We start from the raw sequence: 72089 nt of genomic DNA on the forward strand, positions 1-72089 counted from the left end.
GAACTTGGGAGTTGCTGGTTTACTGCTGCCGCCGTTAGTTTATGTGTGTTACTTTGGTATTTTTTTCAGATTCACTTCAGTCACATAACAACACAAACAAACTAACCGATCGATGCAGGACTAGACCAGTAACCCCCATGTTCTACAGGCTGTCTAGTGTCAAGGTAAAGCCGTGAAAATGTTCTAAATATGGCATACACTTAAAATGATACTGTTTTTTTTTTTTTTTTTTTGTAAGTGGCTAAAATAGTGGTGTCCAAATTCTACCATGCAGATATTCCTGTCTGTTTCTCCAAACTGGGGGCATAATGACAACCTGAGAACCTCCTACGACCGCACACAATCCGAACCATCCCATTAACTTTATATACCTAGAATCCAACACAAACCCTCTGTGTATAAGTGTATAATCTTCTTTTCTTTTTTTGTCTTTTCACAGTCAGAGCTTTCACAGCGGGCGGTGAGGCACCGGGTATGAAAATACCAGCAAACCATTTGTGATTGTTCCAGAGAAAGCAGCCTCAAAACTAAAATAAAAAGTTACCGGGAGACTCAACCAAGAGAGCGTGGGAGCAGACAAAGGGGAAAGCAGAGGGCTTTGCACCAGAATCATGAAAACTGAAATCTGAACAAAGGAAAAGACCAAAAAACAGCTAGTTTAGTTAAAAAATTTCACGGAAAATAAATACAATCCCTGCCTCAGGACTAAAAGCGATTGAACACTCCGCGGGTGAGGCAGCCTTTTTTTAGGAGACTATTCTGAAATGTGCAGGAGCCAACTGTCAACCAGTGTAATACTACTTTTAGGATTCTGGTCAAACAGGTTTTGTTTCCAGTGTACATGGACAGACTCATAGTGATATGAGAGGACAACGATGACAGCAGGGAGGGGGGAGAGTGCCACCTATAGGGCAAACAAACACACGACAATACCAAACAATGTATGTCTCACTTAGCAAACCCATCTCTCAGGTGTTCAGCATGAAAGTCAGCAAGTGTAGATGTCTGACAGAGTAGAGCACACACAATGAAAATATGAATTAAATTCGTACATGTCATTTATAATCAAATTTGCGTTTGAAAAATGCTAAATATGGAAACTTACAAATTCCAAGCCTCTAAGTATCAAAGTAATGCTTGAAAAATACCAAAAAAACATGTAATAATGTGTCTGATAGGGGATTACATTGAAGATTTACATGTACCATTTAACGGCAAACTAAGTCTATAGTGTTGATCCCGTTTGTCACACGTGCTGTCTCACAACCTGAGTCATAAAATGTGTCTGCCAAGGAGAACCGTGTCCCATCCTGTTAAAAGGAGATCCTGCAGCTATGCGCTTTTCCCCTGAATCATATGTCACATTTCTACAGACAGAAAGTGAAAAGAAAAGACCACTAAGATGCTACAGATATCTTCTGATTTGTCCGAACAGTCGATGACCAGACTGTACTTCAAATCCAAACTATCAATTTAAGAATGACATAGAAAGCAGAATGTGAGGACGCCTCCAGAGAAAGCAGGACACATCAACATTAGACCTTCTACTTCCACCTTCCCTATGGCACCAATTTGCATAAAGCACAACAGTTTCACACATTTCATTCTTTACAGTATACCGTAGAGGCCTCCTGAGACACTACATACTAGTGGACACTTACTGAAGTTCCTTCTATCACTGCAACCACATGTGGTATAACAAGTAAAAAAAGCTAGAGGATGGAAATATACAGTACACCATGATATGGATTTAGCTATATTTGTTCAAGTATGAAATTGATTTTACTCATCACGTCATATAAAATGTGCTAAGTGCAAGGTCAGCTTGCTTCATGATGAGGCCTGTTCAGAGGCCAACCTTATCAGCCTGTGGTTGTACTGGGCAGCTTCCAGGTGAGACCGTGTCTAATAGGGTGTGAGCGTGAAGGAGGGCATTCCTAGGAATGATTACTCATTGCTCTCAGTCACACTACCCTGGGTAAATATTATAATAATAATGATGATATGAACATACTTCTATGCGCATTAAGAAAAAGGGTGTTGATTGGGATTCTACAACCAAATGGTTAAACAGCAAAGTAAGAAATAAGGTTGTCCTGATTCTTTAGTAGTGAATGGGCAATTGGAGCAGTGTGTATACTTGACAACTTTGATTATAGGTTCCATTGTCTTTCCTAAGTTAAACTCCCTCTCTTAACATCAAATTCATACCTCCATATCAAAGTAAAGCTTCATCCAACTATTCATATCAGTTCAAGGATTTAATACGAGAAAATATTTGGGATAAACCGCAATACAGAGCATATAATCCAGTGGGATTAGCTCATAGACATACCTAGCATGTTGAAGATAAAGTCCTTGGCAGTGTGAACCTCTAAGGCGGTCTGGTCTCCGAAGTCTCCCTGTTCCAGTACTACCAGCTCAGACACCTGGGCTGACAACTGCTCCAGGGTGGCCCCCGACCGGAAGTCCACCTCTGACAGCTTCTTGGCTGGAGCTGGGGAGCGCGGTGCCACCGCACTCATCAGGGACTCCATCTCTACAACCCTGTGGGGTAAGGGGGAGTAAAGAAAAGATGTTGTTCATTTGTTAGCTTATACCTTCAAGATTTTCAATATCGCAACAGCCATATTTGTATGGCTTACTCAGTCTAAATGGGTACATTTGAGGGATAAATTATGCTGTCACAGTGCCAATAACAACTTTTGGTTTTGAGGGTATTATTTAGCACCCGAGAAGAAAACACAGGCCTATATTTGTCTTGTATTAAGATTGTATCTTACAGTTTACTGTATGTTTCGACTAATTCAGTTCTTGAGCCTTCATGTTTTCATTGCTATATAATGCTTGCCTTGTTTCCAACGACCGCGAGTGAATCATTAGACTCTCAGGGGCAATTCTGGAGGAACAAATGACATCAGGGACCAACTAACATCACATCTTAATAGCAATAAATGTGTTGCTGACGTGGTAGCAATTAAGGCCAGTGTGTCAACCTGATGCTTTTGGTTAGGACTACAGCAGGCACAAAAATGCTCCTTATCATGATTGATAAGAGCATGCATTGTGTTATTTGATGGAAAAAACTATTTGCTAATCATATAACAACACATATTAATGAGCATGATAAATGTACTGTTAAGCATCCAAAAGGAAATTGATAAAGGGGAATGCATAAATAGTGTTTTTAATGTGAAACTTTTGCATTTATGGTATTGTGACTCAAGGCTAAACAACAGCCTGTCTCTGAAGTAAACCTGCAAACCGCACTGGTTGTTGAACAAAATGTGCAGGTGCCCATGAAGTTGGGTCTTAAAGGAATTAGCGTTAAGTTGAATGGCACTCCGTCAGTCATGGTATATTGAGGGGTTATTTGTTTACACGTTTGAATATTTGCATAAAATAGTGTAGCCGAAAAGTAACAAGGCCAAAAAAACAACGTGTCCTGTAATCAATGCTCAGTCTGGCGGGGTGCCGACATGGCCTCTGCCCCTCCAAACTAAGTCAATTAGCCCCCTAGCTGCTAAGCTAATAGCCGAGCTAATTAGCCAGCCTGCCGTCTGACAGTTGACATTAGCTAATTAGGTTATTATCAAAATCAGCCTGGGCAGCGTTGGACAGAAGGATATGACTGCTGTTAAACCATTTGACCTGCAGTGATAAAGTCGGTGTGGTACCTCCGCCCATAGTCTGCTAATTTATGTTATTAGCCAACTAGCTTAACAAATTAGCATGCTAGCTGTCATGACAGGTGGGTGCAGTACAGAGAAGTACAGCGGCACACGTCCGCGCACACACCTAACAAACACACATTCACACTTAAAAAAAAATCTATAGCCACACACACACACACACACACACACACACGTGCACGCACCCACATGCCCCTGAGCTCGGGTCTGGTTAGCTTGCGAGTCTCGGTTCACAGTGCGATCATTAGCTCCGAGGCTAAAGCTGTCAAAACACACACACACACACACACCCTTTACACGGTGACGCGAGGGGGTTTCTTCGCTATCTGCTCCGTTTACTGTTATCGTGATCCCCGTGCTTCAGTCCGCTTTCTTCAGCTGTCATTTCCAACAGGTCCCAGACGCCACCTTCCTCCTGGCAACACCGTCCCAGAAATCATGGTCCTTCTCTGAGGATGCAGGGATTAGTAGTGTGTGTGGCACGCACGCCCCACATTACAAAACTACAAAACGGATTTGAGAGGTCAGGTTATGATTAAAAGTGTTGCCCCGTGTCCTCGCAGAGACGAGGATGCCGTGCTACGGGTTAGGAGTAGCAGGCAGGCAGGCAGGGCGGTTTTTCCACGAGTGCACAGCCAGTGTTTTGATGCAGGAGCATGTGAGCAGGCAGTCCTCTGATAGTCCAGCACAGCGGCGGGGTGCTGCTCGTGGAAATGGGAAATGGGCACTGATTCACTGCCCCCCCACCCCCCTATGTTTTAATAATGCATAGTTTGAAGTATTGAAAATATTACAATTGTTTATAAGTTGTAAAATGAGGTTATGCATTTAGAGTGGGTTAAATTAAGAATTCCAACTTCTAACTTTGAGGATGCACACAGGAGGATGTATTTGGTTATATGTGTGTGTGTGTGTGTGTGTGTGTGTGTGTGTGTGTGTGTGTGTGTGTGTGTGTGTGTGTGTGTGTGTGTGCAAAAAAGATATTAACCTTGTTTTTCCCACAATAGAAGAATACCCTAATTTCTGTCTCTTAATGTTTATGGATAGCAGTAACACATTTCCAACTTCATTTACAGTTGACCTCATACATACAGTACCAGTCAAAAGTTTGGACACACCTTCTCATTCAACTACTTTGAAGAATCTAAAATATTTTACTTTTTACTTTTTTATTTTTTATTTTTTCCCCTAAAAGATTTCAGTTTGTTTTTCAATTGAATTGTTCATGTTATAGGTCACATTAATGGTGGAAAAAGTTCCGACATTTATTTACATCACAAAAACATGGCATTTTAACAGGGGTGTGTAGACTTTTTATATCCACTGTATATATATATATATATGTGTGTACTTTATATATATATACAGTACCAGTCAAAAGTTTGGACACACCTTCTCATTCAACTACTTTGAAGAATGTAAAATATAAAACATATTCTGGTTTGTTGAGCATTTGTTTGTTTACCACATAATTCCATATGTGTTCCTTCATAGTTTGGATGTCTTCAATATTAATCTACAATGTAAAAAATTAAATAAAGAAAAACCATTGAATGAGAAGTCCAAACTTTTGACTGGTATTCAATATTTTTGTAACCCTGTCTAGCATTAAGAGGGGTATTCAAGCATTTTTGTTGAGTTAAGAGTTAAGTTGAGTTAAGAAACAGATTAAAAACAAAAACATTAGTCAAAATCGAATCTTCTATAAAGATGTGTTACCTCTTTTTGCATTTTTTCACCATTCCAATGCTGAATAAAACAAAGTTGAAACTTCTTGTAGTTAAACGTTTCAATGCTTTTCTTGTTATGTCAAGTTAATCATTTCCTGCATCACTGCTAACCTTCTTTGGAATAACCTGTCAGACGTTTCTCTTAGCTTGTCGATGGATCATTACTACCTCGCAAACTGCCATCTCACTCTCTGTGAGAAGGGCTGTATGTGTGTTGCCATACAGTGTCTGATTCATCGGTCTATTTTGTGGTATACATGAAACATTTATCAAAGTAAAGCTGTACCAGACACCACTTAATGAGCAAGCTCAGGGAGTGACAGTACTCGTCTGCTAAATGAGAGGTAAGAGACAACCCTGGCCTTCAGAGGACGAAACTAAAAAAATGAGTGCAATCTCTCTCTGCTTTCAAGTCTACCTCTTTCTTTGCCCCCTTTTTTATCCAAAAAAGTGCAGAAAAGGTAGAAACATTAGTAGCTCGCTTGACATTCCACCATATATAAACCCTGTCTAGAATCGGTGCTACCATAAAAATCTTCCCCTTTGCAAGTCAAATCAGGCTGAAATTACCGGAATGTGATGGAAATGTGTTCGGTCAAGTGATGGTCTGATACTCAAAGATTCAATCTCTGACTCCAAGGCAGTGCTTGTTCAGCAAAAGAGTGAAGGAAAAGTGATAATATATATAAATGAAAGAGAGGAGGTATCCTAATGCAAGTAAAATGAAAATGGAGAAAGGAGGATGGAACACCAGAATGAAGGAAATGAGTAAAACATATTTTTTTGCCTTTTGCATAAACAGGAACCCTTCACGTGGATAACTGAGGTTCCTACTGACTTATTGTATATTTCCAAAATATTACAAATACATTTCCATAAAAACAATATATATACAACAACACTACAACCATATTTATTTTTAACCCAGCAACAAAATCTTTATTCTTTCTATCTTACTAACTGGCATGGCTGTAGACTTTAATGCCATGTCACAAATCCATACTATCATATTGATTAAAAGCAGGTTTTCTGTGTGTTCACCCTAGAAAAGTGACAAAATAAAGTATGATCCAAGTGTGCATTAACCATTGCTGAGTGTGCTGTTGAGTGCACACTATTCATCCACACTGCAATGCACCAAGGAAATGGCAGGGCTGCTCACACCTGGAAAACAATCAAATAAATTGTGAGAGATGTGTGGAAGCCCTGGGAGGCAAGTGAGAACATTTCTGGTGATTCATTTTCTACGTCGGATCTCAATTGTTTTCTCTCCTGTGTTTACGACTTAAGTACACATGAAAAAAAAGTTGCCAGGTGAAAAAAGTTACTTTTGGCAAAACTTTTTTTTTCCACAGATGGAAAAGTAAGCAAATTTTTGCAGGATCATTTTCTAAGTTACTTTTTTTAATATGAAAAAAATTGTTGTTGTTAAACTAATTTCAGCCACAGAAGGCTGAGGTGCAGCACTACCGGGTGTTCTAAACAGGGATTAAAACTCGTCGTCCAGGTGAGTATTAATTTCTCTATGCACTCTAATCACAATATATTGTATTACAACAACAAACGCTTAGAATTGATCCTCACAAAGCAACAAAAACACCTGACTGAATGTTTTTTTCAACTGTTGTTAAGTCATAATCAAAGTAGAGAAAACAATTTAGATAAGAATAAGAAATCAACAGGATGATTTTTTTGTCTCTCAGGTTTTCTGTGAGGGGCTGAAACAGCTCCCCAAAACATTCTTGGAATGTCACTAATATTGTATTATTCCATTAATTATAAAGGGTAAAGCATGTTGATATTTTATATACCACCTGCTAAAATAGTAGTATGTTGTACGTCTTGTATATAATTAATATGTAGCATGGACTGTTAATCATACCATCAGCGATTTGCAGCCCTATGGAACATGTCTGTGCAATAACACATGATAAATCGATAAAGATATGTGCTACATGTTTCATTCCGACTTATGAAGCTCACACTTGTCAGCACATTGCTGAAGAAAAAAGCATCTTTCCCCCATCATTTGCAGTAATGAGCGAGTGTTAAAATGTTACTGTCTTATGGTCACAGGAGAAAAAGTATTTTTATCACTTTCCATTTTTATTCACAGTTGTAAACCTTCACAGTGTCATCATAGACAGTTATCATTTATGCAGCATAACCCCAACCACTACCACCATCTATCATCCACAAGCTGGCTAAATAACAACTTCCAGACATTATATTGCTGCTGCTGCTGGTGGTGATGGTGATATGGTAACAATGGCTGATCCTGGTGTCATCCCCCTGAGCTCCTCTGATGCACGGTGCTGCAGATTGAGGTGAAATGATTGAGTATAAAGCCGTGAAACGGGGGCAGTAGTGATGGGGCCTCAGTGTCCATTGAAGTGAGGGAATAATCCATCCGAGGGTGGTGTACTGCTGACCATCATTTAAGTGGCTTGAAAAAGGTCAGCGTGGGGACCGGGATGTGGGAGCACCCCGGACGGACCATTACAGTCTTTCTGCTTCACTGTGCGAGGTGCCGCCGCCTGATTGATGCTTGAGAGAGGATTTGGCGCGGCTGTGGTGTCTATTATAAAGCATGCACTTTAATATATTGCCTGTGTGCTAGATATTTGTGTGTCCCCTGGTCCGTGTGAATGAGAGGGAGGAAGCTGTAGGTAATCATGTCAGATGGCCAGGGCATGTGTTTCATTCCAGGTGTTCAGGAGAGGATCTGGAGGAGCATGCCTTTCCACAGTTAGCTCCTATAAGCTCTCTATTACCTACCTCGTTCATGACTAATGATTCTCACACAACCACCCTCTTCATCTTTAACCAAAACAGACTCAGACCAAGAAATCAATGGAACTAGGAGCCGTTCCCCCCCAAAGGAAGAAGCTGATGTAATTAAATCCGTGTGCAGTGTAAGAGAAGTAAAGGATAGGAAAGCTTGTGAAGTGCAGTGGAAGTCCCTGGAGGTATAATTAACAATAGTATCTGTGCTTCTTCTTTGTCTGACGCTCACTACAGTACAGACTGATGCAGAGGAAAAGGCCCAGACAGACTCTCTGCCAGTGGGTTTGCTGCTGCAGACCATCCTGCTTCATGATGTGTGGTACAGGCAGTGTCTGTAAACAACATTGAATCAAATGGGATTTAATATGTTTTTGTTTTTACACTGATCCCCTGACGTTCTTTAATATTAACACATCTAAATCATCACAGGTGCAGCCAATAGGCCTTTTTTTCAGAAACTTATTTGGATATATCACAGTAAGAAAAAAAACGCCTGTGCTGTTACTGGAACACTAAAAGAGAGCCGTCGTCAATGTTATTAGTCACACCTGTGCTTTTTCCTACATTGGCAAGTGAAAAATGTCAGCCTTCGAAAAGGCCTATTGCTTTTAGAAGTCACATAATTAGTTGACTATCACCTGTGTGTAGTCAAAGAGTTTCAGTAGATTGGAGCATCAACATTCCTGTTTCATGAAGGTCAAGGCTTCACTGAGTGAGAACATGAATACAGTTGAATCTAAAGTTAAGTTCAAGTTAAATGTATATGTGAAGACCATACTATATGGTTGCAGCACAAATTAACTGAGTAAGTGGATAACTTCATTGATAAACTTAATTATTTTATATGTTGCACATTCCCCGCAATAGATTAGTCAGGCTATCCTGAGGATATATGGTAAAATAAATGTAGCATTATGCTAAATGCTCATTTGGAGAGGATGACACAAATATTTTTTAGAGATCTTTTCTCACTTTTAAATTAGACGGTATTTTTTTCTGTAGATCCGTATCAACAACAGCCACATTGAAACTACTCTACACTGTAAACTGAGTAGAAATTGATATTAATGTAAGCAGTATACAGAGTACTGAATAGCTTTGTCTGAATAACTTGGAAAGTTCCTGTAAGGAGATTAAGGCAGACATGTGTGTCTCCTTTTCTCTCACTTTCTATTTCTCCACCTCTCATGAGCTCACACATTAAATGTGGAACATCGTGATACAGCTGGATTTTAACAGAAACAGGATCCACTGACTGTCAGCTGCCGCCAGAGAGAAAAATAGCCCTAAAATAAGTCGACAGTGTGAAACTGGTCAGAATTTGTAGCTGCCTTTTTGTCAGAGAATCACATGATTATTTAACACGTAGCTGAAATTTTGATGGTAGCGCTTTAAATAGGCTATGCAGCCTGTAACTTTCAGTCATGTGTCTCTGATAAAGTAAAGAATTATGAGTCAGACATAAGTGACTGGGTGTCGGAGCTTTCTTTGCTGCCTGATTGCTTGGTCCTGGAATAGCAGAATGCTTCCCAATAGCTATTTAATTCTAATGAGGGTTTTATGAGTCGTGATCAAGAGCACATTGGCAACGTGTTCACTCAATAGCGCCTTCTCTTCTGTGCAGAGCCTCGGATCATGTGCCGAGCAATTGACCCAAAGATTTATACAGCTATTCTCTAAAGGTCTCCATTCACGGGCCTACAGTCAGGAAGGCAAATGAGTGTTTCAATGGATTTCACTTTCAATTTCAATGCGAAGTGGCTGGAACTCGGCCCCGGCTAAGGGGAGGCCATGGGTAATGAACTCCTTTGTGTTCTGCCACTTAGAGAATCAAATGCTTGAGGCTGTGAAGACATTCAGAACTGCAAGAGAGATGATTGAACATTGGCTGCTATAGGTGGTGAATCCTGAGTTTATCCACCCTCAACTGAAAACCACACACTGAAGAGCCGTGTTCCACTCCCATTGGCGATAAGTCAATGGGATTAGTTTGCATTTCAGTATTGGAACAGCGGTAAACCCATCCAAGAGGATTTCATGTATGTATGTATCCAAATCAGAAGTGGAGGTGGCCCACAGAGTACTGTGTAGGTAGTACAAACTTTTGTCTGTCTACATATACTAACTGCAATGGAAGGAATTTAAATGAACAATAATATAAAGACGAGCCGCTTGTCAAAAATAGGTAGAACCTACTGTATGGCCCAGTACTGACCCAGTCCCCAAACCCTGCCACTCACAGCTGAATGAAGCATCCTTCCTTAAGGTGTAGGCCTGTAGGGTTTAAAAAAATCTCTCTCCAGCAGAAAAAAAAATGTTGGAACTTTTAATAACCATCATATAGGCATCTTTCGGAAGCGACTACGTAAGCTTGGAGAGAAAAGTAAAAATCCCATGCTTCTTTGGTGGTTTCGCTTTTGTAAACATTCTTTCGTGGTTACAATGTAACCTTTAAGTTTTTAATGTCTGTAAGACAATTTTACATGTCTACTTTAGTTTGAGCAGATTACAAGTAAATGTTTGTATAGAGCCCAGAACACAAAACGGTATTGAACTTGGTCAGTCATGGCAGCTTGTTATGTCAGCATCAACGCATCAACTGTTAACCTCAGCATGCTTAAATGCTTTCAATGACAGTGCAACATGCTGAGCAGGTACTCACTAACTATGTTCACCATTTTAGAGTATGGGCGTGCTAACAAGCACTAAAGTTTTGTAAGTATTTAGCCTTAAATCAACCTTGTGGAAAGCAGATAAACAATGTCTGTGGGATTCATCTTCTGGGGACCATGAATGACATGTAATCAAAATCATTCATCTAACTAAACTAAAAGGAGTCTCTGTATGAACTTATTATGTCATTCAAGTTTTTGACAACCGTTCACCCGATCACCATCACCTTAACCTTCACCTTAGTGTGTGTATTGCTAGTGACTGAAGGAGGTGCAGGGTCGAGCTGTTGTGAAGTTGTTTAGAAGAGTGGCCCTTTATAAAGCTGCAGGCAGCAGTACCGGAGGCCAAGCAGGCAAAGCACTACTGTGGGAAAAAATTATGCAATCCAAAAATATGTAGGAAAAAATATTTATTACATTTTTATTAATCCTTCACATTTGCTTTCCTTTATTTTCACTATATTTGCCATACCTATGCTATATAAATGTACATAAATGTAGAAACTGCATTTACTGCAGTAAGGGGGCAATATAGCAAAAACAAAGAAACAACAACATATATTACTTATTCTTCTTATTCTTGCCCAGTATACAATTGACATGATATTTCAAATGTTATGTCATGCTCTATTCATCTTCCTATCCATTTTAACTCAGTGACACCAATCAGAAACAGACAGCAATGGTAGAAAAGTGATAATCCTGTAGTGACTTTATCTCCTGCTGACACCCATCACCCAGGACAGGGCGTGGTTTAGATGGGGTGACATAAGTCAGCACTTTTAGCCTCTCAGCCAACTCTCACAAGCTCTCCAGTTCAATCCATAAACAGCCTGGGCAGTTTAGTGTCACGTAGTGGCCCCGTGGAAGGGATGTGACCTGTCAGAGCTCAGAGAATAATGGCCAGCCAGCCGACGATCATAGCCATGCCCCCCATGGGAGCCATCTTTCGCAGACCAGGGTCCCCTGTCATGGCCTGGTGGTACAGGGAGCCACAGAACATCCCCATGCCCGCTATCAGGAGGGTACCAGCCTGTATTGAGGGGGAGTGATGTGACACACATTTTTAATCAGTTAGGTTACTAACAAATTGCAGATGTTTGCTGTCAAATATAAGGTCAAATATACGTTTTCTTTCCTACTGCTACCACTTTGAGCTGCTTAAGCAGGATGTTTTAACCTCTGCTCAAATGCAAAACACATCTACTAGAGACAGCAAGAGTGACTCGAAAAAAGCATTGAATTATTATTTGTATGTACCGTATTTTCCGCACTATAGGGCGCACTGGATTATAAGGCGTACTGTCAATGAATGGTCTATTTTCGATCTTTTTTCATATATAAGGCGCACCGGACTATAAGGCGCATTAAGCGAAACAAAACAGTCAGTCAGTCAAACTTCCTCCACTTCCCTACCATTGATTCATTAATGTTGAATTCTCTCGCAGCTGCTCTATTCCCATGTTCTCCTGCGTGACTGACAGCCTTGAGTTTGAAGTCCGCGTCGTAAGCGTGTCTCTTGACAGGAGCCATGTTGGGTCCTTATACACACACACTGTAATATTATGGTGAAGCACAGTATGTATTACTCCTGACGCTCCTGACTACGGTGGCCGTAATGCTGCTGCGGTGCGGCTTTGTAGTTTACCAAAGTCGTACTAAAACATTTTGACAGAGCGCCGTGTACCACACAAAACCGCACAACCAGAATTAATCCATATATAAGGCGCTCCGGATTATAAGGCGCACTGTCGTTTTTTGCGAAAATTAAAGGCTTTTAAGTGTGCCTTATAGTGCGGAAAATACGGTAATTTGACAACTTGTCTCTTCTGCCATTTCTCGTCAAACTTAACTTAAACACTATATGACAGAAGGAGTGGGGTTATAAGGTAAGCTCTTTCTGAATTGGAGAATGTAAATACATAATGTCCCACAGTAAACACAGAGCGTGGAGTCAAATTTTTCCAAAAGCTCCAACTATATGTGACAGCCAAGAGGTCCTGATTGGCTTGGCCACCACATGGATCTCAACTAATCGGGCATGCATCTCCTTTTCAGTTTGTTGATTTTCAATCAGATCTGTTGTGGTTAATGAATCTTTAAATAACCTTTACACAGCGAATACTTGGCACCGCAGGCTTGGCATATGCTGGGAATTCTATTAGTCATAATGTGATAAAGCCAGGACACACAAGAAAAATCCTAACTACAATTTCACTGCTCCTTTGCCAGCTGTTAGCCGCGGGTTTGTAATTATGGCTTAAAGGAATACTAGTTTTCTGAGTGGGGAGTCGAGACAGACAGGCAATGGCAGAATTAGACCGTCAGGCTAGTTACATTTAAAAAGGGACACTCAAGTGCATCCAGCCCTGAGAGTTGGTATTAGGCTTCCATACTCACCACAGCAGGTTTACTAGAGTGGGCAGCACCCAGCAGGGCCAGGCTGTGGTAGAAATGGTACTTGTTGGCAGTCTCAAATAGCTGGAGAGGCAGACAAACAGACAGAAAAATACTGCTTAGAAAAGCTAGCCCAGGGCTACTACTGTACAGAGTACATGGACTACGAGACAGTATGTAAAGGGGAACTGAGGTATTTTTTAACCCTATTTTCGTATGTTTTTGTGTCAAAGTGACTAATGAATTTGATTGATTGTATTGAGGGCGAACACTTATTATTATCAGTGTATGACAACATTATGGAAAGAACCCTACCGAGAAAATAAAACCTTTACCTTCTGCGTGATTCGGTTTTTCTGTGATCTCGTTCTCCCCATGACTTTGAAAATATTTTAGATAACACTAAGCTAAAGCTTCTGTACTAAAACACATCAAACTCTGACAACCCTCACTCACGTTTCCACCGTTGTTTTCAGGCAACAAGTCACATGACACAATAAAAAAAACATGGGAAAATAGGCTCCAGGTTGAAGATAGGGAAGTTACCCTTTATGTTCTTACTAGTGTAAATGGGGATTGGGTTACTATCATCCTCTTTTTACATCATTTTCATCAATCAGGCTAAGCTCTCTGAAATAGATATTCTAAAAGCCTTTTTCTGTCTTTTGACATTCAGTTTCCACATCACCACGTTTGAGTAAAATAAAACATTGCTACAGTAACTCTAAATGTGAGCACTAGACTAAAACCAATCTCAAAACTGCATAATCAAGATCATGATCTCTGAAAAGATCCATGGAGTAAAAACTGTATTAGGGGACTGGGGGCAGTGATCAAGTGCTAAAGGTTTGAAGAAACAAAAAAAAAAATGTAACATCACTATTTGCTATCACAGTAGGCCTATTACATACATACCACTCTCTGGTAGTCATCGGGGTCGCTGTTTTTGAAACCTAACACAAGAAGTATGGAAGAGAAAATAACATTATAACATATAATCATATAATCTGACACACTCAATGATATATGATTTAAATGGCAAACAACTGACTTCATGGGTTAAGGCTCCCTTCTGTTCCCCACAGACTCTTTTGGTAATTATTATTAATGCATCACGAAACCCCTCGAGGTCCTGAAGCTTTGTGTCAGTTTAAATACCAGTGGTTCTCAACACGGGGTCCAGGGACCCCCAGGGGCCCTTGAGGGAGTTCCAGGAGGTCCCCATAAAAATGGGAAATACCGGTAGTTAATTGTCACTATTTTAAAATCATCATAGAGGCGAACCCAATGAGAGAAAGAGTCATAAAAATGATTATTGTGATCATAGATGTCACTTCCTTCACGGTCATCTTCGGTTGACAGCAATATAATTCTGCTCTTAATCATATCTAACAACCATATCTAACAACCTGCCGTCTCACACACTTATTTAAGAGTTATCAGCATAAAGCAGCGTCTAGCTTGCACTTCTAGCTGCAGGTTTGCCATTAAACAAGTCTCCTTCCACCATGCAACACGCTGGTAGCGGGTCACCTTCATTACACAATTGTATATTTTACTAAAACAACGCATTGCTTGGTTCTTCATTTGGATGCCGAATGAATCATCAGCCCAAGAAAACATAACCAGCCGATATTTGTTCTTTTAGTGTTTTGCAGCTGCGTCGATACAGAAGCCAATCTTGAATTGTCATATTTTGGGAGGAGGTCCGGCGTGGTAAGCGCAGAGATGGCAGTCTGTCCTGGCCGTGTGACGCCTCTCACGCTAACCGAGAGAGCCGTGCATGAGTGCGGGACATACACTGCTGCGTGTTTCCTACCGTGAGCCCCGTACGCCCCCGCGGCCACCGCAGAAGCCCCCGACAGAGCGGCCAACCTCCGGACAACAACAGACGCAGTCATGCTTTGCAGTCAAGTGTGTAACCGACAAGCGGAAGACTGACGGCCATGGTGCCTTCACTGTCGTTTGAAAATTCCCACCTCTGAAATCCGAGGACCTTCCAGGCAGGACATAGTATGATATATATATATTATATATATATATATATATATATATATATATATATATATATATATATATATATATATACAGTACCAGTCAAAAGTTTGGACACACCTTCTCATTCAACTACTTTGAAGAATCTAAAATATAAAACATATTCTGGTTTGTTGAGCATTTTGTTTGTTTACCACATAATTCCATATGTGTTCCTTCATAGTTTGGATGTCTTCAATATTAAAAAATAGAAAAAAAGAATAAAAAAAAAAGAAAAAACATTGAATGAGAAGGTGTGTCCAAACTTTTGACTGGTACTGTATATATATATATATATATATATATATATATATATATATATATATATATATATATATATATATATATATATATATATAATCTATTAGCACCCTGGTGATTATAAATCAGTGTCCCATGATATAAATATCTATCTATCTATCTATCTATCTATCTATCTATCTATCTATCTATCTATCTATCTATCTATCTATCTATCTATCTATCATGATAGCTAGCCAAGGGCTTTCTGTCAAAAATGTATTTGTAGAACAATATCACAGTAGAATAAAGAAACAAATAAATCCTGCCTGGGGGACTAGGTTGTGGTTAATGAGTACGTGGGTCAAACTCCGTACTTCAGAGAAGGAGACTAGGATTTTCCGCTTGTTATTATTTAATTATTTTTTTTACAATTACTATCATTTTCAGATTTCCGTCACAGTTTGGTTGGGATTAGGCAAAACAAAACTACTTGATTGGTTTTTAGAAAAAAACAAATAAAAAGTGAAAAAAAAATCATCCACCAGAAGGCCTTCAAAGAATACAAAACAATGACATAGCTAAAATAATATGACACATCACATTGTTACTGATTTTAGCTTCCTCATATGATTACACCTGCTGAGTCCTCCGTATGTTGTATAAATTACGATATTTCGCTGAGTCCTTGAAGGCAGCATCACGGAGAGACGACACTGCGTCCAAGCAGGTCTAAGCCAAGGTTCCTGGCTGCCATGCACATCCCTCTATCCGTGTGGAGGCTTGAACCAAAATGGCGAATGTCATGCTACAGTTTCAGCTAACGGCCAAATTCCTCTTCCCACTGGCATGACACTTAAGCAGTCTTAACCTTAGGCTCCGTAGGCTATGTGGTATTTATCACGTGTGCAGGCATTTCATACTCAGATTGTCAATGCTTTCATGTGATAATGCAGAATGCACTCTGCAACCAGGATAAAAGTATAAAAAAAACAACTTTATTAATATTTTATTCTGTTTGTGTTTGTTAAATCAGGGGCTTTCTTGGAGGACAGTAAAAGGCTCATATCCCTGTTTGTTTTTTTTTCTTGGTCACCTCTACTTCGCAAATGGATAAAGAAAATAAAAAAAATGTTGTAATATGATTTTTACCTGTTTAAGGTTTCACATCTGAAATGCATTATTCATGGCAGGGCAGAATTGTAGTCTTGCGCTGCTTTTGTATGAATAATAAATTATATCCACAGAGGGGTTGCATGGCTTTAGAAAAAAAGGCCTTTAAAAATCACTGGATGCACAAAATTGCCACATAACACTAAATGGTAGGTTCAGCGGTGCGGAGGGTGCATTAGAGTGCAGCACTTTGTAATTTGGCCATCACTACAATTTAAACACTGGTGATTTTCTCTGCAGAGGTGTTGGGGACTAACGTTGATGTAAACCCTTTGATGAAAATACACTAATCCCTGCAGAGAGCCCACCAAAAGGGGGTGCTGCATCGCTTTCTAACCTGCCACAGTTTGACCCGAGCGGCCGTGTGTGTGTGTGTGTGTGTGTGTGTGTGTGTGTGTGTGTGTGTGTGTGTGGAGGGGGCGTGGGGCACTTCTTCCAATTATCGTATTGAAATTACTCAGGGTCACACTGCATTACTTGAGAGCCGCCAGACCACAGTTTTCGTCGAGTCTCGTCCTTAGCTGACTTTGACACAGCGTTAACACAATGCATACAATTAACACATCTTAATGACCGTGTAGATAATTAAAAATAAGCCCTATGAGTCACAAGCCCTCATCATCAATCCGAACTAAACCTGTACCCGGCGAGTGCTTATCTCTGCGTGTTTCCCATGGATTGATTTGAAGCTCTTTCTGCATGTCTGGTTGTATGCAGTAGAGTGCTAGCTTACTTTGCACACAATCCACTCAAAATTCACAAGCACAGAAACACACACACACACACACACACACACACACACACACACACACACACACACAGGTCATTTTCATTCTGGCCCATGGCAGATGGGACGGCATGGGCAACAATGAAGTATGGCTTTACATCTTGTTTTCACAGACGAGCAGCAAATTATCGCCAAGTCCCAACAGCCGTGTGCCGTGAGGTTCCTCCAACATCCATATCACTTCAGTCAGCCGGCCCACCCGCCAGCGCCTCTCCTCTCCAGTGACTGCTTCACTCGCCGCCAAACCTCGGTGTGTTTGAATAGAAGCCTGAGCATGTATGTGTCTGATCCCCTCAGATTGTTTGCCCCCGGGGCCTGTCTTGTCGTGATTGAGCGGCCGTCCGAGGAAACATTCGGCTCCCGCCGGAAAGACAGTCAAACGCCCGACAAGCAGAATATTACCCGCTTTAAACGAGGAAATCAGGTGAGCACCTCCTGCAAATTGGAACTGGTGGCGTTTCTTGAAACCTACACATTTACATGACAGCTGCTGTTTTTCATCCTGGTTTCACCTTTTTGTGGGAGAATGACGGTGTGTTGTGACGATGACAGAGAAAGATGCTTCCACGTCCACAGTGTATCTCACTCTTCTTTCACTTTAATGTAGGCCTACTGCCTAAGGTTGTTTTTCAAAAATCCAATTTCCAATTCTTGTTAGCTATATTGTTTGGTATATCTGGTGGCAATGCATCTTTGTTCTACAAGGGAATTTGAATGCATGGCAGGTAAAGTGGAAACAGCCGGTCTAGTCAACATAAAAATAAACATTCTGCTTTGTTTTTCGTTAGCAGGTAACAAGACAGATGGGAACACCAAGGTGAGACCGCACAGTTGTCATCATTTAAAGGACTAGGACACACTGAGTGATGTTTTCTGAAATAGGAATCATGCATGGTCATACTGTTGGGAATGTCAGAAATGTCATCCATCTCCCTCCACATGCTCTTGTGTCTCGGAGTGGAAATAGGGCAGGGGAATAGCAGAGTCAAAAACAGGACTGCTCCATCCTGCTAGTAATGAAATATCTTCTGAAAGCTTTGCCTGCTGGGCCGCGTGCTCCCTCCTACAATAGATTTAAAAAGAACCCAACATTTCTGAAATTCTCAATTTACCTTGATGTGTTTTGACGGGTTGCAGCCCCTCACTGTCACTGCCACCACAGCCAATTATCTATCTGTTAGGGCGCTTTCATGTCTCTCGAGATGTTTAGTCACAAATGTACGTATTGTGCCCCTGTGTCACAGCTTTTCATGCTCCAGCTCTGTCACTCGTCACTACATCCCTTTCAGCGAAGAGGGAAAGAATGAGGGGGAGAGGGAGAGGAAGGGAGGCAGAGAGAGAGAGAGAGAGAGAGAGAGATATAGAAGAGACAGGCCTGTCGAGTGACATTTTGTCTGGGCGTCCAGGCTATTGTGTGCTAGCGGAGACAACACCAGTCATTGCCATTACACTGGCTGGCATAGCGGCACATACACTCCACCAAAACAGCCCCAGGTACACACACACATACACACACACACACACACACAATAGTATTTGTCTCCATTCTCATGTCAACACTGAAAAATATTGTTTTGCTCCTTCTTCTTTTGTTGACAATAGGCAGGTTGTACGTGCAGCTCCGCACAACGCAATCAAAGCACATTCAGAATCATTATTAATCCACTGAATGATATTCTAACTAAGTCTCTCTCTTCTGTAAGTCAGGTTGTTTGTCCCCAGCATTTTTTCGCATGTATACAAAAACAAACACTCGAGCATGCACAAGCATTTAATCTCAAATATGCATACACACTCATACACACACACACACAAAATTGCGGTTTCAGCCGGCCCACGCCGAGCGAGCATAATTAGCACACTGGTTAAGCTCATCTGCATCTCTCTTCAAAGGAGATCGATGCAAATGGGTAGGATTTAGCCACTGGCGGCAATTAGGCCAAAAGATATTCTAGCTGGAGAAAGTCGGTTACAGCGAGGCAAAGTCAGCTTCATCGCCGGGAATTAATGCATTTTCAGCCCCTGCACTGAGCGCATAATAGAATCCAAAATGAATGCTTTCATTTACTCTCCTGTCACATCGAGTTCTGTTTAATCACGTTTGGTACCAGCCCCCCCCCTGGTTGTCACACAATCCTCAGCTTTAAGGTACAAGTACTGGCTGTGCAGCTGTATCCTGATGTATCTGATTCCTCGGTGCCGTAGAGCTCCATCGTTGTTAAAAAAACACATCAGTGAGCCACACAGTTGCACTGGGTCTCATGTTTTTTTATGACCATGAATAACACACTGTAGTCTATTTTAACTCAATCCCACACACACACCGTCCTGCTACAATACTAACTAAGTAAGATCCCAAAGCATTCAAATTAGGAAAATGAAGATGAGAGAATAATGGGTCCATGCTCTGGAGTCCTGAACTAGTCTTCGAGGACCTTTTCCAGCTCCTCCGAGGAAGCATCCTGTGAAGAAGATTCCCTCTTTTTTAGAAGTCCCTCTTCCAGCTCATAGTCCATCTGATGCAAGGACTTGGGGCACTTGTCAACCCTTATAGACAGCATTGATAGTGGGGCTCCTATGGTGCAGAAACTGAGCAGAAGAGTTTTAGAAATGGAACTGCTGAGTTAGTCATCTTTTTGCTAATCTCAGCACTGGCAGCTTCACTTTTGGTTTCCCCGCTCTGGTTCCTCCAGAATGACTAAACAGACATTTATTTAAACGTGCTTCAATGAACTTTTATTTGTCTATGAAACAGTCTCAATGTAATACTGATGCCTCTATACAACCTACATAAGCAAACAAGACTTTTAAAGAATATGACAGAAAAATGCAGGTCCACTAGAAACTTCATTAGCTTATATGAGCCTCTGGCGGCCAGCTCGCCTTCAACCTGCATTTGGAAGCATCGGTAGAGGTTGGAAAGCTCAGCGCCTGACAGCAGCGGGCTCCCCCTCCTGCTCTGTTGGTCTCCATTGGGTGCTAACACCGTCATCATGGTGCTGGAGACCCAGGCCGTATTGCTAGGCCTGCTGGAGGAAAGAGAGGCATGGGAGAACCAGAACCAGGACCTTGCAGGGCAGACTGTCAGACCCTGCTGCAGTAAAGTAAGAGATTTATATCGATAGACTCGTGTTGATTTTGATTTGGGGGCTGAGATTGCCCGTCCTTGACTCGGGTCATAAACAAACATCACATTCTGTTTTTGATTGCTTCCTTTCCCACTGTCCCTGATGTTTTCCACCACAGATGCTCCATCTACCTATTAGTTTATGCTTGTGTGAGAGTCAGAGAGTCAGATACAGAGAGCCAGTGGAGTAGCCCGCAAGCATCTTAATCAAAGCCGTCACACAACATGTTTTCCAGTCACATCGGGGCTTCATCCTATGGGCTGCTGCGGCTCAGGTCATCCATCTCATTCACTTTACCTTGCTTATTCCTCACGTCTTCCTGCTCCATCAGTCTGTTTTCACACCTCTAATGAGTCCCCTTCTGAATGCTTGCTTTTCTACAACAAAACCTGATTTTCGCACTGATGGACATGCAGACGCTTGGATCTAAATCCAAGGCTGGGAGTGGGAGGGGGAGGGATTTATGTTTATGTAAGTATGTTTAACATTATAGAGCTTTAACAGCACAGTCACCAGGAAGAAATGTTGGCACTGCAGATTTCTGCGAATCACCGATAGCTTGAATGTCGACATTTTGTCTACTGTCAGAGCAAGTGACGTAGTACGCCAAGTGACCAATATTGATAGTTGAGTGGTATAATAATGGCTACTGAAAGTTGCGTGATAACCAGTATAAGAAGCGAGAAGTTGGGTTAAGTGTGGGTGGGTGGGATGGGTGCTCAATGGGTCCAACAAACACAGGCCTTTCACCCAGGAGACAACTGTTCGTGTCCTGTGTGAAAACAAAGGAAAATGTTGACTTTACGCTTGTTTATTAACTTTGTTACGCTGTTACGTTAGGCTATTACGTTGCGCTGTTACGTTGCGCTGTTACGTTGCGCTGTTACGTTGCGCTGTTACGTTGCGCTGTTATGTTGTGCTGTAATGTTGCGCTATTACATTACGCTTTAACAATAAGCTATTACGTTATGTTGTTAGGTTACTTTGTTACTTTACGTTGTTAAGTGACTTTGTTCAGTTATTTTCACATAAACCATGATCTTTTTTCTAACCTCAACCACGTGGCATTATGGGTTTCTGCAAGCGTGATACAAGGCTGATTTATTAAACTGATTTTTTGTTCGTAAACGTCAACCTTCAACATATCTATGGTTTACAGAGATGCCAAATTAATTTCTAGCGTCAGGGTTGGGCTTTTAATATTCTAACAAGTAAAATGTTCTGTCAGAGCAGTGGGCGTCCATAGTCCAGCGCCCCAGTGGACAACTATAGCATTAGTGGTGAAAAATGTAGATTGCACTGTGAGTGCTTCTACAGGTAACAGAGGAATTTTCTTTGTTTGGAGAAGAGAAGAGGAACAGAAAAGAAAAGTCATGGCAGGTTTTTTTTTATAGTCTTGGGATCATTAGTCAAGTGCTTGTAGCAGTAAGTTGGAGATTGGAAGCATGAAGTTGAACCAAAGAGGAGATGTGTTTTATTGGTACTTTCTCAAATGTTAGTATCAGGTGAACATTTTCACAATGGAAGCTCTTCATACATCAGTGAATCAGCTCGATAACTGAGTGGCAGGTCTTATTTAATGCTGCTCTGCTAAACCAGCATAATGGAAGCAAAAATGCAATCTTTATTTTTGTACATTTCCAGTTCCAATCGTGCAAGAAACAAATGTCCCTCTGCTACGCCTTCACCCTTATGCACTGTGGCTTATTTATAATAACACATGTTTAACATTGTAGGAATATTTTTCTATTTCTTTCTTCACTTTCTGAATACTTTCCTAAGAAATTGGGGGCATCCACTGTCTGCCTTAACTATACAGTTAATCAGTATGCAGCTTTCACAGTAAGGCTTTTTTTCTTATTGCTGTTATCTATAATTGCAAAGAAGACATAATTACCTTTTGCAAAGTTCGTCGGGAAAGACAGACAAATACTTTGAAAGAGCTACACTTATTATTGAGGACCTAACAGTGTTAGTTTGAAGAATATCTCATTAAAACAGGAGAAATTGTTATTCTGTGTACCTGTGGAGGCAGATATTGACAATTTCAAGATACAATTGTTCAGCAATTAAACTAATTGTCAGATTTGTATCTATTAAAGAATGTTGCTACAGATCCTGCGTTCATTCTGCAAGTATTGTGGGGGTTTTCCTGTAGATTTTTGTTTCTCTTTCATTAATTTTTTTGTGGATATTTTGTTTGCCTACGGCAAATGTTAAAGCAAAAGAACATTTCATGGTTCCAGTTTCCTCTTGTAAACCAATTTGAACCTACTTTTTTTTGCTTAATAGCTGCAGTGGTATCTGTCCGTGCAGACAGGCTTGGTTTAATTTGCCTCCACCCCAATACAATGGAGGTGAATGGAATTTGTCATACTTCCAGCATTGAAACATGGCATTTGACAAAATGTCCGCTGCACCTGGTTACTGGTTATATTCCGCACTTCCAACCCATGATAAACTCACAGTATCAGATGAAATATTTGTGCTTGTTACTGTTCAGAATTGCAAAAATACTAATAAGTAACTGTACCGTTTTCAACAAACCTGGAAAAAAAGTTCAAGGGTAGTGATTCTTCACTACATTACTCTGGATATGCACATCCTTCACCTACTAGTAGTCCATATGATAATTATTGGCACAGAGGTCTGATGATTGTCCAGCATCCAAGTCACTTTGGTCCCATCAACATTAAAGCTGCATGGTCACTTGGGGGCATCAGAACCAGCTGAAAACACAACTCAGACATATTATCACCAAATACTGTTATTATATTATTATAATACATGGCTTTAAACAGTGTAAACAAAATAATTAGCTAAAAGAGCCAAAAACACTCCATTGAACTGAGAGAAACTCTGCTTTCAGGTGATCATTTTTTGTCAAATACTCATTTGAGCAATTACTAGATTACAATATAATGATTTTTGTAATTTTAACCTTTTCCACTATACACACCAGTCAGGTGTGCCTCTCCTACTATGCCTTTACTTTTCCTTATCCTTTTCCTTACATCAACATCCTTTTAATAGCTACCGCTCCATCCCTCTATGTCCATTGTAAATCCACAAAGGAATCTGTCAGCCATTATGCTCTGTTGTACAAATTGCATGTAGTATTATCTGCAGTACTTTGTATTTGTTTAATTCTTATGTAGATCCTCCTCTCTGCTGCTGCAACAAGCCCAGTTCCCCCATGGGGACTATTGAGGTTCCATCTAATCACCTAATCTAATAATGCTGTAAAGTTCAAGTGTTCTACACATCGTGAGCAAATTGTTGCTTTAAGCCTAACGTCATCCATCTGGAACAACGATGTTGATCGTGATGGAATCGTTGAGATGTCTGTCATTTGAATACTCTTCCCAGGGGAGCCACTTTCTGCTTTCATTATGTTGATTCAGCTCTGCTCTGCATTCTGTCTCTCCATTTCCTGAACGCTTTGCTCACAAGCAACAAACTGCAACGGAAACAAAAGGAATGTGACCATTGGGTGAATCAAATGTATCAAAAACAATTACAGTCAGCAAAATGCGAGGCTGGGATTAGTCTGCCCAATAACCTGGAAAATGATGTCTCATTCTGCTTATTATTCATAATGTGCATGACACAGAAACACATAGACACTCAAGTATGCTGGACAGATGAACCGGCACGCATTAGTGTTTGTACTGGTGCTTATGTGTGTTCTATACAGTGACAGAGCATAATGCAAAGTGACAGCTTTTAACGGATGATACTGCTTTATTGCAAGTCAGGTTTTATTTTTGTTGTTTTGGTTATGCTTCTTATTTTACTTCCCGGTTTAAATGTGTTCTACTGTATTGCCGTGGCTGTACTTGCACTAAGTTTTTCTGTGGAAATAGGGATTATAAAAAACATCATACATCAAATAAAGTGGTTCAGCTAACGATTGGATTTTGTTATAACAATGTCGCCATTTTCAGATCTCAAAATTCTACTTTGGTGAGTACATTATCATCAATAAATTACAAAAAAGGCTTGGTAGCTCATCAGCACACCCTTTTTTAAGCGAGTGATATTTTTGCAGTGCTCAAATGTCCTAATAATAGAGGGACATCATTTTGTTTTAATCTAAAGGCCTAAAGCGAGTACAATGTCAGATTAAGCCTATGATAGATGTTATGAGTCCAACTTTATACAGTGCAAATGGAGTGCAAAGGCTTGTGTGAGAATGTGTGAGCATAACATCTGCTGTCATCCATCACCACTAAAGAAGAGGAGGTCTCCTCCATCCTTATTTAAAATAAGCACGTTTTCCCTTCATGTGAGTTTACGTTCTCCTTACCATGAATAACCCATTAGCTCGAGCTCCTCTCTCAGCAGGTTCCCCCACTGTACACACACACACACACACACACACACACACACACACACACACACACACACACACACACACACACACACACACACACACACACACACACACACACACACACACACACACACACACTCACATACGCCACACAGGCACAGGCCAAAGAACAGACAGGGCTTATGAACCTATTACTGTTCATAACGACTATGTGTGCATATATGATCACAAGGCCATAAACTCAAAGTTTCTGGGTCAGAGGAAGTAATACAAAATGCAAAGTCACACTGTGCTGGTGTCGTTCTTTGTAGCTCACTGTTGCAGCCACAATCAATGGGACATGCAGAGATAACTCCAGTGCTCAGATGGGTACAATTAAAAGCAGATGCCACTCTAGCTCACGGAGCGTGCACGTGTATTTGTATGTGGTAGGGGATGCTGAGTTATATAGGCAGCGAGGGGGGAGATGGGTACTGTTTTACGGTGGGAACCAGTGCAAGTTTAGCATTAATCTGACAGGCTTCCCACTGCTACACATCAGAGGAGAAGGATACGATCCCCGACCCCAAGGGGCTGGAGGCTTGCTGAGGAGCAGAGATATGAGAAAAAACAGGGAGGGAGGGGAGCAGTGGTAACCGTGCAAGGTAGAGGAGTTCTGAGTGGGCATGGGAAATGGAAAACAGGTCGAGAGCATAGAAAACCAGTTCACATGATGGCTGGAGCAGAAAGAACAGGATTAGTGTCACATGGCAGTGGATGTCAAAATAGAGAAAGGGGAAAAGGTGGAAGGGGGGGTGAAAAACCACTGGGAGTACACTGGGAGATACTGCTTGAGAGATGAGCTAGAGACAGACGAGGAGTGTGGTGTACTGGTTTAGTTTTGGAGTTGTCCATCATCAAAAGAAAATGATATTATAATTTTAGCGGTGTAATGTGATGCATTTGGTTTGACCTGCTTGATCACAGTCGTTCCTGGCCAACATTACTGTTTTCAAAAGGCTGTAGCATGCTGCCCAGTTTTAAAGCTAGACGAGACGACCTAAGGCATCCATCGTGCTACCTTGATGGAAGGAGGCTAAATGACGCTCCAAAGTTAGAAAAGAATTTGGGCGTAGGAAAAACTGGCATGGCCATATTAGTCCTTTGACCTCTCACCTCAGGCTCCATGGGTACCCACGATTCTCTCCTTTACTGATATGCCCACTCTATGCTTGTGATCATTTTAATCAATTTTCGAGAAATATAAAATGATGAACTTTAGCACCAAATCTGCACGAAAAACACTGTTTGTTACAGATTCATGATTGGAAAAACACGACACTCAATGCAGAGCTGCAACTCAAATGAATCTTGAAGTTTCCAGCACTGAGATGATGTATAGCACAAAAGAAAAATGGGTCTACAATATGTGAGTCTTATAGCGTTAAATGTACCTTTAGATCTCATTTGACCTTCACTTAATTAATGATTGAGCAGCTGGGTTCATTTGGAGCCCTGTCTCTCTCCACTTGATGAATGTCCAAATTCACTTTCCTGCTCTGTTTTGGTTCCCTTTTTTTTGACTCTTGCGCACTTCATTGCTCCTCTATGTTCACCAGCTAGCCGCTAACTTTGTCTCTCTGCTTATATTAATAATGGCATTAATGCCCATCAATCAAATCAGTCAATGTGTCTAAATCCGTACATATTCATCCGACTACAGAAGCAGAACGCTATCAACAGCACTGGCAGACAGGCAGACGAAAAGCTTTCCCGTGCTTGGACCAAGTGGGATATGTGATCGTCTGGTAATAAACGAGGATTTCATTATCATACAGTAAGGGTCACACCTCAGGGTGACTGACAACTGATATCTACTGTTTACTGCTGAGTGCCATTAACGCTCCATTGAACTACATAATGCTTATGCTATCAATCTGTCTCGTGCCTGACTCGTTCGTCACGTTCTCAGTAGCTGCTTCTTCACCCTACATGAAACAATGTTCTAATGAATTATTGACATTTAAAAACATAGGTCTCAAACATAAATCCAACCTCACAGTGGATAAGTTAGGATGTGAGAAACAGAACAGGATGCCAGGAGGTAGAGAGCGGGAGAGGAAGAAAAAGTGATGTTGGAAGTACAGACCCGGAGGGCATCTGCCTCGTGGTGGGCAGGAAGGTAGAAAAAGAGACAATAGACAGAGAAAGGAGAATAAATGTGAACCTACAGGGAAGTCAAGAAGGATTACCAGTGATGAAGTTAGAAGTGAAGAAGGGTAAATCGGTGTAAGGAACTCAGACGGGGTGTGATGTGTGAGAGGTTCAAAGGTGCAAGGGTGAGAACACGGAGGACAAGATAAGGACACAGAAGGAAGTACAGGGTGAGATTCTGAACTCCCAGTGTCGTACTGCATGAGTGTGAAGCAGTTAAAGGACACTCAGTGCTGCAGGAGCAGGAGGAGAATGAGCACATTTCATTAAAAGAGCATTTGTGCCATGCATTTCCTCTGCCTCTCCTGGCAAGCTAGCATCCAACTGTGCTAAAGCCCAGTCTCTTTTCCCCAAAACAGCTTTGTGAATTAAAAGCTCCTGGCAACCACTAGCCACAGTTCCTTCTCTGTTATATTTGGAATGACATCTCTTGCAGGCCTTTCCCCCCACTGAGGAATAACAACGACACGTATTAAGTGCACATGTGCGCAGGTGAGTGTTAACAAAACCTAAAATGAGTCAAAAACATCAATAACATAGTTTCTTGTTGATATTGTATTTCAATCTTGGCGATGGCACAGGCTCTCACAGTCTGCAACAGTAGGGATTTGTGGGCATGCTCAATAGGTCAGGTTGCAGGAAAAGTAAATTAGGCAGAGAGAAAATGGGCTTTCTGCACACTCTGGATGCTTTAGACAGAAAGGTTAATGGCTTTATGAGATTGCAATGACATATTATTGCAAACACCCCCAAGCAAACAAATTATTTGATTGTAATATGGCAGGATGCAGCGGTTGTGGCAGCCTGTTGTTAATGGAATAATAAATCCATGTGGATATGTGTGATAATGGCTTACAGCTGCATGAACATGTGTATTTACATGCTTATATGTGTTTGCATTAATTTGACAATGTACGCATTCATGGGCATTTCAGTATGCATGTGTTAGTCTTAACACATTACTTTATCTTGTTCTGTCCCAACTGATGCATTTTGAAGCTGTTTGAAAGCTTAGCGATAGGAAAAGAGAGGCTAAATCTGAAGGGGCCCAGGACCCTGGGGCCACATCAAAAGGGCCTTTTGACTGGTCACTTATGCGTAGAGCTGCACCAATCAAGCGCAGCCCACTGTAATGGTGTTCTGGAGGCATAAGAACATACATAAACACTGCAGAGAAATTCTCCACAGACCTGCAGCTCCCCCTGGGGCTCCACAGGGAAAAACTGCCCTCTAACACAACACATATCTCCACTGGGAGTGGATGTGTGTGGTTCTTCTGTGGCTAGGGAGAGCACAAAGGGACTGTGTGCAACGTCTTACATGTGTTTGCTGCCATGTATCATTGTAGTCCATCAGTGACAACCCACGAGGAATTGGGTGAAACAGGCACTGATGTGTATGTGTGTGTGTGTGTGCACGTATTGGTGTGGGCTCAGCTGTCAGGTCTCTCTGGTGGGCCATTACCTCTGATGCTTGGCAAGGGTCTATCAAGTGTAGGACATCAACGTCACCCCTGTACATGAAGACACACACAGGCCCCTTACCTCCTCACCTTGGCCTGATGACACGGGGGGAATGTACAACCACTACCGAAGACAATTTGTCTTGATAGTCGAGATCGCAGCCCCAAAGCGATCTTTCTCTCTTCCTCGCTCTCCGCCTCGTCTGTGTCCCTCAGGTAGCTGGATGTGTCCGGAGGTAAAAAGCACGACGGGCTGACATGATGTTTTGGCTGATTGACGACAGGCTGGCTCCCCACATGACTGGAGAAGCAGCCTGTTTCTCTGCCTGGGGTTTATACGAGGAAGTGAATGAACACTGGCACATGGATGTTGAGCAGTAAATCTTCTCTACAATGATATCTGGATACATGCCTCAGAGCACATGGGCGTCATTTGAATATGACTGGGGGTGGGACTCATTATTCTGATTAAGTGACTGCCGATAGCAGGATGAAAACAAGCAAAGATGGAGCATAATTCAAAGTTGTTGTTTTTTTGGGGGGAGGCTGTTATCCTATGAGCTTGGAATTCCTGGCAGGCAGCGGCCCACCAGCTATGGATACATGACTGTGCAGTGGGAGAGTGACTGAGGCAGATGTTTGGCTGCGACCCTGGTAATAAGACAGACATGTGGCTGTGCTGCCTCCAGAGGAGCAGGTGCTGCCACCACACAGCCATTACCATCTGCATTGATGAGATCAGGGACTCAGCTATGCTGGATGTTAGACTGTTATTATCCCTTAAAGTAAGACATAAAATAAGCAAATCTACAAGGTAGTGAACTCACCCCCCCAAAAATCTGTAATTATATTAATAGCAGTATTCCAAGGGGGCCTGTAGTGCTGATTGGCGAGTGCATATCCTAATGTTATAGTATATTATATCATGTTTGATCTCCAGTGGTATCACTATAAAGCTCATTTAATACCCCAGTTGGCTCTCGAAATACTGCTGTGATATTTATCCAACATGTTTAGCCTCCTATAGGGATTAGCCAGGCAGAAATAGAGAATTACATGTTCGAAAGGGTCAACTATGTTGGAGAGATTGAGCGGAGAGACCGAGGTAAAGATCGATGGATGGTGGGATGGTTAAGGTGGTTGGGTGAATGGTGAAGGGATTGAGGTAAAGGAGAGATGCAGGATGGAGGAATGGATGAGAGAAGGATGGGGGGAAAAAATGGGCTAGTATCCCTTTAACGTCTTCTGACGTCATGCTGATGCAGTTCTGCCCGGTGAGCGGAGGAGAGGAGGAGAGAGGGAGAGAGGGAGAGAGGGATGCCGAAATAAAACTCCTCAGCACTAATTTTTTCACATATCTATGCAGGGGAAGATGGAGAGCAACCCCACGACCCCCTCCGCGGATGAATACCTATCCTCACACCTGAGAGTGCTGTCATCGCGACAGCAACGGAGGTAAACGCGAGACATCAAATCTGAGCAGAAAAGCGACCATATTGAGGTCAGAGGAAAGCGTTGCCAAGGCGACCAGCTTGCTAGGGGAGGACACTGCGGCGCGCGTCACACACGCCGGGAACGAGCCTGGGCACGTGCGCGAGAGCGTGCGACAGCTAGCCGAGGCGGTCACGGGCATCAACACGGCGGCGGCGGCGGAGGAGGCGGCATCTTCTCACACGAGACTACCGGGAGACGGCGCAGTCTGTGACCACCGTTACCGAGACAAGTTGAAGCACCGGGACTCCAGCCGGTGCTGCGCGGTGTCGGAGGGTCTCGTTGGGGGGATTAATTGAGGATTTGTCGACGCCGCTCCAGGTGAAGCTTCCCGGCTGTCACATCTGCAGAGACCCCGCGGACACAAGTTATTTGGGGCTTATTTTTTGTCGTATTAAGGCCTCGGCTGAAACAGAAATTCTCCCCGAGGCAAACCGGACTGTCAGCCGGGAAAGGAGTTAGTATATATATATATATATATATATATCTATATATCTATATATCTATATCTATATCTATATCTATCCGTCCTGGAGGCTCGGATGGGGAATCACACTGTGGATGTGTCCTGCTGTGTGTGTGTGATACAGGACAACAGCTCTATGTGTGACATTATGTCTCCACTGTCGTTGTCTCCAGTCATCAAGTCCCACCGGTTGGATTAAACGATATATATATATATATATATATATATATATATATCGGGGGGTGGTGGGGGGTGGGAGTGGTGGTGGTGTCATTTTTGTTAAAGGTGGTGTTTTTTTTTTTTTTTTTTTTTTTTTTTTTTTTTTTTTTTTTGTTTTTTTTTTTCTTCCAAGGAACAAGTATTTTTTTTTTGGCTCGCTTGACTTTAACCACCGCTGGAGGAAGGTTTAGCGAGGAGGACGAGGAGGAGAAGGAGGACAAGGAGGGAATCATCAGGGGTGGGGGGGGTGGGTGGGGGGATCTGGCATCCCACCAGCACCCGTGGATCACAAACTAACAGGTAGGATGAGGAGATCAATCTACTCACACTAAAACACGTTGTTTCAATTGATTATATCTCCTAATGTGCATCATATGAGCCTGTGTGTGTGTGTGTGTGTGTGTGTGTGTGTGTGTGTGTGTGTGTGTGTGTGTATGGAAAGGGGTTTTTGACAGCTATAAAAAAAACATTTAAGAAATGAGGGTTCAGAAATAAGAAAAATGCGGTTCAAAGGAGGAATTTTCTAAACCTTCATTTGTTATCTTACTATCTGTAACCTAGGCCTATATATCATTTCAAAAACTGATTTTTTTTTAGAAAATGAATGGAGATACATGTTGTCAACAGGCCACTAATAAAAAAAAAAAATGCATTTGGAGTTGTCCAAAACATGTCAGCAATGAATGACTTGATCTTGCAATCCAACATGTTTTGGATTCTGCAGTATTTTTTTATTTTGTTATGTTGTACGGATGTGTATTTGCATCGTGTGGCGATGTCAAACCTGTTGTGATTGAGAGTCGTGCTTCATGCAGACGAGCTGCTCCTTCATGACAGTGAAGATGTATCCTCTCTCTACCATTCAACGAGGACTTGGACTCCGAGCTCCTCTGGTGGAATGAGAGAAACAGAGGCTGCCATTCAGTACGGCCGAGCTCATTTCTCTGACCTTGTAACATGCAGAATTTGAAGCTTGATAATCGATGTGCTTCGCTGAGATTGCAACAATGCCGGGTCAGTTATAGCACATATGGTGATCATTGTGCACTTCTTTAGTTGTGCATTGTCTGGACTGGTATAGTGAAATGAATTGAAGTGGAAGGGGAATTTTTGCAAGCCGCTCACAAAGGTCCCCCTTCAAAAGTGAAATCATCCTTCAACTTAATATGAGCATATCTTTATGGGGTCTTTATACTCAGAAGACCCAGGAAACTCCATGGCCATGAGAACATACTCCCCTAAATGCTCCCCTCCACACACACATATAGATGCGCACACACACACACAGCACGAAGAATGGGGCGCATTTATATGCTGTGGCGGGTGTTGTGGGGCATTCGGATCAGCAGGGCCTGCGAGATGATAGAATTCAGCAGGGACAAGAAGACCTCTGTTCTTATCTGCGGCGATGAGAAGGGGAAGGCAGCTCCGCTCAGCTCAGACTGGCTTCTCTCCTTGGTTTAAGGCAGCTAGTCTGTCCTATATAGCAGATAGGGACATCTCCTCTGCGGGGAGCAAGCATTTTAATGGAGGAGGAGAAAATGTGCAACTGTCCTTGTGTGCTAAATAGATGTTGTCACAAAGGAGTCGTTATTTATCTCGATGGCGGCTGGCTGGAAACTTTGAAGACCTGTGGTGGATATTTAAGGGGTATAAAGGTGACACGCTAATGCATTGTGTAGAGTGATTGCAGGCATTTGTGTGTGAGAGAGAAATATGAACACACATTGGATAAAAAGGGGGGGCATCGTAGGGCATTTCTGCAGCAGTGCAATATATGGTGTGTTCTAATTCATTTTGGGTCAGTGTCTGATTTACAATAAGCTTACACAAAAAGAAAAAAGACTAGGCGGCCTCGTCCATGAGGCCTGCACACGCTACGTAATGTGCATCCTGCATTTGGTCATTTTCTGTGTGTCCTAAGCAAATGCATGCACGAGCCCTGAAAACATTGCTCAATGCCATCCATCCCGGGCAAGGTGCAGCAAAGCCGGAGGCAGATGGGGCTGAAGCGTTTAGAGCGTGTTGTCGGGTAGATTGATGGCTCCTAGCGCGGGTCGCTAAGCAGTCAACAGATGCAGGCTAGTGTTGTGACAGGGTGGGTTGAAATAGCCATCACAACTGCACTTTAAAAGCCCTGTCTGTTTACTACTAATTTTATCCCTCACGATTTTTTTTTTTTAACCGCAGATAAATCAGTGACGGCAGGTTCTCCAGTGCGTTAGGATGTTTTCTGACTGTGGAGATGAAAGCAGTTGCTGCTAATTTTAGATGAGAGATGTCATCTGTGTAAAAAAAAAAATATCTTCAGCATTATGGCAGCTGACATGTTGACTGGAGAGCTGGAGACTCATCTGATGAACGCCGGTGAAATTAAATGTTTGTTTAGCAAACTCGATATGAATTAGTAAGAAACTGGCGCCTTTGTTCATATCTCGCTTCTGTTATGAGACGGATAAACGGGAAACTTTGTGTGTCAGTCACTGCTTTGAAGGAGGAGAAATGTATTTTCAGGGCTGTTTTATTTCCCGAACAGCAAAGATATGTCTTCTACTCACAGCCAATGTGACAAAATGTACAGTTAGTAGGGGTGTAAGAAAATACGATCATACACTTGACTATAGCAGTGTTATTATGTAATACTGTATCAATGCTGAAGCACACTGAATCGATTTTGAATTCATAGTTTACAAATGCAAAGATTCGTGACAGACAGTGGCTCAGATTGCACTACAAGTAATGCCATGATTTTGGATTGTTCTGCTTGCATAAAGAATCCAACTTTTTTCAATCAGAGTATGCCTTGGGCGATTGATACAGATAAAAAAAAATCGGTATCATGATATGTATCATACTGCTAGATTCTTGCCAATGCACAGCCATAACAGTTAGTTGATGTATAATTTATGGAATATTACATAATTGTAGGAACCTGGGCCTATAAGTGGAGGTTGTACTTGTTGCTGTGACCACATCTGTGTTAGTAATAAACTCCACAGAAGAGTACAGAATAAAGCAGATTAAATGGAATAGCTCTACAACGGGGTGTTCTTTTTTTTTTTTATAAAGCATGGCTTGGTAATTGACAACAAGCTGTTCACAATAGGAATATGCCTCTGGTTCTCCCTCGAGCACCGGCCTCCCCATGTAATCACCCATGTGTTTGTTGTCATGCGTGGGCTCCCGCTCTCTCTCCACTGAATTCATTTGACTTTTGGACTACCTTCCACCTCGACCAAAGACAGTATGCTTTTGTAAGACCATATACACTCTGCACGACTCCTTTATTGACTTCATTCCTCGCTCGCGTATTCATTTGTTTCTCCTCTCCATCCATTTGTGTCTGACTCATTCATTTGGTTTCAAAGGGAGCCTGGCTGTGTTTTGTTTTTTTCTTTGAGAAAAGGAATGTGTGTCGTTGCTATGGCAGCATCTTTTTGGACGGATAAACCCTGCAAAGATTTTAAAACCTGAAGCTTTTGTTTTGTTTTCATTGGCTTGTATGTGTGCTCCTGCATTTGTCAGTGTGTATGAAAGCTACAAAATGAATCAAAAAACGATTGACATCACCCTATGGACTGCTGCAGTGTCCAAATTGCTGGATGCTGCATTTTTTTTCAATTTGATAAAGCCCAGTAAACAGTGTTCTCTGGTGCTAGGCAGAAACCCAAATATTATATTCCATTGAAAAATAAGCAAACCTGAGCAGGTAGGTAAGCACATCTTATTTACTCTAATTGTTTGCAGCTAGGAAAAAAAAGGAAAAGCTCATATTATGCAGTCCTTGCATATGTGGTGGTGAACGCTGGCAATTAGTTCTTGAAAGAGTAAAGGAACAAGATAATATTATATTGTTGAAGGTGGCTCTCTGTGCAAAGGACCTCCATCTTCCCTGCTCAGCCTGTCAGTGTGTCTGTTTTGTTGCCTTTCTCTCAGAGTGCTGATCTCCCACGGTCCCCCCACAGTGGCACATCTCTCTCTTTTGTCTGAGCCTGTTGAATGAAATCCTTGCTCTCTAGGGTGCAAGATGGAGACGAGGGGTAGAAGCCATTACTTGTCTCAGCTCCATCCTTTCCTCGCTCTTTCTCTCTGCTTCGGTTATCTTCTTTTTTGTACTTCGTATTGCAGCATTTTCTGCTATTTTGTTCGCCCCCCCCTTCTCTTATTGTTTCTGGCTCTAATGTCTTTCCCTCACACACTCTCTCCAAACATTCCTTCCTCCGTCTCCTCGGTTTGTGCTCAAAAAACCCACATGTCGTCAGTCAACCTGAGGCGAACAGCGCCGTAGTGTCCCCTGTGGGCTCATTAAGGTTAGATCAAGGTCGAACGCTCTCTGATACATTTTTATCGAAGAGAAAAAAAAAAAAAGAACCGTGGATGTTTGCTGCTGGAGTCTCCAGCCAACAGCAGCCGCAACCTTCACATCGCCACTCCTCCTCCGACGTCCCGCTAGAACCATGCTGACCACCGGCCAAGATCAATGAACATTTACTCCTCTTTTCTTCAAAGAGATAAAAGCCAAAGGATGACAGAGACAGTGAGAAACCACCCAGAACAGCCATCAGCCAGCTCCCAACTGCTTGCTCCCCTCTCAAGTCGGACAGTGCAGGTGGTTGGCTGCGGCTCCACATTCCTTCACACAATAGTAAAAAACTGCAAAAAAAAAGAAATTTAAACCACTGTTGAGTGATTTTGTGAACAAATTAATCCCTTCACAATTGAGGTGCAAGGCTGCAATGGGATTTCATGCCTGTGTGTTGCCGAGTCGGGTCCTGAATAGAAAGTGTGATACAGATTTGATGGAATCAATGGCGCTGGAGTCAGCAACAGCCGGGATTAAATACATCCTGCTTTCTGGCCAATCAGATTGACTGACGTTCGGAATCCATGTTGCTCTGAGCGGTGCAGCTGATCCCTCTGGCAACCTGAGTGCCTTCCCTGCATGTCTCTGGTGCAACCATGGGAATTGTACCTGTGTGCTTTGTTTTTGTCCTTAATACCCCTATGCAATCCTTTTCATAGTCCAGGGATTTAATACACAAATCTTACTGCAACATTTGGTGATTAGTGTTTATGAAATATCCTTTTTTTGGGTCCCCTCCCAGTGTTATTCTGTACAGTCTTGTGCTGTCTCTCTCTCTCTCTCTCTCTCTCTCTCACACACAAACTGCACATCTGTTTTTCACGAGCACACGCTGCCTGTTACATCGCGCCATCGATGGGGACGCAGAGAAATTGAGTGAGTTATGGTATTGACAGCATCTCAAGGTCAGGAGTGGCCACATTCTCGCGAGTACTCCACAGCAAACCCTCAGCATCGCAAACAAGCTGCGGGTCAATGGGTCCGAAGACGGGCAGCTAAGCAGGCCACTATACACCTGCCCTCTTACCCCAGACACATACAGAGAGAGGAGGGGGAGGAGGCAATGTGCTCTGAAAGTCAAGTGAGAGAGGACGCCGCAAGAAAATTGAAAAGAGCGGAGGTAGCAACCTGGAGAGGAAACAGGAGGGTGTTCCAGAAAAAAAAATCAAGCTGTGAAGGAGTATACTGTAGAGGGAGAGGAATGCCACAACATTACAACACCACCATCTCTATTTTGCACTCGTAACATCTGCTATATGCAACCCCCTCCTTGCTTTCGCACACACATTAGTATGGGCTGAGACACCACCGCACATATTAGTATGAGCTGTCAGCCCGGGCCCTAACAACTAGCTAGAGAAAGACCAGTCGAATGGTAATGCCGGCGAAGCAAGCAGCAGTAGTAGCGGCTGTGTTGGCCGACGTGCTGAAGTGTTATCACCGTGGCTGCACAGTATAATGATGAGGGGTCGTTATAAAACACACATATTCCTTCTCTGGTGCTGGTGTGTGTTGGTGCTTCGGTCAAACATAATGATCCTCTGTGGAGGCGTAGTGAGTGGCTGTCCCGTAGTGCAGGCCCGGACTTTATCCGTCTGATGTCCATCTGTTTGCATAAGTGACGGTGGTTTGGTGTAGTTCGGTCGGAGGCAGGACCAGAGCTGCCGGCTAATGGCGACACTTGAGGAGGTGTAGAGAAATAGCAGTCTTTGCTGTGGACCTCCCAGGGGTTACTGCTGCTCTTGTGAGCTCTGGGTGAGGCCGTTTTCAGCACCATAGTCACCACCTCCTCCAACTACGATGACATTTATTGTTAAGGAGTGGATGTGTTGGGTGCAGGCAAGCGTGTGCAGTTGTACGCCACCTCTTCGACCTCACTAGCAAGAATGGAGCCCCGACCCCTTCACCTCTAAACAAATGGAGCGTTTCAAGTACCTCTGTGTGCCGTCTGGCTCCGGTTGATGCATTGTTAGGCTGCCGGGGGTTTAGCTGTCGTGATGGCGGACGCTAATGAAAAGAATAGGCCTACATAGTGAATTAGGATGTCTCTTCCTTGACAGCCCCTTCCTAGTTCCTGTGTGTGTGTGTGTGTGTGTGTGTGTGTGTGTGTGTGTGTGTGTGTGTGTGTGTGTGTGTGTGTGTGTGTGTGTGTGTGTGTGTGTGTGTGTGTGTGTGTGTGCCAGTTAGGCACAAAAGCAGAGGCCGACAGTGATGAATGAGCACCAGAATGGCGGTGTTACACTTTCGCGCTCGATGATGCCAAGGAGGCAATGATCAACGCTGTTATTGTCACAATCAGCAAAGAAAACACTAACCCTCAGGATGATCAGGGACTCACAACCGTGTGCACACACACACACACACACACACACACACACACACACACACACACACACACACACACACACACACACACACACACACACACACACACACACACAACAATGAGAGGTTGTGCCTTTCCGCACACACTAAAGAGCAAACGTCTGAAAAAGCCATAGCAGGCCTTTCTCATTTGATTTGTTTTAACTAAAGGCACTTCCTTTTTTTGTTTTCTCCTAATATTTAAGGATGCGGCATGTGTATCTTCCATCCTTCATAAAAAAACAATGCGCGTCGGTTGAATCATTCATCTGTGGCTCTTCACACTGTCTCCCAAGGCTGAGGCAATTCTTCTGCTGACAAATGGTAGCAGGAAAGTGGGGCTAAATTCCAATCTGTGTGGATGACTCCTGGGACAAACACCCTGTATGAGCAGCTTTTTGTGGACTATACTTGCACAGGTAGCAGCTCACAGCACCGGGGACATAAATGTCAGTGGTCTGACTCGTACCAGGCTTTATTGAGTGCACTTATCTGCTACCCTCAGGCTACAGTATCTTGGTGAAAATGACTCATCTTCCCTGTGCAGTGCCCTTCATATGTCCCTTCTCTCTGGGATTTACCGAAGGTGTAAGAAAGAGGGAAAGGGGTTTTGTGGTAATATATTTAAGATTTTAGGAGGCAAGAGTGATCACAATAGGAATAGAGACGATGAGAAACACTAGTATAGGAAGCATGGACTATAAATGTAAAAGGGACAGTAATGTATAGGTGGAATGAAAAGAGGGGGACAGCACACCATTAGAGGAAGAACGTCAACTTAATTAGCCCGGATAAGGGAGTGTAACCTCCATCACATGCTAGTGCTAACTGCTAATGAGGCCAGATTGCTTCGCCGGTATATATGTTAACATGTATCGCTTTTGGATGGCTGAATGTTGTTGGGTGGGGGTGTTTCTGCAAAGATGAAGACCTGGGAAGAAAGCAAGCAGCAAACTCCCCCGGTGCCGACATGAAACAATCTCTTTCCATTTGGGTTTAAACTCCAGAGACTTGGAAATAAGAGGGGGAATAGGGAGAAGGGGGCGGCGGTTTAGAAGGCTGCAAGTCAGCAGGATTTTCTGGCCCTGCTTCTCTCTCTCTCTCTCTCTCTCCTCCCTCCCTCTCTCTCCTCTCTCTCTCTCTCTGCTTTTGTGGGGAATAAACACATTTCAAAGGATGAGCTCTATCCCTCTCACTGGAGAATGTGCTTTACATTCTGGATGCCAGGACAGCTGCAAGCGCGTACACGAATATTCTTCCTCACGAGATTCTTTTGACAATTGAAAATATCTGAAGGTCTCTGAAGGACTGGCCCATGGAGTGCATTCTTGACATCTTGTGTGGCACGACCTTGACTAATCTGATGAGGTGGAGTATTATTAATTCAAGTAGGAGAGCCGGTAGCTCCTGATCATCGGTAACCAAAAATGAACCACTAGAGAATGATTTGATTGTCCCAGTCAATTTAGTTAAGCACACAAGGGAATCGACCGCCACAGTTTGGCTCCACAATCCTGTCAAGAAATCTGTCTCCCTCTCTTGTGATCACCCTCCCATTTTTCCTTCCATCCATCCCCCTTTCTTCTTTGCCACTGGCCACTCTGGCCGGGCCCCTGCCCTTTTCCGTTTTCTCTACTCTCCACTTAATTAACCCATTGATCAGAATGCTCATAAATTAGTCCCCTGAAGATGTCCACATAGAGCACTCTTCCCCTTCTCTCACACCCCTCACCCAGAGCTAGTCTTTCATTGGCCACACTGTTTCCGAACCGGTCCCTGGGCCACCCTAAGCCCTGGCCGTATCATCATCTGAGGCCGAATGGATTTTTTTTTCCAACATTTTCAGTCGATTCAGCTGTTTATAGATGTACAACGTGGCAGGGAAAGCTGGAGAGAGTAGAAAGAGGAATTAAGGCAAGTAGGGAGCAGGGAGTTGGAGGTCAATGCTGCTCTTGTACAAACCCCTCAATTCATTAGACTCACATAGCTCAACCTTTTCATGGCACCCCCCTTGTGTCCGTAAATGTTTCCCCCTTCCTTCCGTCTCTCTCTCTCTCTCTTGCTCTCTCTCTGACCTGTCCTCCAGAGCTTGGTGCTGGGTGCCCGCTCTGAGATTTGCCCAATTAGGAGGATCTGGTAGGTCATTATGGAGGGAGGCCATTATAACCAGCCCTCCTCGTCCCTCCTGCCTCTTGACTCTTTTTCCTGTTTACAGTGCTTGTAGCCCCTTAACAAGTTCCGCCCCGTGTCTTCATTCTTTACCACAACTTCTTCTGTTCATTCCTCTTATTATCACCATACCATCCTTCTTACATGTTTCTCCCTGAATCTCCTGACTGACAACTTTTCAGAAGCCCGTGCTACATTCCCTCTGCACCCTCATGTGTGTAATGTTTTATTAATGCTCCATGGTGCACCACATCCTTTGCAGCGCGTCTAGTTTTCATCCTAGCCTAGCGTAGTGTTTAGGGGTGCTAAATGGAACCGAATCAGGAGCATGTATATATATATATATATATATATATATATATATATATATATATATATATATATATATATATATATATAAGGGTTGATTTAAAGGCTTGCCTCAGTGATACATGATTTATTCATATCTTGAGGTCTCCTGCTAGGGCCTCAGTCAGAGCCAGAAGCTATGTGTGTTCTTGTGGAAGTCCCGTTAAACACAGAATGCTTTGGCAAACCGCACAGGGGAATGCATATAGAAGAGAAATATTTTCTGTTAAGAGTGTAGCGATGAGAGCTTTGTCACAATAAAGCTCACAAGGGTTGGCGCCTGTGTGGCACAGGGGGAAAATACTTACCCACCACCATCCATAGTGAGCCCGGTTTGCTCCTGGGCTGTGGTGCTTCATCACCACCTTTTTGGCAGGTACCAATTGGGAGCAAAGCCAGTCAGGGATATCCCTGCAGCACTACAGTAACGGCTCCCCAAGTGCCTGTGTGGAGCGGGATGAGACCCATTTTGGTGAATCACCTCGGTTGCAGAGGAAATTTGTATGGAAAGAGACATCTTAGGCCAACAGAGTGTATAAGAAGTGACAAGGCCATTTACAAGTGTTTTTATGGCTTCACCATTTTGCATGTTTGTATTGTTTGATATTCCTTCTAACCTTGAGAAGCGGTACTCTGTTCTTTCTGTGAGGATAGGCTCTTACAAAAGTAATAAAAACACACAGAGCTAGTGCCATCCCTTGTGGCCTTCTGCAAATAATAAAGAGGCAAAGACAGTGAAGATTCAGAGTTACAGAACGCCTCGAGGGCTAAGAAGAGCTGAGCATGCCCAGGGGGTCGGGAACGGATTCCATTCTGCTCATGTGGTGGCCTACTGTTGCTAAGGCTGGGGGGAAACGACTGTGCAGAAGATGTTATTGCCATGTGTGACTTGAGAGATCCAACTCACGGGGTCTGCCTTGGGGGTTATCTATCCATCTTTTTGTGTGTGTAATGAGGAAACAGTTTTTTGTTGCCATAGCGGCAGGAGAAAATGTGTGTGTTTCTTTTGAGAATATTATGAGAATGAGGCCCAGCAGTGGCTTTTATCACCTGCTGGTAATATTTTGACATTTGACATGAAATTCAGAGCCTGTAGTTCTGTGGAGGACTTTGTTGTTGGAACACATTGTGTTGGACTGCTGACTTCTGTATGCCTAAGTGGCTCCCATGGTTCAGCCTGTCACGCACATACAAACACGCAAGGACACACACATGCAGGTTTACTTGCCTTGGGCATATTTCCCTGTAGCTGTCACTGCAGCATGAGAGTAAATATGTTTTAGGGAATAATCTGATCTGCCAAGTGCCCTCTCTAGCTCACTAGTCTATCTGTACAACAGTTATAAGGCTATTACATTTACTCTTGTCAAAGCCAGACTTCAAGGTCAGTCACGACCGACAGAGATTTAGAGTCGGAGCTGAGCTGAGAACAAGTTAAATATTGTGGTTTTACGCATTGGAGTAAAATGATTCCCAAGGGTTCTACAAGTCAAGGTCAGCGATAACACTATCATACGGGGCTGGGTGGGGGTATTAAACACCACCCCGACTTTATCCCTGGTGTGACAGAGTCTACAGAGATTATCATACCTGTCAGCCCTTCAGTCAGCATGTTTATATGCATAATGATATGCTGTACAAAGAATCCTGTTTATAATTATTATTTATATATTTACAATTATATATTATCATCACCCCTTTTTTTTACATCCAGCCTTTTTGTCACTGTGTAATCTCAGTTTATGAAAATACTATACTCCACACCAAAGTATAGAAATTCAGACTTACAAATGCTGATTTTGAACTCCCATATGAAGCATTAAGCACATTTTGTTTGTTAGGCTAACACAGTTAAATTAGAGTGAATGTCTGGGTAGGTCCAATATTAATAGTAGTAGAGGCGGTATCCAACAGAAAGTGAGGCAGTCGGGATGTCACAATATTCGATGTCGAGATCAATACCAGTGATATTATAATATATCAAATAATCAATTTGATATCACGATCAAAAACAAACGCATAACAATAAATCCAATGTACTTTAACATAAAATACGCTACTACCGTTTGCATTCTGTTTTTTGCAAATTCAATGATCCGCCTCAATTTTCTAGCCCAAACAACATTTTACAAGAATATCGATGCCATTAGTCTTGAGTCCTGATCCCTGCTGCTTATGGTACCTGCGGTTATGTGTTTTAAAAAAGTGCTAGGATCCACTGCTACAGTGTAAAGGTAGCAGTACGAGTTGAAGGCCCTCCCTCATTTTAAATTGTCTACATTTTAGAGTGATATGGTTTCAGGGCACTTTACAACGATTTCATTGCTGGAACAATGTTGTTTATGCATCACTGGAAAATCCAAATAGATGAAATGAAATGTTCCCTGTCAAGAAAAAATTCTGAAGCATGTCCTCCAAAACGCCATGCATAATGAACCTTTGTACTGCTACACTGCTGGAAGATGCATAATAAAGCGCTTATCACGAATAAGACCTCCTTTCTGATGCGAGCTATGGAATACCTTGTGCGAAAGACTTCATGACACACCATCCCTTAAAAAAACCCCTCCCCCTTCCACCTGATGCACTTTAATCCCCACCATTATCCTCAACCTGGAAGCGGTGAAGTGGTGGTAAATTATGACTTGCAGTCAGTCATCATCATAAAGCTCCGTTCAGCTGACGCCAGCCTTGAAACCCCAGCTGTAAGTACCCAGCTTCCCACCAAGGGGAAGGGCTTTTTTCATTACAGTCTCATATCTGTGTAGTCCCCCGACATGTTTGAGAACATCCATCCTCAAAGCGCTGAAAACCACCGCTACACATTGGTATCTTTTTGTGTGTGTGTGTGTGTGTGTGTATATTTTGATTTGCTTTGAAAGAGTCAACTTTGCTGTAGTTCAGCCCAAATGGTAGTTTAGGGGGTTTAGGTAGATGTAGCCTCTTCCTCCTCCCTGCTGACAGGGCTCCTCATATTGAACAGTGAAACACTAAATCAGAACCAACATCCCCTCTATCATGTTATCTTGAACTGATGAATGATGGGTACAGACCCTGGCATAAAGCCGGAGTCATTATTCACTTTGCTGTCTGTGATGGAGTATCTGCGGGACTGTTGTCTGCTCTTTGCGTCACATTATGGACGACAAGCAAAGCGCCATCCGCATATAAACTGCTTCTTCACGTTGAGAAGTATATGGAAGCAATCTGGAGGGATAAATGCAAAGGTAAAGAAATGATTTGTAATTTGGATGGGTATAATTTGCATTCGTATGTGTGAGACACGCAATGTCCATACCACCCACACTGCTTTGTGCACAAACTTGCAGTGTCGTAACATCCTGCTCAGCACGGCACAACCACAAACGTGCAAACTGCTAAGATAGCACATACACAATCTCTTGTCAATGGCTTATGAGTGGAATAATTGAATGTTGCATCTGTTTATGGCGTTGTGGGATGAATGTCACATCAATGGCTGTCTTGCTGGCCTCCTGCACGAGGCACACTGACAAGTTCACAGGCGTTACGCCCCTATATCTCTGTCGTCAAGGAGAATCTTTGTTTTCTTCTGAAAGGTCACCCTAAGTACCCTGCTCTATCAAAACACATGAGTCAGGGCTTCAACCTGATGTGAGGCGAAGTGTGACAATACAGCCACAGAAGTTACTTCTGCTTGTCTGCATGCATTCAGGTTGGTTGTCTTCAATCTCACCCCATGCCTTTGTACACTTATGAAACATTCATAATTCGATTAATAGTCTACAGAGAGGACGAGTTGATTCTGGAAACAGTAACCTTTTTTCAGGAAATTGTATTGAATATAAAGGAGCTTGTATCACTCAGTGACAACCCTGGTTGCTCTTTCAAACACATGAATAACACATAAACAAATAAATGACTCATGTTTACATTTTTCTGACAATTAAACTCATCTGGTCATGTCAAAATCAATTGTCTCCCTCAGAAGCAAAGGTAGGAATATCGTGGCATTATTATAACACCAGAAAATCTGTTTGGGAGGAGGTCATAATGAATAGTTGGTTGTACAAAGTGTCTAACTCCTCTATCGACAGTCACTGTTGGTTTCCTTTAACCGTGACCACAATTGTTTACTAAGCACACCCAAGTAGTTCTTCTTTCAACCATGACCAAGAGTCAGTCCTTAACTTTAACCAAGTAGTAAACTCTTTTGTTATGCTCATATAGGTCGTTTGTGTCTGCTTTTAAAAGCTGCTGTTAGCATCCTGTCTCCTACCAACAGTCAAAGCTGGCTGTGTTTAACCATGATTACTATCTTTATCTACCCTGAACCAAGTAGTCACTTAACCAAACCATAGCCATAGCAGTTAATGAGTCAGAAAGATGCATTGGCACCAAACAAAAACTAAACAACACCAATAATTGTCCAACCTACTTGGTCAGAAATGTTGAACATTTAAATATCAGCCTACACACACACACACACACACACACACACACACACACACACACACACACACACACACACACACACACACACACACACACACACACACACACACACACACACACACACATACAGACTCTTCCTAACTTTGCGATCAATTTCTACTCTCCTTCCCCCTGCCCGTTTCTGTGTGGTCTCCACCTACACTTATGTAAGGCCCAAAAGCAGGTGTTGCAGAGAGATTGCATTTTCCAAGCTATTTCTGGGCCCAGGTGGACACAGACAGTCAAAGCAACACATCAACACTCCCCAGACAATCCTGCCACTCGGGAGCTCAGATGTTTTAGCTCTGCCATGAATAGTCCTATGTTTGTGTGTGTGTTAACATACATACTAGGTGCATTGGTATTCCATGCTCTTCATATAGACATTGTAAGAAAAAATAATATGATTGTATCAGCACACACAATGCCACAAACACTTTCTCATCCTGCACTTAAAGACTGCTGTGGCAGGCTGGCTATCTACCGTTGGCAGTGTATACGTTTTGCTGCATCACGCCGCACAACATACGTGCCTCCTAACTGCCATGTAGGGGAGATAAACAACCTATAGCTTACACGTTTATCTGCAGGTGAATGCAACGCAGCACCATTCCCTGTGATAGCGGCACTCAGCCGATATGAAATGAAATGGGATCTGTAAAATGGGAGACATCCCATTAGTATACAAACACATGTGTGTCCATTTGTCGTGAAAGGTGTGTGATGCGGCGATTGGAGGCCTATTTCAATGATAAGGTTGGCTTTTAGAGAGTGACATGTTAGCCTGACTGATGCTGCTGCTCTAATGTAAAGGATTATCCCATTACTGAGACCTGGGCATTAGCACTCCGTCACACACCTCAGGGAATGACGGTGGGGGGGGGAAGCAAAGTTAAAGTGATGGAGAAAAGGGAATGGGACACGGGTGGGAGGGAGCATTAAAGGAGAGGGTTGAAAGAGCTGAGAGACTGGGCTCTGCTGCATTGATAGAAATAGAAAGGGGCAAGAGGCAGCAGCAGCAACGGCAAGAGGAACCAAGACATTGTTACGAGAGGGGGAGAGGGGGAAAGCTGGAACACTAGATAAAAGCAGATGACGAAGATTTGATAGTGTGGCTGTGAAAGAGATAGAGAGTGCATTAGGGAACAGAAACCATGAATGATGCATCAAAGAAAGGACTGTTTGAGTTAGGGGGGTCGCTCTGAAAGAGAATTTTATAAAAAGGGAAAAGAAAGGGCGATCGGCAACAAAAGCAAAATGGAAGATCTCTGTTGAAGAAAAGATGGAGTGAAGGGGAAAATATATGAGATTAGAGGCAACGGAGAGGAGTTATTCCTGGACCAATGTGAAGAGGAAGAGGAGGAGGATGAATAAGGGAGGGATGAATGAAGAAGGTGAAGTGTACATGAGAAGAAGAGAAACCAAGAAAGTAGAGAATCCGAAAGGCTGTTGAAAAGAGAGGACAGGTCATTATTCTGTCAGCCTCTTCCCCCCTGTGCATTGATCCAGTGGTCTGACTCGCCTACACACTCATGCAACGCACACACACATACGGGCAATAGATGTTGAACCTGCATTGATTTGATTGGGGTCCTGTCTGGTCCTGTGTTGGCTTGCTGTTTACGAGTTCGGTGTATAGTACATCAGCACTTGCACACACACACACACACACACACACACACACACACACACACACACACACACACACACACACACACACACACACACACACACACACACACACACACACACACACACATCCAGCAGCACTGTGGTTTACAGCCTGACTCCAGCGTTGCCCTTGAGTGAGTCCATATTGCCAACACAACCTTCTATCAGCCACACAGGATCTATAGATTTAAGGCTTTTATTTTGTAAAACTGATAGATAGAAGACCTTAAGAGGACTGTAAACCAACGGTCAAACAAACACAAGATTGCTGATAGGTTTTATGGGGGTCCCTTTCACAATAAAACTCTTGTTAACTATATACAGAAGCTGTTTCAATGCAATGGGGGAATAAAAAGCATTGTTTCGGATATTAAAATGTAGGCATGGTCAAGGGACAGGTTGCGGTATATGGTTATGTGCTGTTAGTACAATAATTATCACTCAGGGCAACCATTAAGACTTCAACCCAATAATATTCAATATGAAAGGATGGGTGGCATTGGAGGCTTTAGAGATATCACCGGGTGTAAGAAAATATCGATACGCTTGAGTTTCGCGATGTGTTTTGTGATACAGTGTTCATGATCAAAAACAGTGCATACATTTTGTATTAATAGTTTACATGCGTTGTTTCTAAAATGCTTGTTTGTTGCCTGAACTATAGCATACGAGGAGTAAAATAGGATGTGTTGGGACAAACTGTTTGGCAAATGGCTTCAGAGGATACAAAATGCACACTGAAGCTAAGTTTGTTGTTTTGACTTGGATTTGAGTGGGTTACTGTCAGATGATGCCTAAAAGCAGCAGTAAGTGAATGGAGTTACACAAGCTGAGAGGAAATAACATCTATTTCTCTGATAACATCTTTAGAAATTAAAGTAGTAGAAGCTGCCACCCAAACATGAGTGGGAGTTAGGAGTGTTGAGCAGTCGGAGAGCACAGACACAATTCATGTTAACCATTACGTGGCAGTGAGTCATTCATTATATTTAAGGAATAGGCAATAAACATCAAAGAAGCTGTGTTTGGATATATTTGCAGTCAAAATCCTTTTTGTTATTCTACTCACTGTGGCTTTGATCATTATCCTTTTCCTTACATTTTCAGAGATCAACCAAAAGCCTCTTTTAAACATGTTACTATGCAGCCCGGTTAGATCCAGATATTGAATGAAGATTTTCACTGTTAAATGTTGGCTACAGAGAAAATAATTTACGTATTCCGTTCCTTTTTTTGAGGTCATCTTAGTCAATACATGTGAATATAAAAAATAGGGTTGCCGAAATTGGCAAAAAAATGCAGTTTAAATACTTGTTCTTAAGAAATACATAGGTTTGAACAATTCTAATATCTATATTTGCACGCCACGTCTCAGGCACTGTGTCCTATCTGGCCACGAGCGACGCAGCACTGTGCGGTTGAACTTTTGTCGGACGCTCTTTTTCTAGTTATCGCTGTCACTCGCTTTGAAAGACTTTAAGGGACGAGGAACGGCTGATTAGTGAAGTTGAAATGAGGAGTTATCGATACCAAACCTGTGCTCAAAATTTCCAATGTGAACCGGCATATGTAGGAGCATCTGACTATCTGAATAATGGGTAAATACTGCGCTACGGTTGGGCAATATGATAAAAAGAAGAAGTGTCTAAGAACAGGTATAAGAAAGGGCCCATTGTGTCAGTCCCCCTGTCTCACTTGTGACATAGTATTACTTGAATGTTTCAACCTACTCCTAGGACATTTTTAGAGCAGAGAAAGGAAGACATTGTGATATAAGGGGGGGAAATTGCTTTGGCAAATAGCTTTTTTTTTTTCTTTTCTTTTTTTTTTACACAATCATATATCATATATAGTTAACAAGAGTATTTCTTCAATGGAGAAACCAACTATAGTGAGATTGCGGTGCATGTGTAGTGTGAGTATGTAATGTAAATAATATCAAAAAATAAATAGAAACATCAAGTGGAGTGCATGAACAGAGTGTGAAAGGCCACATTGAATGCATTAAAGGGGTGCTCTCCTGTAAAGTGGAACACATTTCTGATAACAGACAGTACTGCTGTTTATTAAACTGATGTTGGGGGAAGAAAAAAACTGCAGGGAAGAGCATTTCCATGTCAGTGAAGTGAAACAGCAGGTTTTACATAAAGTTCTGTGGTCTGTAAGCACAGTGTAGCTGTCGCTTGAACAGTTACTTTAGCTTAGCATCAAAGGTGGATTGCCATGCACGACAAGCTTGGAAATGAGACACTGCAGTAAGTATGGGAATTAGAAGCCATGCCTTTGTTTGAATTTCTGTCATTCCTCACCTTAAACTAGCTCACACTGTCTTATGAGCACACACAAAAAAAAGAAATAGGGACATTATGCTCCATCTAATTAGTTGGGCCTGATTCTTCATTACACCTTTAGTATTTCGGGCTGGTATTAATTGTCCTGTTTCTTTACGAGGTAGAAGGCTCTCTGTGGCTCCGCTCTGTTAAAGTTATTAGGCAGCATGTTTTGTTTATGAGTGTTTTTTGGATGAGCCGGCTCCGTCGGGTCATTCTACACTGCGGCGCCTGTGAGACCGAATGCTGGTCGCTCCGACAGTAACCTCACTATAGCTGTGTCCCAATCCAGCGGCTGCAGCCTTCGGAGGACCCAGCCTTCGCGGTCTACGTCGGCCGCGTCCTTTGAATACCACGAAGTCTCGACCGAGATGGTCTCCGAAATGAGACGGTCTGGTCGACAGAGGATTTCCTGTTTGCGTCACCAGCATTTTGCGCCCCCACCCTTTTGCCGCTCCCGTCTCCTGGCAACCAGCTGCTGTTGTCATAAAATAGTATAAAAGAGGTAAAGCTAGATTAAAAGATTAAAATGGACGAGCTGCTGTAAATAGCGCAGCGGCTCTCGGTAGCGTTAGCTGGTAAGTACGTAACTTAACCGATCATTTTAACATAAGTGTGATCTGATCAGGTCATTGTTTTTAGTTTTAACATTTGTATCTGTAGATATTCATGCGCGTTAAAACCCAATACTTACATTTAAATGTGAATTCTCCCGCTGCTGGTCCGCTAGTCGCCATGGCGATTAAAATCAATAGCAACTTCACCGGATCACAGAGCTTGGGGGATAGAAGAAACTCTGGAGGAGGCAGTGGTTATGGACGGAACGCACACACATTTGAAACGAGGAATGGGAATGTGTGTTATTTCTTCTTGGCTCCTTCTTGGAAGTATCCATGTGCATGAGTATGTCTTACTTGGTGCCTGATTAAAAACAAGCCACATTAAACAGATGTCCTCAAATTGCGATGCTGAGACGGGAGTGCTCCGGTGGGCCGAATGGAACTAGCTCTGCCAGTCTTCATTAACTGAAGCAGTGCTCTCTGGTACTCGGCTCTGGCACACACTTGGCCCTGTAGGGCGCATGAACACACACGTACAAGACATATCCACGCTCATGTACGAACAGACACAAGAAAACTCACACACACACACACACACACACACACACACACACACACACACACACACACACACACACACACACACACACACACACACACACAGACTCTCACCGTTTCCCAGACACTTGACGCCAAACCTGTCAGCCCACAAGTGGATACAAAAAGAGTTAGCTTGGAGTCAAGATAGCCCCGGTTGATTAGTAAGTAGCAAGCGTTTACCTCCTTGTGTAAAGATGATAATGACGTCTCCAGCAGCCCCCTTGGCCCCAGCGGACCGGTGTTGAGGACCTGTGAAGAGGAGCCCGAGAGGTTTGGCTCTCCAGGTTGAAGGGCGCTCAGCAATACCAGTGGTGAACTTATTGTAAAACAAGCTCAGGGTTGTCCAGGGCTGTCCTGGGAATTGTGAAGGAGAAGAAGAGGAGTTTGTTGAAAATATGACAAGGACAGCTAAATATTAGTGGGTGTACACCAATGCTTCTCACCTTGGATGCATTGTGGCCCACTGTACTTACTCTCTGTAGTGACGTAGTCCAATCCTTAAAAAAAACAAGTCAGTTTCAGTCAAAATAAGGATTATTCCCGTCTAGCCCAGGGAATTGAACCCGGGCACCTCTTGCCACCAAACCACAGCAGGGATGGCTAGCATATCACGAATTTTGTCAGATAAAATTAGTGATGTCGATTGAAGAAATATGCCGATTTAAGAGTTGTTATTTCCAGAAATGCCGCAATAACTTACCTTCGCGCAATAGTCATTATTTTCTGAATAGAGCTTGAATGCATCATAATGTAACAGCTAACCTTCAGTAGTTCTACTTTGATTTACACTTGGAATTGTTGTTTACAATGTAGCATTATATATGTATCGATTATCAATCTTTACATCCCTAACGGAGAATACTGTCTGTAGTCATATGTCAAACAAGGACTTCAGTTGTCCACTCACCCTCAGAAACAGAATGGTATGTATCCACATTGTTCGGTTAAGCCTTGTGATCTCATGAATGGAATGAAACACTTACACTGGCTTAGAGCTCAGCACAAACGTCCCACCACTCCTTCTTACTTCTTTCAACATATTCCTCCTCTTCCTCTCTTCCTCCTCTCTGGATGTCTCTCTTATATTACCCCCCCCCCCGTCTTTCTCCCCCATGGCATCCTTTTCTTCCGACTCTGCATCTCCTGGCCAGATATTAGCAATAGTCCCCGTGTCAGAGCCCAGTGAGGGAGCGAGATAAGGAGATATTAGCTGGCCTTACCATCGGCAGAACAGACCCGGGGGGGGACGACAGGCTGGTGCGAGGTTTGGCCGGGCATCAGTAGGCAGTGAAGGGCAGACACTGGCGAGGACAGCGGAGACCTGCCTCTGCCAACAGGGGCTTAGGAGGAAATTGATTACATGTCATAGTGGGGCTACAGTAATCTGATTTAAGAAAAACCAATATCTGTAATCACACATATGCAGCAGTAATCAGACTAGAAAGAAGAATATTAGATGAAAACAGGTACATGTTTATTGTTTTGAAACGCACAGCATTTGGGATTTTTTGTTGGACTTTCTAAGCTTTAGAATTAATTAATTTTCAATTTGAATTAAATTCCGCCCTGTAATGCAGGCTGGCTAATCTTAGCGGTCAGCTGCGACCAGGGTCCAACACATTTTCGGCTCTGCTCCATAGATTCGTTTCAGATTTATCAGTGTGCACAGTTTTGACCAAATCTTTTTTACACTGAAAATAACTTCCTGCTGTGAACCAAAACAGAAAAGTTACCGACAGGCTCGCTTTAATCTGGAAAACATGTTTATTTATGTGCATAGACTATTAGTGGATAGGATGGTTTCTGCAGGTTCATTCAAAATAAGAACTTAAGAAAAAAGAACTGGAATGCATGTTTCTACAGATGAGAACTTAGTCAGAACCATTTGCCAGGGTTAGTAAACACACTCATTACTCTTCCTCAAGTCGGCACTGGTGGATGAAATAGACTCTGAGCTGTGGTCAGCTGGCAGGGGGCCACTCTGAGGGGCCCCGTGTTGCTCTGCAGCTCCTCCACCGCTCCATCCCTCCATGTCTGCCTATATTCACTCCACACCAGTGTTTTGACAGTTGTATGTTCAAACCAAAAATTCTCAAATTGAGAGGCTGATTATTCCAAAAAGACTATTGACTCATCTCAACACACACACACACACACACACACACACACACACACACACACACACACACACACACACACACACACACACACACACACACACACACATACCACCAAGATAAATAGGCAGACCGACTCAGATGTGCACGCATCAAATACAGACAGGCATCAAAGTATAAACAGAAAGAAATAATAGACACACCCCATGGGCACAAATACACACATAGAGAAAGATGCACAAAGACCAGTGTGACACACACATATACACACAGAACCCAACACACCACAACACACACACACACACACACGTTTAATTTAAATCACCACTGCACCCGCGTACGTCCCAACACTCCACTTTTAATAGACCTCAGCCTCTTTATGGCTTTCCGCCTCCTAAACCCATCAATCCTCTCCTCCACCTCTCCCCCCCTCTCTCTCATCCTCTGTCTCTCTGTCATATCTGATTGGAGCTGTGACGTAACCTGCCTCTGTCTTAGCCTGCTTTATCTTGCTCCTTTTTCTGACTGCAATCATTTTATCTTTTTGTTTAACCCCCAGTTCAGTTTCCCCCCCCCCCGCTTGTTCTTTCCTCTATGCCCCACATCTTGCTCTCCCTCTGTTACCCTCCTATCTTTTTCTTTTTTTTTTTAACCCTGCTGCTAAGATAGCTGGTGCAGCAGTGCATGTGGAGAGGGATTAGATAAAAAGAGAGAGAGAAGAGGAGAGCGATGAGTGGAAATGAGTCAGAGAAAGAGACCAAGGACAGCAAACAGAAGGAGACGGATCGACTCAGAGGCTGCAAATGAGTGTTGGGGAGGGGATGGAGGGATTGATTGAACAAGGACAGATGCTGCACGACTCATGGAGCAATGAAGCTATTTACTTGCATCGGATCTCAGCCGATCAAATATCTGCATCTGATTTCTTTTTTCTCACTAATTCATCACTGAGCCTTTAACAACGTCACGTAAAGAAACAGCTATATACTGCAGAAGTCCGTACAAATGCAGGAAATATGTTCCCCTGATGATCAATGTCATCATTAGCATATTGTAAGCAGAGCATCACCTTATTTTGTCTTAGTTTTTGCTGCTATTGCCTTAGTTTATCTGGTATGACAAGTAGCTTATGGTGGCTAATGTTAGCAGGATAGATATTGCTCTGTAGCTGACATCACTGAGTCAGTTTGCCTATGAATCCTTTCTACTATTGCCACTGCTACTTCTTCTTGCGTTCACCATTACAGTCAATTTGCACCGAATCCAATTTTTACTCATATTACATAGAAATTCAGAAAATAACAAGCATATTTACATATATTCAGATGACCTGTTTTTACAGAGCTGAAATGAACTGTGGGCAGATAAACAGGGTAAATGAGAGGGAAGGGGATGGTTCTGGTGGGGCTGCAGGGAGGCGGTGTTGGCGGGCTCAGGTGCTGTGGGTCGCAGGGGTCTGGTGTGAGGAAGCAGCAGGGCCTGACCAGTACATCAGCACACCTGCACCCCGCCTCCCCCGCCCCACCCCCCGCTCATCGAGACAACTCCCAAACCAGTAATCACACTCCCTCACACATCGCTTGTCTCATGTCTTCTGTACCATCAGGCACTCTACATCCCTCCATCACTCTCCACCTATTCTCTACTGTAGCACTTGTTTTCTTCAGAAGTTCTCTTCTGGATTATTCCAAGTTAGCAAACAAATAGGATTCATGAATATTTAACTTGAATGAAACACCCCCACCCATTGATGTCATACACTTATGTCCCCAGTGGCGCTGACTGAAGTTTAATTTGTTGGGTGATTAAATCATTAATCGACAATGTGTGACATTTTTTGATGTATGAGGCCAGGTTGAATATGAGAGTGGATTTTTCATTATACTGAATTAATCATGACCGCTGTCCTGCTCTGACCCCAGCCCACTGTTGCCGAGCACTGTCGTGTTTATAGCGTAGTATATTGAGCTGGAAAAGAAAATGGCTCTCACAGGATTCCTATTGAACCGAACAATTGTTCTAATGTGTCAGGGTGCTCAGTAGCAGACATTAGGCTCAGTTCCAGAAAACCAAGCTTTGGGAGTAGACTGGGGTTAGACAGAATCAACTGACATGCCTTTTCATATGCTGCAGACTTGTTTTTAAAAGTAGAGCCAAAGCATTATTTGTTGTGTTTAGACCTCCCCAGGTCCATTCCATAAAAAAACTGTCTTTCAACAAAAGTCAAATGTTCAGGCAATAAAATAGATCCAACAAAGGCTCTATGGATGGCAATGCAAGTCTGTGGGTTGGTCAACCAATTTGGTCCGGACTGAAATATTTCAACTTACATAACAACTGCTGGATGGATTGTCTTAACATTTTGTACATGCACGCATTGTCCCCTGAGGATGAACCTTACTGACTTTGTTGGTCCTTTGATTTTTCCTTCATTATCACCATGAGGGTTGACATTTTAGTTTTTTTAGTGAAATGACAATAATTAGATGGAATGCCATGAGGTTTGGAACAGCTCAAAGCTCTGTGCAGTGCAGCATGTTATGGAATATTGCCTTGCTCAAAGACATTTTTCGTGAACCCAGGTTATAGCCTCCATTAGACCAAGAGCAGCTGTGAATAGTGTCTAGGCAGGTTGGTGTAGAAGGGGAATATGATTTGAAGTACTGTATTACAAGATCTCACTGTCAAGTTGAATCAATCCATCTCTCTTGCTCTCTTTCTTAGAGACTCGGACACACACACAGACACACACACACACACACACACACACACACACACACACACACACACACACACACACACACACACACACACACACACAAGGGTGTTGAGGTGAACTGTAAGGCCTCAGCTATACCTGTGTGCACAGGGGTCTGTCAGTGGTGAGAGGAGGCCTCCTCAGAATAATAAAGGGATGGATAGAGAGGAAGAGGAGAGCAGGAGAGGAGGAGGGGGGGGTAGAAACTAAAAATAGCACATCCTTTCTCAAAACAGGCTTCTGCGAAGTCACATTTGCCTGAAGCAAAATATTTGAAGTCTCCTGGAATAATAGATTCACCATGGGCTCTTTCCTTTCTTAACAAGGCTTTCTCCCTCACTACAAAGAGCTGCAGTAAAGGGACCTAAAAAAAAAAACCCTGAATATTTTGTCCATTTAGACACAAACGTTTCTCCTCTGAGTTTAATTGAAACCCCAAGATCAGAGAAAACGTTTTGTCATATTGACAGCATCATTTTGACGGTAATGAATATAAACGCACTGCAAGCCTTTCAGAAAGATTTTGGAGTAGCTGCTTCCCAGTTAATGTCAGTATCATCCGAAAAAACCTTCAGCTATACAGCCACAGACTATTTTTAGGTGACTGTTATCCTGCTCGCCACAGTTTCAAATTGGATTTGAACAGACTAGCAGAGTGCAGCTCCGGCTAGCTTGGAACAGTTTGTAACAGTTATTTAGAGGCACTGCATGACCCGCAAAACACACCAAAATTTGCTTTGCTTAATGGCAAACTGCATTACACAATAACAGTTGAGGAATTTAAAGAGAAAAAGTTGAGATAGGTTGACTGGCAGCAGGGACGCCAGTAATTTACATTTAATTTTTTTTACGGCGCAGCTACCGTAATTTATTTTTACAGTATCTTACTGTATACTGGATTACAGTATGAGATGGTAGGATAACTGGGCTTTACAGTAATTTTTACGGTATATGCCAGAATGTTAACGTTTATTTACAAAGGGTATTAAAACCCACTACTTTTACATTTAATTCCCCACAAATAAAAGAAAGACAAGAATGTACATTCAGTACATTATTGTTGCAGTTTATTACATGTCCTCAAGACAAATAATAAAGAGACATTTGTATGACATCTCAAAACTTCCAATGTAATGCATGTTTTTAGAAGAATAAAAAGAATAAAATCATTAATTGAACTCATGACCATAACCTCAGACGCTGAATGAAAATAGCATTAATAGTGAAACGCTGATTTAAAATACTATCAAGAACAGTGTAATAGAACTAGCTTGATAACTAGTCTTATACAAATTTATAGTTTATTGGAACTGCATTTCAACACTTACTTTAGGTATGACTTTAAGCAATAGACTGAAAAAGAATAACACTCATATTCTTAAAGCATAACGCTCTTTCTTTATCGAACCCTGTAGGGCGATTGTCTGGCTGTCCCGCTCCATCCACAGTGAGGACAGAGGTCAGAATCCGCAGCAGCAAATGCGCCCTGGAGCTAGCAGGGATACAGTGTATTGCTCAAGGGCAATCCGGCAGATGCTTACTGACATGGTCTTGAAAGGTTAAGGAACACGCTGCTGGCTAAATAATTGATAGCAGAAATTTCAAATGAGGATTTCAAAGGAGAGGAGGTTATTTTAGTCCTTCGTCTGCAGCAGCCGCATGCTTACTGTGTGGATCCTCTGCATATAACTGAAAGGAGATACTAGTTAATGTTTGCCAAAATGCAAAAAATATTTTAAAAGTTTTAAGTGGGTTTATGGGTTGGCATTTGGTTTATTGCAACTTTTTTTTTTCAATATAGCGTAGCATTTCCCCTAAGTGCTGGATGCGTGTATCTAACTAGACAGCCTTGCTTGCTGCTTTTTTTGCTCACCAATCACATAGTACCTGTTAACATGGAACCATTAGAGTTAAAAATGATCCCAGCAACATCACCAATTAAAACATTTGTGTCCAATACTTTCACTGATCACCAAATACCTGCAAATATGTCGACACTCCCATCAGCCTCATCTGCATTTTTAGTTTAGCACTAATTAGCAAAGTTCAGCATTCCAACATGCTGTAAGAGGGAGTGTGTGAAAGTCAATGTTGCCACCAGTATGGCAGGCTGGCAAAAATACTCCGTAAATGGCAATAAAAAGATCCAATCCATTTCTGAGATGGATAGATATATGACTTTTTTCTATTGCTAAGCCACATAGTATCTAAAAGAGCACGTGTCGCCTGGCAACAATAATCTGATTGGGCATGCTGTCAGGAAGCAGGGAAACCTTTTGGGACTAGAGAGGCCCAGTTATGGCAAGGGGAGATAGACACTGAAGAAACCATGCTGGCAGTCTGGACACACACTGACAAGGTGGGTTAAAAAAAATGCTTGCGGTAATTTTTGCATAAATAATAATTAACCATTGATTGAGAAACATTTAAACTATTTATTGCTCCATGTAACTGAAGTCAAATTGTGGTCACCAATTCTAAAATGAAGCACACATTTTTTTTCTCAGAATGGGGCCTGGTCTCCTATAACTTACTATCCCATATAAGAACATTTCTTTGTCAATTGCATTTCGAAGGAACGTTTTTTTCCTTTCTGAACACGTTTGTGTTTGAATTATAAAATATAAGTTCGATCAAAGTCCGCACAAGGCAGGGAGGATAGATGGATCAAACAATTTCAGCCAGGAGATTGATGTTTGTGTTATGCGTGAAATCAAAGTAATGCACTTTCTTTTTAACCAAACACATGATCTTTTACTAAGGTTTACTAAGTACTTGAACTTAATTGACAATGCATTTTTGAAACGGCAAAAAAGGCCACGTTGATATACAAGTATGTAGAAATTTGGACATAAAACCTATTTTTGGTTCAGAAACGTCAGTATTCATCGTATCCGTGGTTTGCAGAAACGTGCAATGGCAACATTTAATTCTGGTGACTGGGCTGCACAAACCCCAAAACCAACCTTGGCATAATTACCCGCTTAACTCGTCCCCGATAAACACACACACACTCTCTCGGTCCCTCGACTCCAATCCCCCTCAATCCCCAATGCAGACAGCGAGTTGGTGATTGGGTAAAAAAAAGGCCAAATCAAAGTGCTGTGTGAAATATGGCTGGGATTCGTTATTAGGTGAAGGCTTTGTTTTCCCTGGCACGCAGGCAGACTGGGGGATTTAAGCCTCTCTTTTGGAAAGCATACAGATTAGCCAGGAGGGTTAGGGTGCTTTTCAAGTTGTAGCATGGTCGACTCAGAGCTGGCCATGTGTGGAGAGGAATGGATAAAAATTCGACAGAGAACTCTGTGGATCCTGGTGGGTGGAGGAACAGTGAGAAGAAGAAACAAAAAAAAAACATGGAAATGTAGAAGGCAATGTTTGACCACTGTCTCTGCAAAAACGTTCAACCAACTTCTTGGATGGTAATTAGTCAAGAAAAATGGAGTCTAGGTGAATTTGAATGATTACGTTTTTTGGGAAATATGCTGTCACTCTGTTTTATTTGCTGTCATGTCATGTTGCTTTTCATTCAAACAAGCATAAAGGGAGAAAAAATAAAAAATTCCCCCATTATTGTCATTATCCTCTCCCAGTTCACTGCACTTGATTGGTCTGCTGGAGATGAAAAGGAATTACTCATGCGTGCTAATGTGGATGGAAGACGCTTTTTCTCTATTTTTATACACTATTTAACTCTGCGTATATGTGGGAGAGCGAAGAGGAACCCCTAGCTCAAGGGCATACGGTTAGGGACATGTTGAAAACACGCATTTAGACATTCTAAGTGCTAGCATGCATGAACACACACGGCCACACTATACACGTATGCACTCAGGATGGCTTTTGTGTGGGCAATGCGTTGCTGCAGTCATCTTTTATTCAGGGCAGCTATATGTGTGTATTTTCAGCTCGGCATCACCCCGTGTAGATGAGCTGCTCTCCAGCAACGGGGTTTAAGAGAATGTGATCATTTCCGCAAAATGTTCTCCTTCACTGCCCCTTTCTATCTCGTAAACACACACGCGTACTTTAAACACACTTACACACATTCTGTGTAAATTGCACATTATTGTAGCTGCTCTGCATATTCATAGAGGTGCTTTGTGCCAAAGCGGTGGCAGCATTCCACATCTAACAGCAGGGTGACACAGTCATTTAAATACTGCTCTCCCATACTGCTCTACACTCTGCTTTCTGCCTACATCAATTTACTATATATAGACATGCAATCAACATTTAATGTCATTGAGAGGCAGGCAGACTTAAAGAGACGGAGAAGGAAGTGCAAAGGGAGATGGGAGGAGGTCTGCTGCCAAGGCGAGACAGCACAAGGTCATAGACGGAGGGATGAGGAAGGAGGAGCAGAGGGAAATGGAGGTGAGGAGGTCTTTGTGGAAGGAGCCACAACCCCTGTGGTGGCCTTCGATGACTCAGCGGTGGAAGCCTGAATAATTAGAGCCATGCTCTGGGTCTCTGCCATCATTAGATTGGTGCACATATTAAATATTCAATGAGACATTTTGGGCAGACGTGTATGGGAGCAGGCGAAAAGGGCAACTTTGCCGGAGAATGTGCCATGTGGCGACAAAGATATGTAAACGTGTGCACGTGTGTGCTCTGGGAGGGCCGTTTTCTATCGTGTCGGGGCTGAGGACTTATGCTCGCTGCTCCGTCTCTCCCTCCCTGCTGCCTGCAGGCGGACTGTCCTCAGCGTGAGGGGTCGCCATGTTGGCAGCCCAACCGACCCGTCTTGAAACCTTTAGCGTGTCTCGTTGTCGTGGGTGTGACTTTTTTTTTTGCTGTCATCATCATTAATGTCTTTACAACCAGTGTGTTTATGATTCAATTGTTTTAATTGTAGTTCATAGATGTAGCCTTTTCATTTTGCTCTCGAAGTGGACCAGATGATCCATACCATCACTTTAAAATGTACTAAATTTATGCTGAAAATTCATATATATTTTATCATATCGCTATATATATATTTTCAACATATTTAAAAAATATATTGCAACTTCAGTTTTTCTAATACCCTGCATGTCTAGTATAATTTTTTTTTTTTTAAACCTTAGCATAGCCTGAGGATCTACCACCGGACCTCCTTAGTAAAACGAGTCTTCTTCCAATACTGCTTTTTTAAAAGTTTAAGAGATACCAAAAAAAATCAAGGTCATTATGCAACTACTGTTTTTGGTTGTACCAGTGCATGTGAGAAGGTCAAGGCCATTGTGTGTAGGTGTATCTGCGTGGGGCCATTTGTTCTAGAATTGGCTCCTTTGGTTTAGCATGCTAGAAAAAAAACCCACCAGAACAAACGCACACCTACACTCACACAGTTGCAGGTACAGAGGGGACGGGGGGGGGGGACGGGGGGGGGGGGGGGCAGATGGGGTTGCTCTGGCATCTGCCCAGTTGTCCTATTTAGAAGAAATTGCCCATTTGCCTGCATCACCAACAAAATGGCTGTGTTCCTAGGTCATGTCATGTCTTCTCACAGCCAGAACTGATGCTGAATGGACCCAGATCACTGGTGGAGCAGAGCCACTTCAGTACCAAGCCCCTAATATATGTTCAGTTTCTAACAGGCCTGCATATGTGCTGCACCCTACCAATCTCCATAGCTGATGTAGCTCTTAATTAGCCGGCTAAGCAGCATATACTTCTTTTTACTGCTTGGACACAGTCAATATGCTTAAAGGAGGAATGCCCAATTGGTTGATGGGAAACCAAATAAAACAAACATCCACAACGACAATGAAATCAATGCATATTGACCCTATAACTGTGAGAAATTTGCACCGTAACAAGTCATTCACAACTCTTAATTGTATTTGTTATCCTTTAAAGAGCTTCTACTCGCTTCCAGTGGAGCGACACCTCCGTTGGTATTGCTTTAAGCGTTCACTAACAAGACAATGTGCTGTAACAATTAGCAAGATAAGATCACTCCTCATTCAAATCTCCTGATTTTTTGATACAAAGTAATTAAATTGTATCACCAGAAATGCTTAACACTAAACTCAATACAAATCTAAATTGCTTAAGATGGATAACAGTTTTAAGTGAATTGTATTTGTAGGTTATATTAGCAATGACCTTATACACTGACAAATTATTTTAGTGGCTACATTGGTTTCTAAATGTGTTTTAAAAATAAAGTGGAAAGATATGTTGGGCGATGTTTTTTTTTCCAATTAAAATGATGACCTTAAATTTTATTAAAATTTACATAGTACCTGCCCGTTTAGAAATCGTTGCACAGGCCCACAAACATGATTTTGTTAATGTTAGATTAGGGTTGGGCGATGTATTGAATCTACTCTATGTATCACGGCTTGGTCCTCTGGGGATGTAGTGAATAGCTATAATGTGAGTATCGATTACAAATGTCACGTATTTCTTTTAAGCTTTTCACTTCTTTTACTCTCTCCTACAATATGATCTCCCACTCTCACAGTCACAAAAAGAAGTTAGTGATGTTATGTGTGTGTGATTTTGTATGCGGAGGGAAGCAGGAAATGGTCAAACTAGCCCCCACATTGTTTCAGTAGGAGTGCGAAAGAACTGACTTCAAAATAAAGCTACCAAGAACTGAACACAATTTCACATTAATTCAAAAAGGCAGTCAGTTTATCAATAATAAATAACAAAATCAATGCATATTGACCCTATAACTGTGAGAAATTTGCACCGTAACAAGTAAAATAAATTATTTCATCAAAATAAATAATAGATAAGACAAAATGATTTCATATTGAATAATAAAAGCAGTTATGCCTGCTCAATGTATTTCAGAAAAAAATATGAAAGTATATTTTAATAAAGTGTTCAGTGTTGTTCCGCCATCAGCTTCCCTAGAATCATCAAGCTTGATAATCTGGACGTATAAAAGCCTGAAAATATTGTGATAATCATTTACACACCATATGTCCACACCTAGGTTAGATCCTCCCCTTTCTATTTATAATTCTGTTTAATTAAATGACCTTTATTTTTGTGTATCTACCCGCTCTTAAAGGGTTAGGGTTAGCCAGAACGCCAGCGGATGTCACACACTACAGTACCTCCTATGGGTCTGTGTACGTACAGTGGGGCTGGGTCCAGGGCTATTTGGAAACCTCCCTCCCTCTGACTCAACATGTTGGCACACTGCTGTGTAGAATGGGCATAGTCATGAAGGAGAGAACAAATTCCCCTCTACTTCCTCCATCAGTCCTCTGTGGAACAGCATGGCTGCTGCTTGTGGCTGATGTATTGTTACTGTACATTGTGCAGTGGGGCTCCATTTGTCTCAATCTCCGGATTCTTCTGTTATCATTCCGGCTCAGTTACTTTATGTGGATGTTACCAAGCATAACAAATGAATAATAGAGCACATATTCATTACAGAAATAAAATGAGAGATTGGAGCGCGTGCCAAAAGTCTATCTTTACAAACGGCCCTTTGGCTGTGTTTAAAGAGACCAATGGTGCATTTAGCTGAGGAATAATCACAAGCATCAATACTGGCATCCACACTAATGGCCAGTGGACATCAACAAACACATGTAGCTGTATTCTAATTGTGCAGCTATAAAAATGTCCCCGCTGTGGGACTGATAAATGATTATCTTATCTTATCTTATACTATTGGTAACTGCCTGCTACTCAATGGAATACTTAAGTCTAATGTTAAGTTAAAGGAGATGGAGAACACAACATAATACAGGATACTTACAATCGATGTGTACCAAATGCATTCTGCCTGCTCCTTTAGATTCCTCAAACTGGATTCAGATCTTACAATAACAGCAGCGTAGCAGTCCTGCAGCCCACCTGCAGAACCTAAGACACTCCGAGGCCCTCATTTACTTCCCATCAGCCCGTCTCCACTATCTCCCCCTTCCCCAGTCAATAGTCCCCAACCAGATTGACGTCTGTGTATTGCATGCTTCTTTATGGCCCAAAGGCGTGAGTGAGTGAGTTTGCCGCTCCGCAGGGAGAGCCAAAACAGTACAAGATTACACGCTAGTGTTCCACTCCTGGGCCAGCCTCTGTCACAGCTCGCCTCAATCCAATAAACACATGTCCTTATTGATCTAGTCCGCACTCTTCCGTGTTTTTTCATTATTATTATTATTCGCTCTTCTCTCTCCTCCCGTTGTAGGGAAATGCAGCGTTCCCATGGCACCGTATTTGATCTTAACGCTATTAAAAGAACATGGGGGGGGAAAAAAAAAAAGGTTGGCATGTTTTGTTACATGAAAATTGTGCGTGATATGAATGATTAAATATATTCATTTGTGTATCCTGACGAGAGCCAATGATACAGGCCCAGGTGGGATGGAGGTTTAAGGGTCAGATGATTGATACAAGCTACTGCGTTTGTGATATCCTTGTATCCTAACCTTTGACTGTAAATTTAGATTGTACAGACCCAGCAGCAGAGGTGAAATGCTGCCACTTTGTTCTTTGAAGCATGTGGCCAGATTTTATACATAGCGCCTTTAAAGGATAATTGGTTATTTAGCATGAACAAAGCACTGATTTAAGGCTCAAGAGGTCACCCACTATGTATTTATCAAGATGGTTATCATGGGTTCAACAGCACAACACTGCCAGGTTTGGAGAATAGGGTGTGTGAATTCTCTGACACCTGTGTGTTTGAGTGTGCGCCGGCGTGCCCTGACCAGGCGGCTGCGGTCAGTGGTTTGGCGTGTCGGGCTCCGTGTGCGTGCTGAACCACAACGTATGGGAAATAGATAGAGGAGAAAGGGTTGAGTGGGGTGACGGGGAAATGGGGGAAGGTGGAGGTGCAAGCCATGGGCTGTTAACAGAGGAGTAGAGGAGGATGAAAGCAGTCACAGAGAGATTTAAGGCCACGATACGCTACGAGGTGGACTTCAAAGAGGGCAGTAGGACACAAAGCGGCGAGGAATTAGAGGGGATGAGACACTGAGAGGAGACGGATACAGTAGGAGCAAAACTCTGAGAAACTTGTAACTCCAGTCTTGAGAATGTTTTTTTACGTTTCCCCTTTCCCCCCCACAGTTTGCAGTGCATTTCACACACAGAAAATCACATCAAATGAAGCGATTCAATTTTTGGATAAACCCCCAAAATTGATATGGAATCAGCAATTAAGATAAGGGTACACTTGCACTCACACACACACACACACACACACACACACACACACACACACACACACACACACACACACACACACACACACACACACACACACACACACACACACACACACACACACACACAGATGCCCTTGCATCTACCCAGCCATATCTCTCTCTCACATGACTACACTCACTATTAATAATCTATCCCCTCACACTTGTTGTAAGACAGTTCCCCTCTGTTTGCCCTACTCCAATTTAACACTTTCTCTCTCTCTCTCTCTCTCTCTCTCTCTCTCTCTCTCTCTCTCTCTCACTCTGACTGCCGAGTCAGCAGGCCCCTGTCAGACAGTGCGGGGGCGGGGTTGTTTGATGGCAGCCTCTGTCTGCACTACACTGACCACAGTCACACACATAATCGTTACGCACACACACACACACACACACACACACACACACACACACACACACACACACACACACACACACACACACACACACACACACACACACACACACACACACACACACACACAACGTTCACATACAAGCATTTCACACAGGTTTATTTTTTATTGCAGAGGACACACACGCTCACACATCTTGAAATATGAGCTCCAGCTCTACACGTGTGTCGTTCCCAGTCGTTTACAGTAAATACAGTCTCAGCTCCATTTGGCTACTAAATGACCCAGTGGTGACATTTGGTCCAATTAGCCTCGCTCTATCAGGTTGTGTTCAATCAGCGCTAAGTGGTTAGAGATAAGAGAAATGGTTCCTGTCGGCCAAAGGCTGCGTCTCCAGCGGATGAGCCACGTTCTCCCGAGCCGTGACTGCACCAGTCTTCTTAAACAGCCCCCCGTCACTGCAGCCATTACACAGCTCGTTGGATTAACTGTAAGCAGGGAATCATGCAGCGGCCAGTGGTGTGATAAAAGATGGGGGGGGGATGGTATGAGCCTGTATGTGTATGTCGGCCCATGCTCGTGAGATGCTGAGGTTCTTCAAAGTGTTTTATAGATGCGCATAGTTAATCCATATTCTGTGTTGGCTCATCAAGAACAGGAAATTAAACTCACTGAATCCTGAACGGTCTTTCAAAATGTTTTTCTTTTAAAATAAATAAAAATGATAAGCGAGTCGAAATCGAGAGGATCATTCAAAGGTAGGAGGAGTGTAGGAGATTCTGTAGTTGAAAGTAAGTGAAAGATAAAGGCAGCAACTACCAATTATTTTTATTGTGGTTATTCAGATTTTTTTTTAATTAATCGGTAATCATTAAGTTTATGAAATATAAAAAAATCTAATCTCCACAGAACCAGACATGATTATATAAAAGGTCTGGTTTTGTTTGACCAAAAGAACCCAAATACCCCAAAAAATACACACAGTGATGATAAAGAAAAGCAGGAAATCATTTCATTTGAGAAACTACTGTGCTACTGTATTTCTGCTTGGAAATTACTGAAACGATTAATTTATTACTAAAATGGTTGCCAGTTATTTATCTGTCGATCCACTAATCAATTATCGGCTAAATGCTTAAGCTCTAGAAATGATCCAGCACAATTATCCTCGCAACATTATTTCAATGTGTAAACAATATTTACTAAAGTATCATTGCTGTCCACGGAAAAACCATGTGTCTCCAAATATGGAGAGGATCAAGTGTTCCTTGGGTTAAGTGAAAGCCAACCGTTTTTTAAAGCCAACTGTTTTAAAAGCCCATTGGATTATCAGGAAAAAAAATGTGACAAATCTTAAACAGGATTTTATTTATTCTTATGAGAATGTGACATCAGTTAAAGTCATGCGCATCCCTTTTACAAAATGGAATAATTAGAAAAATAAATTGTTTCTAGTTATTTAAGATCTCATGCCACTTTTAGTAAAACAACTCATCATCATTTAGATAAATCAGCTGTGATAGATGAACAATACATTTATATAGGTCATGGTTAGCTAACTAAATGTTTAAGATAGAGTTATTGAATCAAACCTTTGCCATTTCAAGCTTCATATCTCTTCTCCTGCCTAGCTTCTAGTAAAGGCAGAAATGCCGTATGAATAATGAAGAAGACCATGTAATCGGTGTGTTGGTGCATGTGTGAGTGAGAGAGAGGGAGAGAGAGAGAGAGAGAGAGTCTTGCAGCATTAGAACAGGTAGCAGCCTAGTTGTTGATGCTGATGTGGTCTCAGTGTGCGTTTCGACAAGGTTATATAACACATTCATCATGCTGCGTAGCTGGCAAGCGGTGCTGCTGCTATTTATAGAAACGCTTTGATGGGACAGAGTCTTTGACACACAGACACAAAAACATCCACCTGGGTGTGTACGTGCAAACCCCATCATAAGGTGCACGAGGAATGACTTAAAACACATTCTTCTTCATATTTCTTCCGCCGCCTGCAAGAAATAATAATAACGCTGATATCTAATAAAGTGTGATTGCTATATCCGAGGGATGAACAGGCTGCAGCAAGTAAACAGATTCACACTCATTGACGTGTCCTGATCACTCACCCTCTCTCCTCTCCTCTTTCTTCCTGTCTGCCTGTCTCTCCTCCTCCATACGAGTCAATCTTTCAGTGTGGCTGCAGCCTTTCTCCATCTCTCTTTAGTGCACAGAATACACGCAGCCACGGTCTGGAGCCACGTTTCCTTTTTGTTCATTTAAAAGACCAAAGAGTCCAGACAACAACAAAAAAACCATTACAGGACGCAATGTGGCGTAACAGCTTTTTGATCAGCTGGAGAGAGAAATGTTAGGGGCATTACTACTCATTTTGTGGAGTCGCTCTGATAACGTTTAACCAGATGATTGCTTTGTTTAGAGCCCCGCCTGCTGCTGCTGCCGGCCTGGAAATGTAAAGCAGAGTATATGGCTCTGACCACAGTTTGAATAATTCCTGCAGAATCATTAGGCATGCATCTGTATAGGTGTGAATACAAGCGCTGTTATGGTCATAAGCATGAATTATTTCCCCCTTTGCATCCACCAGCCCCCACAGTTATTCATCAAAAGACTGCAGCAGGGAGCCATAAATACCAGGCTGCTGTGACTTTGTGTTACACTTTTATGTAATGCGAGCCGCCACATGTTTTTTTATTTCTCTTCCGTGTCCACCATATGCTACATTAGCTCCCTACTATTTAAAGTGGTCCTATCGTACTATTTTCCAGGTGCATATTTTTATCTCCAGTTAGAGTTACAACATGTTTACATGCGTTAATGCCCATAATCCTCCTTGTTTTTCTCATCCTGGCTGTCCTGCAGCACCTCTTCTCACCCTCTCTCTGAAACGCTCCGTTGTAGCGTTTGCTCCTCCCTCCAGAAAGCAAAGTCTGCCCTGATTGGTCAGCTAGCCCTCTCTGTTGTGATTGGTCATCGTTTCACATTTCAAAAAACTCTTCCTCCGGAGCTTCACCTTCGTCTCTCTCTTTTGTTGTTTGAGGGCCAAACTAGCCGGAATCAGTTTTACGTCACTTCTGTAACATTGTGACCTCATAAAGTTACAGAAGTGAAGGAGAGAATTCAATGGAGCCGTTTCAGGAGCTCAGGCGCTTCTGAGGGGGAGGGTAACTCCTTTTAGGAGTGGACTTCAGGTTTTACACTCTACGGACCTTTTACATGTATAAAAATATATATAACACACTAAAGGAGAGGGAAAAAGTGGAAAAGCATAATAGGGCCACTTTAAGATCTATGTGTTAGTGTCGGTGTGAACCAACTCAACGCTGCTCCCTGAACGTAGCAGTGACTGAGGCTTCTATCCTCTGTACCACCACAAAGTGAACCTTTACCCATATAGAAAACAATCAAAGGCTTGATATATAAATGGCCTTTTATGGGAGCCTATAACAGTGGAGTTTCCCAGCTTGCAAGTAGCTGTCACAAACTCCTGATAAGGTGCAAACAAAAGCCTCAAATAAATAAACCTTGACAAGGTTGCCTCTCATCAGCTGGTCATGTAATGGAGGATTAGATAACATCATGAACAAGCAGCTTTGGGAGAAAAAAAAAATGTAAACACTTTTGGCCAGCCTTTATAGAAGGGGAAATTAATAACCAGATGCATCTACAACTTTAGATGGTTCTGTGCTTCTTTTCCAATATCGTGGTGACACATTTAACTGCACAGTAAAAAGCTGTAGATTCACGATTCAACAATCAGATTTTCTGCCACCCTTGTTTTGATATGAATGATTAAAAAGGGTGAGAGATCGAGCAAGGTCGATAGAGAGAAAGACAAGAGAAGAGAGAGAGAGAGAGGAGAGGGGAAGGAGCAGACGCTGACAGCTGCCCCAAAAACCGAGCTGCCTTTCAAGATATCAGAGCGACTGCGGCGCCGCGGCAACCAAACTGATAAGACCCCGGCCGAGATATCGAACAGAATCAGCAATAAGCGACAGCCACAAACAAACACATTTGCAGCCTGCCAAGGGCTCCTCCCCAAACACTCACCACAGAGCCCAGGGCCACCTCAGTGGGTCGGAGCGTGTTCTTTAATATGCTTGATGTGTTGAATGAGTGGGAAGCGGTATGGCGTACAGTTGTCATGGGAGGTAAAGAGAGACACTTACAGGAACACGTTGCTTCTCATTGCATCATTATTTTACTGCCTCATAAAATATATTTCCAGAGGCCAGTCAGAGGTGACACCCTCAAAAATGTTGTTTCTTTCAAACATTTCGTTTTCTCATTTTAAAAGGGTCAGAGGTTGCTCTTTGAGAACAACGTAACTCTTTAATTCAGGCCGCTGTCATCAATTTGTACAGCCAGCCAACAGTAAATACTAAATAATTACACCTTATCCTTTATTTCTATCCCCCTCTTCTTCTATCACCTGTAGCAATATTCACAATATGGTCTCAACAGGGTGTTATCATTCATGTGATACACTTCCCCTCTTGTTTTGGACGTTGGGAATACTCTTTCCTGGCGAGCTGAGGACAGTACAGGGCCGACGGCAGTAGATTCATCATTCCCTTCATAATGCCGGATATGAATCATGCTCTCCGTGTTGTCCCCCCGCTGAAGGAATTAGTTAAGGGTTGTGAGGCTGTCCCATTCCTCATCCATTTCCTCGGCCTCGTTCATCTCTGTCATCCTCAGGTTTTATTGTTATTTTTTTAACGCTCCAATTTATTGTCATCAGAGGTGAAATGTATATCTTACTTTACAAACAAGACTAAGATGAAGAGACACAAAGAGAAGGCGCAGACAGATAAGCCCATTATGAGAGGAAAATTAGATAATCAGCCAAGCCACATGCCACTTTCATCCCATAAATGAGATATCTACGAGCTGTTGGCGTTACCAGGGTGGGTGTTTTGGCTCACACTCCAAACTAAACAGACCCTCGCCTTAAATCCTGCTGCATGCCACATCAGTGTGACACAGAGAAATGTAGTTGTACCTGGAGGGATGGATTTATTTTCCTGGACTTCTTACTTCAGTGGAGGTTACTGTTGCATGGCAACCAAAAGCACCGGTGCCTATAGAATACAACACATTTGCTTTGTATCTGATGAAATCTTTGTTCCCAGCGCGCTCAAACCTGCACCTTCCGTTTGAGCAGACCAAGATCAAGTGGCATTATCAGGGGTGACACTCTTTGTGAATGTCTTTGTTTTTTTTTGGGGGGCAGACATATTTAAAGATTACCAACCTTTTATCATGCAAAGCTAATTATTAAGTTATCAAATCCAAAATTTCACCCAAAGGCTTTCGTTTGATAGCTCTAGATAACTCGTGTGCAACAAGGCTTTAAGTAAAAATAATTATAGTTGTTGGAATCTGTCAAGTGATTCAGAATCTTGTGAAGGGATTTCTTTCATGACTACAGCCTTAACCTCTAGTGGTGTTTACATATCGCTGCTGGGCTGAATGTTACATACACGTGTACCGCTGGACACCTTAAACTATACATGTCATTGTATTACCTTATGCTTTTCTGCTATTCAAACTAATGAATGGATGAAGAGGTCAGGGTGATGAAGGGACTTGTAATGCATCCATCTTTCAGGCAGGAGACCAGAGTTTGTGTCCCACCCCAAACCTGCAATGACTCTCTTTTGTTAGTACTCACAGCTGTCGAGGTAGCAGTTTATGGTCGACTCTTGTGATGCCGTCCAATCATTTCTTTCCGGCCAAATGAAATGATTGGAGGAGCTTATATTAGAACTGCGACTGCCACAGATACCAGATTGCTTTTTTTTTGGGTCACAGAATTTTATTTATGGGTTGCTGTAGGGATGTAAAGACAATTTCCACAAAAATAATAAAAAAAACGTTTCTAAAATACATTACATCACCCACCCTAGCTTTAACCAAGTTACTTTGCCATTACCACGATCTTCCCCTGACCTAAATAGACCTAAGCAGTGACCTGGGTTCAAATCTGACCTGCAGCCCTTTGCTGCATGTCTCCTTGCTTCTGCCCCCACTCTCCCCATTTCCAGTCTATCTTTAATAAAGGAAAAAAGGAAAAACTTATAGAAAGAAGCATCTCTTAAAAGCTTTAGTACAGTATTCACATGTCTGGACGTGACTGCCCGAAGGACATTTGGTTCTTACGAAAAGTCAAGAGTTTCTTGTAGCTCATGCTCTGAGCTGCTATCAAGAGGTTTTAGAGGTGAGCAAACTCTCTTTGATAATTAAGCAAACTAACTAAACAATGTGAGTTGAGATGGAGTCAGCCTCCAGTACATCCCTGCTGATCTCCTCCGTCAATCTTCTCTCAATATTTTCTCTATGAATCTGCCTTTTCTCCAGCAGTCTCTCTTCTCAATCTTTTCCTTCTTTGCTTCCTTTCATCCCCAAAATTACATCTGTCTCCCTGACATCTTTCCTCCTCCTCCTCCTCCTCCTCCTCCTCCTCCTCCTCCTCCTCCTCCTCTTGTCCTTCATTCGCCCCTGCCCTCCATCCCTCACTCCATCCTTCAGCCCACCTCCTCGTTCCTCACCTCCTTCCCTCTCTGGCTCCTCCATCTTAGCTCATCATTGCGGAAACAGTTTTTTTTCTTTTTGCCTGCCGGTGATGTCACAGGTTGAGTTTGTGTGTGTGTGTGTGTGTGTGTGTGTGTGTGTGAATGAGATGATCCACCTTCTCACGGCCTCCCTGCCTCTCACCACCCCCCACCCCCATTCTGCCGCACACTTCCACTCACATAAAGGAGTCAATTTGTCAGAGATGTCAAGGGTGCTAACGAACAGCCATATGTGTGTGTGTGTGTGTGTGTGTGTGTGTGTGTGTGTGTGTGTGTGTGTGTGTGTGTGTGTGTGTGTGTGTGTGTGTGTGTGTGCGTGCATGAACGTGTGTGAGCACGTCCGTACTGTTGCTGCAGCATGGTGTGAATGAGTGTGTGCCAAGTGTACTAAGCAGACAAGTACACGTGTATATTTAGCTGCTGTGTGGATATCTATGGAGATAAATGCAGGTGTTACATGGTGTTTGCGTGTGTGTGTGTGTGTGTGTGTGTGTGTGTGTGTGTGTGTGTTTCAGCCTATAGAGGTGGTAAATGTGTTAATTAATAGATGACAGCTCAGTGTGCTGTATTTGCCTCGACCTGTCTGTCTGTGTATATGTGCATATGTATTTCTGTGTGTTTCTTCGTGTGTTTGTGTGTGTGTGTGTGTGTGTGTGCGTGTGTGTGTGAAGGCTTCTCTTCATCCGGTGCCGCCTGAGGAGCCTGATGACCAGCCTATTTGACAGGCGTTCCAGTCACAGCGGTTACCCCGTCACCGTGGTGACTGGGTCATCGGAGTTAATTATTCTCAGCGCTGGTCCATCATGCTCCATGCTGCGGACACACACACACACACACACACACACACACACACACACACACACACACACACACACACACACACACACACACACACACACACACACACACTCTTGCATGCACACATATGCTGTCACAGCTAGAAGAATAGTGAAATTGAAACACACGTCCTCCCAGTTAAAGTCAAGCATGATGCCTTTTAACTAAGGACCGGACAAACACACATCAGGAGCATCATGATGATCCTTACTGTGTCCTCAGCTACACTGACACATCCAACCATGCAGGCCCTACACTAAATGTATGGATTTCTACTGTTCACTATGAATGACAGGGACTAATGTGAGGCAGTCTTTTTTGCTAATTAAAATCTAGTCGTACATTAATTACTATGAGCTGCAGTATTTAAAGTCTTAATTGAGTGCAGGAGGATTTTCCCTTTCACCTCTGCTAAACCAGGATTCCCTTTTGGGTTACTTTATCTCTGAGCACGAGTTGAGAGAAGTGAGACATTATAGACCCTTTAAGAGTTTGTAAACTATGATGACGCACAGAAGTTTGGCAAAGGAAGTACGGCCTCAAATCAATATAAATTCATTCTCATCTTTATTATCTAGGCCAACC

At 42.5% G+C, this 72089-nt stretch overlaps 2 protein-coding genes across 2 annotated transcripts in view; both read right to left on the bottom strand.

Moving 5' to 3' along the window:
* tmem102 (transmembrane protein 102) overlaps window positions 1–4346 on the bottom strand; it is a 17060-nt gene extending 12714 nt beyond the window's left edge. Inside the window, 2 exon segments of the mRNA XM_054601705.1 lie at window positions 2336–2547; window positions 3983–4346. Coding sequence (XP_054457680.1) covers window positions 2336–2537 — 202 coding nt within the window. The 5' untranslated portion in view covers window positions 2538–2547; window positions 3983–4346.
* A 6930-nt stretch (window positions 4347–11276) lies between these two features.
* On the bottom strand, window positions 11277–15253 carry tmem256 (transmembrane protein 256). Its single transcript, XM_054601518.1, has 4 exons — window positions 15098–15253; window positions 14194–14231; window positions 13282–13362; window positions 11277–11914 (listed from the first exon to the last, which is right to left on the bottom strand). The coding sequence occupies exons 1-4, from the start codon at window positions 15177–15179 to the stop codon at window positions 11771–11773; spliced, it is 345 nt and encodes a 114-aa protein (XP_054457493.1). The 5' UTR covers window positions 15180–15253; the 3' UTR covers window positions 11277–11770.
* Window positions 15254–72089: the final 56836 nt, after the last annotated feature.

This window comes from Anoplopoma fimbria, chromosome 7 (assembly GCF_027596085.1).
Source record: "Anoplopoma fimbria isolate UVic2021 breed Golden Eagle Sablefish chromosome 7, Afim_UVic_2022, whole genome shotgun sequence".
Taxonomy (NCBI): domain Eukaryota; kingdom Metazoa; phylum Chordata; class Actinopteri; order Perciformes; family Anoplopomatidae; genus Anoplopoma; species Anoplopoma fimbria.

Coding starts and splice junctions, on each gene's coding strand:
- tmem256 (XM_054601518.1), bottom strand. CDS start 15,179: ATGACTGCGTCTGTTGTTGTCCGGAGGTTGGCCGCTCTGTCGGGGGCT. Junction 13,363..14,193: donor CCGATGACTACCAGAGAGTG/GTATGTATGTAA, acceptor CTGCCTCTCCAG/CTATTTGAGACTGCCAACAA. Junction 11,915..13,281: donor ACTCTAGTAAACCTGCTGTG/GTGAGTATGGAA, acceptor CCCTCAATACAG/GCTGGTACCCTCCTGATAGC.